The sequence below is a fragment of the Salvelinus fontinalis genome, chromosome 17 (assembly GCF_029448725.1).
Source record: "Salvelinus fontinalis isolate EN_2023a chromosome 17, ASM2944872v1, whole genome shotgun sequence".
In the NCBI taxonomy this organism is placed as follows: Eukaryota; Metazoa; Chordata; class Actinopteri; order Salmoniformes; family Salmonidae; genus Salvelinus; species Salvelinus fontinalis.
The window spans coordinates 46,182,556-46,254,644 of record NC_074681.1 but is presented as its reverse complement, the minus strand read 5'-3'; the positions used below and the strand labels follow the sequence as shown (position 1 = coordinate 46,254,644).

The 72,089-nt window shown below is 44.4% G+C and overlaps 2 protein-coding genes across 2 annotated transcripts in view; one reads left to right on the top strand and one right to left on the bottom strand.

The window, feature by feature from the left end:
* The window catches only part of crfb16 (cytokine receptor family member B16), a 14,519-nt gene extending 6,425 nt beyond the window's left edge, over window positions 1-8,094 (top strand). The window contains exons 4-7 of the mRNA XM_055867610.1: window positions 1-108; window positions 2,686-2,839; window positions 6,433-6,584; window positions 6,749-8,094. The exon at window positions 1-108 is cut by the window's left edge and continues 17 nt beyond it. Of these exons, the coding sequence (XP_055723585.1) occupies window positions 1-108; window positions 2,686-2,839; window positions 6,433-6,584; window positions 6,749-6,931 (597 nt within the window). The 3' untranslated portion in view covers window positions 6,932-8,094. The remainder of the gene's footprint in view (window positions 109-2,685; window positions 2,840-6,432; window positions 6,585-6,748) is intronic.
* Window positions 8,095-33,380: 25,286 nt separating this feature from the next.
* On the bottom strand, window positions 33,381-68,044 carry slc39a6 (solute carrier family 39 member 6). The gene is made up of 12 exons (XM_055867609.1): window positions 67,888-68,044; window positions 56,711-56,918; window positions 52,249-52,876; window positions 51,752-51,908; window positions 49,845-49,949; window positions 49,408-49,577; window positions 48,879-49,070; window positions 42,403-42,487; window positions 41,449-41,847; window positions 40,115-40,195; window positions 39,393-39,583; window positions 33,381-34,027 (listed from the first exon to the last, which is right to left on the bottom strand). Exons 2-12 carry the CDS (start codon window positions 56,911-56,913, stop codon window positions 33,875-33,877), a joined length of 2,364 nt encoding a protein of 787 aa, XP_055723584.1. The 5' UTR covers window positions 56,914-56,918; window positions 67,888-68,044; the 3' UTR covers window positions 33,381-33,874.
* Window positions 68,045-72,089: the final 4,045 nt, after the last annotated feature.

The window sequence follows — 72,089 nt, the reverse complement described above, 5'->3', positions numbered from 1 at the left end:
GCTATAACTGTGACCACCATGGGAGATGCCCTGCAGGTGACTTTCAAAAGCCTTCCCCTGACCGTGGGAGTGACTGTGTCTATCTGGAAGAGAGGCGAGTTGGTCAGGGTGAGGATATTACATGTACAGTATATTATAGTCTTGCAGGGATTTTTCTGCCATTGAAATCCTTGGGCGGGCCTCTAAGCGTTTTTTTTTCGGGTCACCTATGTTCAAACAGTGTAAAAATATACATATAAGATACAAAAAAAATATAAATACTTACCAAAATAGAAGCTAGACAGTCAGGGAGAATTCAAAAAGCAATGAATTTAGCAGTTTTGATTTTATTGTTATGTTTGTGCAAAAGAACACAATGTCAGCCATGGAAAAATGCATAGAATTGCAGGAAATAAGCTTTAAAACAGCAACAACAACAAAACTGCTCTCCATGGCAGAATATGTAGTATTGCAGGAAATGAGATTTAAAACTGCACCATATTCTCTCAACTCCATGGCAAAATGCGTAGAATTGCAGGAAATGTGCATTAAAACAAACAAAAAACTTCTCTCAGCTCCATGGACAAATTTGTAGAGTTGCACGAAATTGGCATAAACATTTTAAAATGTATCTACACCGCCAAGACGGAGACTTCTCTAAAATTCAGCCGCCCCTACGGGATAACAGCGGCCATTGCCACGCCCCCTGCCACACCCAACACCTAAGCCCCTTTTTCATCTAGAGCAGTGGTTCCCAAACTTTTTATAGTCCCATATCCCTTCAAAAATTCAACCTCCGCTGTGTATCCCTTCAAACATTCAACCTCCAGCTGCGTATCCCTTCAAACATTCAACCTCCAGCTGCGTATCCCTTCAAACATTCAACCTCCCGCTGCGTACCTCCTCTAGCACCAATGCACTCTCAAATGTTGTTTTTTGCCATTATTGTAAGCCTGCCACACACACTATACGATACATTTATTAAACATAAGAATGAGTGTAATAATAAATAATTTTGCTCTTTATTTAACCATCTTTCATATAAAAGGTGAGCCTGATTGGGCATATTGGGTTCACCTGGTGTATGACTATTGCAGACAGAAAAGAGCTCCAACTTCTTAATCATAGCCTCAATTTTGTCCCGCACATTGAATATAGTTGCCGGAGAGTCCCTGTAATCCTAGATTCAGATCATTCAGGCAAGAAAAAACATCACCCTGAAAGGCCAGTCATGTGAGAAACTCGTCATCATGCAAGCGGTCAGACAAGTGAAAATGATGGTCAGTAAAGGAAACTTTAAGCTCGTCTCTCAATTAAAAAAAACATGTCAATACTTTGCCCCTTGATAACGAGCGCACTTCTGTATGTTGTAAAAGTGTTACATGGTCACTGCCCATATCATTGCATAGTGCAGAAAATACACAAGAGTTCAGGGGCCTTGCTTTAACAAGGTTAACCATTTTCACTGTAGTATCCAAAATGTATTTCAAGCTGTCAGGCATTCCCTTGGCAGCAACAGCCTCTCGGTGGATGCTGCAGTGTACCCAAGTAGCGTCGGGAGCAACTGCTTGCACGCGCGTTCACGTTACCACTCCACTATGTCTCCCTGTCATGGCTTTTGACCACCAAAGTCCATTTGATGTCACAAAACTGTCCAGTACTTTAACAATATAATCTCCCGTTGTCCTGGTTTCCAGTGGTTTGCAGAGGAGGTCTTCCTTAATTGACCCCCCATAAAAGTAACAGACATATACCAGGAGCTGTGCCAGGCCTGCCAAATCTGTTGACTCATCCAGCTGTAACGCATAGAATTCCCTAGCTTGTATGCTGTAGTATCCTTAAAGGCTTCTTAGAGTTACGACTCATGAGACTTAAGTACGGCTTAGTATTTAATTGTAATTTAGAATTACACTCTCTTATGCACCTGGCTTAAACTACCTGAAGCTTTCTTGAACATAGTTAAATAGGCAGACATAGGAAATAGCTACGGATAGCGGGAAGCAAACCCCCGTCTTGAGTCAATACTGCCATCTATTGGTAACATAAATATACCAGGTTACTACATATGCGAAGCAGTAATTGTTTCAAAACATCTCCTGCCATGTCACAGATGCGTCGTGAAAGTGTTGTTTGATGAAGGCATTGTCTGTATATTTTTTTTTTGCCTTTTCCCCCAGCATTGTCCCATCCATATCCGCGGCAGCAGGAAGAATTAAGTCCTCCATACTAGTATGGGACTTGCCTGTCCTAGCCACTCGGTAGCTCACCATTTATGATGCTTCTAGCCACTTCTTATTAATGGTATCTGTTTTTTTATTCATGTCTTACTACTCGAAAGTCATTTTATTCTCGCTCAAAAAACTCCTGTGGCTTATAAATGGACTGTGTTTTTTTAATTAATTTTTTCACATGTGAATTACATTTTTATTTGGCGTACCCCTGACGGCGTTGCACATACCCCTGGGTTGGGAATACCCCTGGGTTGGGAATACCTGACCTAGACAACCCTGTCATGTATTGTGTGTTGGGAGAGATTGGAGCTTGTTGTGTGGGAGATGCCTAGGGATTGGAGCAAGGGATTGGTTTGGAATTGGTCCTAAAGGTGACCCGCTAGGTAGAACGATAATGACCTCCTCCTATAAAACTCACTTCAAGCAGTGGTTGAGTTCTCTCTTCAGCAGCGTCTCACTGTGCTCTGTCTCCTAGGGCAAGGCCTCCTTGCGTGTGATCACAGTGCAACAGAATCCGCTCTACATCGACGCCCTGCAGGAGGGAGCAGTGTACTGCGTCAAAGCCCAGGCCCATCTGGACACCCACAGCAAAAGCAGCAGCACTGACACACAGTGCGTCTCCATCACAGGTGGGCTGCAAATTATAATAAACACTCATAGACACACACGTACAGTACATCTGCAGGTGCTCACACATTCTGTTCAATGTATTGATCATTTATTGATCCTTCAAACCAGATAGACCTTTGGCAATTGGTCGTTCGAGACAGATGTGGCCTTTTTTAAAACACACACACTGATCAGACGATGGTATACTTTACCATTATGTGTACCATGGAAAGAGATCCGAAACATAACGTCTTGTATCTAGTTCACGTGCGCACACATTTCAAACGCACACCAACCACACACACATCGATCGTCTCTGTGCACTTTGTAACAGTTCTAGCTTTCTGCTGGAAGAGTAATGCATAGAACATCTGCAAATCATGGAAACATAACCTTGCGATGGATACAGACGCCTTGACTTTTACCACATTTTGTTACCTTTTAAAGCCTTATTCTAAAATTGATTAAATCGTTTTTCCCCCTGATTTGATCTACACACAATACCCCATAATGACAAAGAATATATATATATATATATATATATATATATATATATATATATAAAATAAAATAAAGAAAAGAGAGAAAAAAACATATTTACTACTACTTTGCTATGAGACTCGAAATTGAGCTCAGGTGCATCCTGTTTCCATTGATCATCCTTGAGATGTTTCTACAACTTGATTGGAGTCCACCTGTGGTCAATTCAATTGATTGGACATGATTTGGAAAGGCACACACCTGTCTATATAAAGTCCCACAGTTGACAGTGCATGCCAGAGCAAAAAACAAGCCATGAGGTTGAAGGAATTGTCTGAGCTCTGAGGGGAAGGGTACCCAAAACATTTCTGCAGCATTGAAGGTTTCCAAGAACAGTAGGCTCCAAATCAAATCAGTTTAAAGTTTATTTGTCATGTGCGCCTGTGCGAATACAACAGGTGTAGACCTTACAGTGAAATGCTTACTTACAGGCTCTAACCAATAGTGCAAAAAAGGTATTAGGTGAACAATAGGTAAGTAAAGAAATAAAAACAACAGTAAAAAGACAGTGAAAAATAACAGTAGCGAGGCTATATACAGTAGCGAGGCTTTAACAGTAGGGAGGCTACATACAAGCACCGGTTAGTCGAGCTGATTGAGGTAGTATGTACATGTAGATATGGTTAAAGTGACTATGCATATATGATAAACAGAGAGTAGCAGTAGCGTAAAAGAGGTGGTGGTGGGTGGCGGGACACAATGCAGATAGTCCGGTTAGCCAATGTGCGGGGGCACTGGTTGGTCGGGACAATTGAGGTAGTATGTACATGAATGTATAGTTAAAGTGACTATGCATATATGATAAACAGAGTAGCAGCAGCTTAAAATATGGGTTGGGGGGGCACACAATGCAAATAGTCCGGGTAGCCATTTGAATACCTGTTCAGGAGTCTTATGGCTTTGGGGTAAACTGCCTTTTTGTCCTAGACTTGGCACTCCGGTACTGCCTGCCATGCAGTAGTAGAGAGAACAGTCTATGACTGTGGCTGGGGTCTTTGACAATTTTTAGGGCCTTCCTCTGGCACTGCCTGGTGTAGAGGTCCTGGATGGCATGGAGCTTGTCCCCAGTGATGTACTGGGCCGTACGCACTACCCTCTGGTAGTGCCTTGCGGTCGGAGGCCGAGCAATTGCCGTACCAGGCAGTGATGCAACCAGTCAGGATTCTCTCGACGTTGCAACTGTAGAACCTTTTGAGGACCCATGCCAAATCTTTTTAGTTTCCTGAGGGGGAATAGGCTTTGTCATGCCCTCTTCATGACCGTCTTGGTGTGTTTGGACCATTCTAGCTGTTGGTGATGTGGACACCAAGGAACTTGAAGCTCTCAACTGGCTCCACTACAGCCCCGTCGAAGAGAATGGGGGCGTGCTCGGTCCTCCTTTTCCTGTAGTCCACAATCATCTCCTTAGTCTTGGTTACGTTGAGGGATAGGCTGTTATTCTGGCACCACCCGGCCAGGTCTTTGACGTCCTCCCTATAGGCTGTCTTGTCGTTATCGGTGATCAGGCCTACCACTGTTGCGTCATCTGCAAACTTAATGATGGTGTTGGAGTCGTGCCTGGCCATGCAGTCGTGGGTGAACAGGGAGTACAGGAGGGGACTGAGCACGCAACCCTGGGGGGCTCCAGTGTTGAGGATCAGTGTGGCAGATGTGTTGCTACCGACCCTCACCACCTGGGGGCGGCCCGTCAGGAAGTCCAGGATCCAGTTGCAGAGGGAGGTGTTTAGTCCCAGGATCCTTAGCTTAGTGATGAGCTTTGAGGGTACTATGGTGTTGAACGCTGAGCTGTAGTCAATGAATTGCATTCTCACATAGGTGTTCCTTTTGTCCAGGTGGGAAAGGGCAGTGTGGAGTGCAATGGAGATTGCATCATCTGTGGATTTGTTTGGGCTGTATGAAAATTGGTGTCTAGGGTTTCTGGGATAATGGTGTTGATGTGAGCCATTATCAGCCTTTCATCATCATTCTTAAATCCATCAACCGTCATTCTTAAATGGAAGAAGTTTGGAACCACCAAGACTCTTCCTAGAGCTGGCCGCCTGGCCAAACTCAGCTGAAGAGTTTGGCTAAGAACCTGATGGTCACTCTGACAGAGCTCCAGAGTTCCTCTGTGGAGATGGGAGAACCTTCCAGAAGGACAATCATCTCTGCAGCACTCGACCACACAGGCCTTTATGGTATAGTGGCCAGACGGAAGCCACTCCTCAGTAAAAGGCACATGATAGCCCACTTGGAGTTTTCCAAAAAGCACCTAAAGGACTCTCAGACCATGAGAAACAAAATTCTCCAGTCTGATGAAACCAAGATGGAACTCTTGGGCCTGAATGCCAAGCATCACATCTGGAGGAAACCTTGTGGTGGCAGCATCCTGCTGTGGGAGGGACTGGGAGACTAGTCAGGATTGGGGGAAAGATGAACGGAGCAAAGTACAAAGAGATCCTTGATGAAAACCTGCTCCAGAGCGCTCAGGACCTCAGACTGGGGCTAAGGTTCACCTTCCATCAGGACAATGACCCTAAGCACACAGCCAAGTCAACACATGAGTGGCTTCTGGACAAGTCTCTGAATGTCTGAGTGGCCCAGCGAGAGCCCAGACTTGAACCCGATCTAACGTCTCTGGAGAGACCTGAACATAGCTGTGTAGCAACACTCCCCATCCAACCTGACAGAGCTTGAAAGGATCTGCAGAAAATAAATGGGAGACTCCCCAAATACAGGTGTGCCAAGCTTGTAGCATCATACCCAAGAAGACTCGAGGCTGTAATTGCTGCTAAAGGTTCTTCAACAAAGGACTGAGTAAAGGGTACTTATATAAATGTGATTTCCCCCCCCATAACTTTGCAAATATTTCTGTAAAGCTGTTTTTTCTTTGTCATTATGGGGTATTGTGTGTAAATTGATGGAAAAAATGTTTTTAATCCATTTTAGAATAAGGCTGTAACGTAACAAAATGTGGAAAAATTCATGGGGCCTGAATTCTTTCCAAATGCACTGTATTGCACTGTCGTGCTACATTAAGGATGTATACTTCACCTTAATAACAGTAAGACAAATATTGTCACTGTGTTCAAAGGTCCTGGACCTACCTGGCTGAAGCCCACTACGGTGACTGTTATCGTGGTGATATTGGCCGGCCTGGTGTTTTTTCTCTCTTGGTCAGTAACCCACTGTAGCCCAGAGGCCTGCTACGCCTATTTCCGCAAGGAGCCACAGCCCACCGCACTGGTGAGTCCTGCAATGATTGGTCATTAGCTCTCTCTCTCTGCCCATGCAAGGCACTGTTGAGCATGAGTCCAGTGCCTGTAGACATATTGTAAACATTGATGTTTTCAAAGGAGACCAAAATACAATTGCAATCTCTCTCTTTTCTCGGTTCCTGGTATCTGTAGCTCCTTGATTGGCCGCTCACAAGAGTCAAGATCTATCCCCAAGATGAGCTTCGTGAACCAATCCACACCGTCCTTTTAACTGAGCAGCAAAGAGGACTGAGCAGCAGTGAGCCATCCAGTCAATTGGATAAGTGGACACAATCTATATGTTCAGAAGGCACAGACAGACCATATCAAGTTTGATTGATACTGTAGGTTAATAAGAAGGGTCAGAAGTGATGAGTCTGGATTGGAGAAGCCAGGAGGCCGGCAGTTGCTCAGAGGGAGACAGAAGGGTCCTGTGTGGCTCAGTTGGTTAGGGCAATGACGCTTGTAACTCCAGGGTTGTGGGTTCGATTCCCATGGGGGACCAGTATGAAAAGTGTATGCACTCACTTCTGTAAGTCTGCTAAACGACAAACGTCAATGTACAATGTACAATTTAGTATTTGTGTTCTAGATAAGTCCGAGATGTATATGGGTGATTCTACAGAAGTGGTGCAAATTGCAGTCCCACCCCCCAAAAAAACTGTTACGTCTCCAAACTTAGGAACTTTATTTACATCATGATATGTTCTAATTCAATCTAAGGCAATAACAAACATATTGTTAATTAATATAATACAAAGTCATCGTTTATGCACTATTTCTATTGACGGGTGGCTATTCCAAACCATGTCTCCTAAACTCCATGTTTTGAAAATAAAGCAATGAATGATTTTAGTAATTTTTTATTTCAGTTGAACATCTCGACTTGTTTTATTGAAAGATACTGATCTCACTACCGAAATGCACACACTAAAAGCCTGTAGAATGAATGTGCCTTGAGCCCTACAAATATCACCAGGTGATGGGATGGCACCCCTCTACGTGGCCACATGGCGAGTAGTCTGTCTGCAACGATTTTGGAGAAAATCAGTGAGCAAGTTGGTAAATCTTCATGTATTTTGAAGAAGTGTCACTACCTAATCTAATATATCAACAAATATGTAAAGTACGGTTTTGGGACAGAAATATACAGTATGTTTGCTGGGATGTACATCTGTCCAAATGAAAGATCGCCCTCCATATGTTAACTATGGGGATTCTTTATTAAAGGCCAAAATAAGTCAAAATTGTCCAAACTGAAATGGTCACAACCCAAACAATTGACACCATTAGTGATGTGTGGGTCAGCTGTTTGTTCACCTGCCCGCAAACGCTAATAACCCTTCTGCAACCGGCAGACTGTGATAAATGTACCTTTTTAGATAGGCTTATGTTTCTGCTTATAATTATAGGCATTTTGGGAGTCAACTTGTCTATATTTAGATACATGCAGCTTCTCTTCTGTCATTACTTGTTGCCCTAGAATACTAAATAAACCCGTGCTCACCTGAAGTTCTCTTTCGTCTCTTCTCTCACGCAAAACGTCCCCAAAGATGTGTACGGACCAGGGAGAAAATGAAGTAAGATTGTCTGTGCGAAAATGTTCAAATGACATCCGTTTGACCGTTTTCAGGAATTAAAAGCTGTGAAAACTACCCAACATGTTTCTGATCAAATGTCAGTTTGGCTTGGATGCATATTTTGTGGTTGAAATACTATCCGCTTTTACGATGCTGATAAAGATAAAGATAGCACCTTTACAGACGGTACCTAAGCGTGCATTCATTCTCTCAAGACACTGAAATAAATCAATCATATTTCTTCACTCCATAGGCAAAATGTACATTTGGTGTATAATTTTACTGCAAGAAATGCTTCATTGTGCAGGAGTTAATATTATATTAGGCTACAGTCAGTGTCCAGACTTCAGTTACTTCTATTGAACCCATTTGAACAGTAGCCTACAGTTCCCTTGATGTGCCATTTTGAAGTCCCGTCTTGTGACTGTCATTTGTATAGCGCCTCACAATCATCACACATAACATAGCCGGCCGACACTTTCACCCTCTTTGCCACTTCACCAAATATTTCCCAGCCCTCCCTTCTATATATTTGAAATTCTCAATTTTGCAGCTTTTCTCTTATTGAATTAAATGCCAACATTGTCCTTTTTGCCTCAGTGGATCGACCTTAATCTTTTCTGCCCAAGTATTAGGCAATTGGTGTTTATTTGACGAGTGTACAGTTAGGCCCTAAGCTTAGGCTACACACTAGCGCATGGGACTGAGGGTTTTAAGCCAACCTGTGCATCACTAGACACCATAGAGAGCCTCAACGGGCACCGCCGTTGAGGCTATCTCCATTTTAAAGTAGCATGCACCATGCTCTACCAACTGAGCTACAGAGGACCACCATGTGGGTAGTGGACTGACGGCGCAAAAGCCATGACAGGGAGACATAGTGGAGTGGTAACGCGCATGCAAGCATTTGCTCCTGACGCCACTTGGGTACACTGCAGTATCCACCGAGAGGCTCTTGCTGCAAAGGGAACGCCTGACAGCTTGAAAGACATTTTGGACACTACAGTGAAAATGGTTAACTTTGTTAAAGCAAGGCCCCTGAACTCTCGTGTATTTTCTGCACTATGCAATGACATGGGCAGTGACAATGTAACGTTTTTACAACATACAGAAGTGCGCTGGTTATCAAGGGGCAAAGTATGGACACGCTTTTTAAAATTGAGAGACAAGCTAAATACAGGCACATTTTTACTTGTCTGACTGCTTGCATGTTTACGAGTTTCTCACACGACTGGCCTTTCAGGGTGATGTTTTTTCTCGCCTGAATGATCTGAATATAGGATTACAGTGACTCTCTGAAACTATATTCAATGTGCGGGACAAAATTGAGGCTATGATTAAGAAGTTGGAGCTCTTCTCTGTCTGCATTAACAGGGACAACATGCAGGTTTTTCCATCATTGTATGATTTTTTGTGTGCAAATGAAGTCAAGCTTACAGACAATGTCAAATGTGATTTAGAGAAGCACCTGAGTGAGTTGGGTGCGCAATTACGCAGGTACTCTCCCGAAACGGACACAAACAACTGGATTCGTTATCCCTTTCATGCCCTGCCTCCAGTACACTTACCGCTATATGGACAAGAGAGCCTCATCGAAATTGCAACAAGCGGTTCTGTGAAAATTGAATTTAATCAGATGCCACTGCCAGATTTCTGGATTGGGCTGCGCTCAGAGTATCCTGCCTTGGTAAATCGCGCTGTTAAGACACTAATTGCACTTTGCAACCAGGTACCTATGTGAGAGTGGATTCTCGGCCCTCACTAGCAAGAAAACTAAATACAGGCACAGACAGGCACAGACTGTGTGTGGAAAATGATTTAAGACTGAGACTCTCTCCAATACAACCCAACATTACATAGTTATGTGCATCCTTTCAAGCACGCCGTTCTCATTAACCAGTGGTGAGATATTCACAATTAATGAGCAACTAAAGTATTATATGTAAGATGGATACATAAAGAGCAAAAGTATTGATTATTATTATTTGTGACCTGGTCCTATAAGAGCTCTTTGTCACTTCCCACGAGCTGGGTTGTGACGACAACTCACACTCGTTCTTATGTTTAATAAATGTATCGTACAGTGCGTGTATTGATCATTGTGTGGCAGGCTTACAATGATGGCAAAAAACAACATTTGAGAGTGCGCTGACCCTGGTGCTAGAGGGGGTACGCAGCTGGAGGTTGAACGTTTGAAGGGGTACGGGACTAAAATGTTTGGGAACCACTGGCCTACTCAATACCACAGACTATTTCACCAGAATCACAACATTTTCCTTTCTTTCTCTGCCACCCTATGTTTGCATAATACTGGTACAGTGAGCAGGTTTATTTAATACTGTAACATTATGGAACAATGTTGTTTAAATTAAGGAAATGGTTAGCCGGGAGAAGCTATACGTACACGGACATACACTGAGCGTTTCAAACATTAGGAACACCTTCCTAATATTGAATTGCACCCCCTTTTGCCCTCAGAACAGCCTCAATTCAAGGACTCTACAAGGTGTCGAAAGTGTTCCACAGGGATGCTGGCCAATGTTCCCGCTCATTTTTTTCGGCACTGAGCAAATTTCAGGTCTGCCAATGCAAACTTGTTGTGAAAATCCTGTGCAACTTCCAGTTTACTGTGAATACAGGCTGTACCCGATTTAAGTTACAGTTTCAGACAGTGGTTAAGTAGGCTACTGTGGCTATTTGATCATAATGTCGGCCTACCAGGGTGGCCCTATCGTCAAAAACAATGGAGAAAATTCATCCCATAACATTTTAACATTAGCTGTTCGAACATTCAGCCTACAGTAGCAACCAATGTGTGGTGTTCAATGTAGGCTTACATCCCATGAGACTTTTGAAAAGAAAACATGCAGGGCTTAACATTAACCTTTTATTTATTTTTATTTCACCTTTATTTAACCAGGTAGGCAAATTGAGAACACGTTCTCATTTACAATTGCGACCTGGCCAAGATAAAGCAAAGCAGTTCGACACATACAACAACACATAGTTACACATGGAGTAGAACAAACATACAGTCAATAATACAGTGAAAAATAAGTCTATATACAATGTGAGCAAGTGAGGTGAGATAAGGGAGGTGAAGGCAAATAAAATAAACCTGCTTAATAAATAATAATAATAATAAACCTGCTTATCCACTTGTCCTTCAGACAAGGAGGTTATCCACTTGTCCTTCAGACAAGGAGGTGACTGAAAATGTTGTGTTGTTTGATGCAAGAAAGCACTTTACAAAATGAAATACATTATTATCCCATAACATTACTACAGAGAATCAGATAAATAATTCTACCCTCTGCCTATTAGCTACTTAGCTCAGGAAGCAATCACTCCCCATTGCTGACTAAAAAGTATTCATAACTGGGCTAATAACTCACTAAGTAGCAAAGGATATGAACAAACGTTCACACTTGGCTACATATTTGCATATAAGCCTAATGCAGCTCTAATTGGTTATGCCACACCGGTCTGTGTAGAGTATGGGCTGTCAATGGAATGGAATCCTACTCCGATGCATTCTGCCTACAGCAGAATCTCTTGCATACTTAGCATACTAAGTCTTGTACGGTTCGTTTTGTTTTTGTAAAGTGGCTAATATTGCGTTGATTAAATCACAATTACCACAGTAAAAGGGAAACATTGACCTCTTAAGGATCGGACCCTTTTAAAAACCCTAACCCTAAAATGACATACCCAAATCTAACTGCCTGTAGCTCAGGGCCTGAAGCAAGGATATGCATATTCTTGATACCATTTGAAAGGAAACACTTTGAAGTTTGTGGATATGTGAAATTAATGTAGGAGAATATAACACATTAGATCTGGTAAAAGATAATACAAAGAAAAAAACATGCATTTTTTTTTGTTGTACCATCATCTTTGAAATGCGAGAGAAAGGCCATAATGTCTTATTCCAGCCCAGGCGCAATTTAGATTGGCCACTAGGCGGCAGTGTATGTGCAAAGTTTTAGACTGAACAAATGAACCATTGCATATCTGTTCAAAATGTTGTATCAAGATTGCCCAAATGTGCCTAATTGGTTTACTAATACATTTTGATGTTCATAATTGTGCACTCTCCTCAAACACCCTCAACCCAACTTCCTCCAACATATTCAAAATAATTCAAATTTCCCCAAAAACCAAATAAACAAAAAAAAAATACCAATCCCGGCTCCTAGCAGTAGCCCCGTGTCCCCCAGCTGACTGTCCGCCCCTCAAACTCAGCAGCCCTGGTACCTGGGGAGCAATTTAAGAGAAAAGAGGTGCAGACAGCCCGTAGGGGTCTGCAGAGAAAAGATACAAGCTAGGTTAAAGGAGCACGGGACAGAGCATTAGCATCAGCAATGAAAAAACAAGTGGGTTGTGGTCAGTGAACACAGTTAAAGGGGTCAAACCAGAACCAACATAAACCTCGAAGTGCTGTAAAGCCCAAATGAGACCTAAAGCCTCCTTTTCAATTACAGAATCGTTTTTCTGATAATTATTCAATTTCCGGGAGAAGAAACTGACTGCACACTCAACATTCTCATCATTCTCCTGGAGAAGCACAGCCCCAGCACCGATTTGACTGGTGTCTACCTGCAATTTGAAAGGTTTCCCAAAATGTGGTGCTGTCAACACAGGTGCCAAACACAAAAGAGCCTTAACTGCATCAAATGCCTCTTGACACTGGGTGGACCAGATCAATTCAGCCCTGGCCTTCAACAGGTTGGTCAGTGGGGACACTACTACCGAAAAGTTTACACAGAAAGCACGGTAGTACCCCGCCATTCCCAGGAAGCGCATCAGTTCTTTCTTTGTGGAGGGCTGTGGGAACTGCTTCACAGCCTGAACCTTGGCTTCCACAGGACAGACACATCCCTGACCAACAACCTTGCCTAGGTATGTGACTGTAGCTTTGGCAAACTCACATTATGCCAAATCAATACCTGTGTCCAACATATACTGCATCTCTGTTTCCAATTGCAGTCGCTTCTCCTCAGATACACGATGAAATCTCTGTTTGATAGGCTTAGCATCTCCAATGTCTATATCATGCTCAATTAAGTGGGTTTGTGATGGAGTGTCTTGTAAGACCTGGTTTGGCTTACTTGTGCGCTGACACGTATGACAAGTTTTAATAAACTGAGCTACATCCCGCTTTAAACGTGGCCAGAAAAAATAACGAAGTATGCGATCATGAGTTTTACGAACACCCATATGACCTGCCACATCACCATGTGAAGTTTGCAACACTTTATTTCGCAAGGTAGTTGGTACAACTATTTGAAAGACTGGTTCTCCTAGACCCTGATCATAGTGTGGAACCCATTTCCTGACCAACAGCCCATCAAGAAGAAAATAACACTGAGCACTATTCCTCACCACTGAATCAGGAACCACTTTATCAAACAGATCAGCCAAATTAGTATCGGCTTTTTGCTCAGCCATCAATGAATCTCTAGAACTAGTCAACTGTTCGGTCTGGAGTTTGACTGGCAACTCAAGACTTTCTGGCTTACTCTCAATCTCCTTACGAGAGGCTGCGCGGGTAACCGCACAAACTGGAAATACCTCAGGAGACACACAGTTCTGATCCGGAGATTCCCTTGCAGGGGACACTGAAGGTTGCTTCTTACAGATGTTTAGTTTGCCATCTGCCCACACCTTATTACCTGCCAAGTCATTCCCCAAAATCATGTGGACTCATTTTAGGGTAACTTCATGTAAAGGACAAGAGAATGGAACTAAACCATACCACATACCATTACACAACGGCCAGTATCAGACTCTTTAGAGAACGGCAAAACAGATTCCAGAATAAAAGAATCTAAAGCTCCAGTGTCTCTTAGGATCTTGATTTTAACATTCTGGTTGCCATCTACCAGGGACACTACACCATCTGAAATAAAAGCTGAAAAATTACAGTGGGAAGACTGAGAATCAAACTCAACTAGTGGCTGAAACAGCTCACCCTGGTGGTCAGAGGCTGTAACAGGACTTTCCATCACAGCAGGTTTAACTTGACCTGACTGTTTTCAATGAAGCCGAGGACAATCTTTCTTCCAATGTCCTTCAACTAAACAGTAGCGACAGGTATTAGCATTAACCGGTGCTTTAAGTCCTCCAGACCCAAACTTCTGCTGAGGCCTTTGGAAAGAATCTCCAAAAAAAGGTGACCTACTATTCCATTTACATTTACATTTAACATCATTTAGCAGACGCTCTTATCCAGAGCGACTTACAAGTACATATATTCATACTTTTTTTTCCTAGGAGTAAAGTTATTTTTATGGTACATGTCACTGTTTGACTCAAAATGGCTTTTATGTGTTAGCCTGTACTCATCTGCAAGGATTGCTGCATCACTTGGAGACTTAACTTTACGTTCATTCATGTATGTAGCAACCTGGTCAGAAACAGAATTTTTGAACTGTTCTAACACAATCAAATTAGACAGACCCTCAAAAGTACTAACTTCAGAAGCTGTACACCAACGATTAAATGCAGAAGTCAAATCACAAACAAACTCAGAATAGGTTTGTGAATCTAACTTTTTCCTGTAACGAAAACGTTGACGATATGCCTCTGGCACAAGCTCATAGACCTTCAGAACTGCTGATTTAACTTTAGCAAAAACTTTGCTGTCAGCTACACTCAGTGCTGCAAAAGCCTCACGTGCTTTACCTGTAAGTACACATTGCAACAACATAGTCATGTCCAAATCTGACCAAGCTCTAGCTTCCGCAATACGCTCAAATAAAGTAAAGTATGTGTCTGGATCTGACTCATCAAATTTAGGCAACAAACGAAGATTCTATGAAACATCAAACTGTGATAGTCTTTCCGGTCTATTAGCATTTCTCAATCGCTCTATCTCTAATTGCATTTGCAACAGTTCCCTCTGCTGCTCAAAAGTTAATGAAGGGCTAGACTGAAAACTTGCACCCTCACTACTAGCAGACTGACCGCCAAAAACACCCATTTCCCTAAGACCCTGCTTTAAGCTAGTTTTAACAGTCTCTTTAATTTTTTTATCAACAATCTCAATCTGATAATGTTCAGCAATTTCAATTAACTGCTCCTTAGTACACAACTCTAAGGCTACCTCTGAAGGAGCTTGAACAAAACTACTCAAAATGGAAGACATTTTCCTCAACCAATACAACTATTACAAATGCTCAAAAAAACACAACTCACCTGCTGTCAGTCTGGGTTCAAGGACAGGAGCCACACCCCACTATCCTCCAAAACTACTAACTAACTGGCCCTGGTCTTCGTGCAGTCACATGTGGTGGGGTCTTATGCACACAAAACCAGTGGAGTGGAAAAAACAACTAGAAACTGGCGGCCCTCCCATAACCACGGAGGTGCTCCCGAGCCGATGTAGGGGAAAAGGGAAAGGGATGCTCTACCCACGTTCACTGCCACCTAAAACAAAAACACCACAAGCCTCCTATTGACACTCGCTGATAAGCCTGAACAGGAGAGGACTCCCACCTGAACAAAACCCAGAAAAACACAGAGTGAATTGCTTAGCTACCAAGCTAACTGAACCAAAAGAACACATGGCTCTCAACGCTCTCTTCAACAAAATTGGCCCAACCAAAACATCCCCTCAAACAAAAAAATTTGGCAATTTGAACTACTATCCTGGACGAGCCCCCACTTGTCACAAGCCGGCTCATAGCCTGTGACAAAAATGAGGGGACACGAACAACAGGTATAGGCCAATTCAAAAGTGTTCTTTATTATTAAACAAACTATTAACTTAAACTAAGAAAAAGGAATGAGGTGTGGAAGTATCATGATGTAAGGTGTATGTAAAGTGCATGGATGCGTGAATACGTGTGTGTAAACATGACTGAGTGAAAACTATGCAAAACTACAAAGGAACAAACAAATCATGAGCATACCTGGAGGAGCAGAGAGAGAGAGAGAGAGAGAGAAAGATGTGATTAGTAAGCAGTTTTATACCCTGAGCCCAGGTGGCTCCAATCACTAACGACCCTCCTCTGCCTGCAAGAGGAACCACCCCCTGCACTGCAGAGGAGGAGCCGTGACAATAGCATGGTATTATTTTACTGTAATAGCTACTGTAAATTGGACAGTGCAGTTAGATTAACAAGAATGTAAGCTTTCTGTCCATGTCAGATATACAACCTCATGCTACTCACATTAGCCTACGTTAGCTCAACCGTCCCGCGGGGGGCAACCATTCTTGATACACACGGGAAACTGTTGAGCATGAAAAACCCAGCAGTGCTGCAGTTCTTGACACACTCAAACCGGTGCGCCTGGCACCTAGTACCATACCCCATTCAAAGGCACTTAAATATTTTGTTTTCCCCATTCACCCTCTGAATGGCACACATATACAATCCATGTCTCAATTATCTAAAGACTTAAAAATCCTTCTTTAACCCGTCTCCTCCCCTTCATCTACACTGATCAAAGTGGATTTAACAAGTGACATCAATAAGGGATTATAGCTTTCACCTGAATTCACCTGGTAGGGCTGTAATGGCAACATAATGTGTTCCTAATGTTTTGTACACTCAGTGTATATTGGACATGTTATCCTTTATCCCATGCCAGTATTTGTTTTATATCCAATGTATTTAGTTTACGTTAGGATGAAGTAGCCTGGGCCTTCTAATCTGGGTAGATTGCATCCTATCACCTTTCAATATTAGTTATCAACAAATATAAAACCATGTCATCTTGAACATCAGTGTAATTTAATAATATGCATGGGGTGTGATAGTTGTATGAATTAATCAACATGCAAGCCTACTCATTAGTAGAAAGCGGCAGCTCTAATGCAATATTAGGTTAACAGTGAAACACCACTATTCTGGCTATTAATCCTTCATCCGTCTGCTGCTCCATCGTCATGTCCACAACGATGGAGCAGCAGACTAAGCAATATGCGAGAGGAGGACTCCATGTCGTAGGATCATTTTTTGGGGTCGGTTAAAAATGTATTCATTAACCTCTACAGAGTACCTAACCCGGATCCGGGAGCACCGCCCCCCCCCCCCCACACACTGATTAGCATCGCTAGCATAGCGTCACAATTAAATAGTAGCATCTAAATATCATTAAATCACAAGTCCAAGACACCCAATGAAAGACACAGATCTTGTGAATAAAACCACCATTTCAGATTTTTTAAATGTTTTACAGGGAAGACACAATATGTAAATCTATTAGCTAAACGCGTTAGCAAAAGACACCATTTTCTTACTCCAACAGTTTCTTACTCCATCAGGTGCTATCACCAATTCGGCTAAACTAAGATATTGATAGCCACTAACCAACAAACAAATTCATAAGATGACAGTCTGATAACATATTTATGGTATAGCATAGTTTTTTTTTTTTAAATGTGCATTTTTCAGGTATAAATCACAGTTCTACATTGCAGCTGCAATCTGATATAGTGCTGATGCAGCTAGAACAATTACAGAGACCAACGTTATATAACTAATTACTTGTCTTAAAACATTTCAGAAAAAATACACAGCGTACAGATATTGAAAGCCCAACATCTGGTGAATCCAAACAATATTTCAGATTTATTAAATGTTTTATAGCGAAAACAAAATGTAGCGCTAAATTAGCATAACCACGCCAGCCAGAACCAGCTGGGCGCGCCCGACCAGTTCACATGCACGACAGATATATGAAATAACATCGTAAATTGGGTCTTACTATTGCTGATCTTTCATCAGAATGTTGATCAAGGTGTCCTTAGTCCTGATGAGTCGTTCAATCCATTCACAATGGCAACTTTCCCTCTTCAATTAGCCTGGGTACTGGTCGACTGGCACGGTCCCTGTCCAAAGTTAAAAAACTCACAGAACGGAACACGGCAAAACTCCCGAAAAAATTCAAATAATCTGATTAAACTATATTGAAAAAACATACATTACGATGATATGGTCACATGTATCAAACAAACTTCGAGACGGAGATAGTTTTCATCCGTAACGTCAGCATAACAAAAGACAATTGCACCTCTAAAACGCGCGTTTCAGAAAACCGGAAGTTGTCGGTCACGCTAAAGAAATAGGTCTTATTTCACGGATCATTTTTTGGGGTCGGTTAAAAATGTATTCATTAACAGGTATTGAGAAGATCGATTATGTTACTTGTTACTTGTGTCAGATATTTCCATGTTGTGATAGTTGCTCACGGAATTGCTAGCACTAGTTGCTCACATTGCTACAGTGGCAACAATGTGGCTACAAACATCTCACGCTCGGGGTGGAATGTGAATACGTTATTATGGGATGCTGCATTCGAATCCCATCCCAAATGGCAGTAACCTACTGGGAAAGTGCTGCCTACTACAGTAGGTGCCTTTGGAGACAGGTAGGCAGTAGCCTTTGGAATTGTTAAATAATAACAGTATGCTACACCAACATTAGTTTCCATTCATATAAATTGTCAAAACGGTTGCCCAGCACTGGGCGCGAACTCGTGATGCTCGTGATGAGGTCGGTTGGTTTGCAGAGCCTTCCCTAAAACATAGCCCCCTATGCTGCATTGTATAGCCTACAAACATTTCTTCGAGCTGCCCCCTGCGGCGATTATACATTTCTAATATTTATAAAAATGTATACAAATTCAGGATTATTTTACTCCTGCGGCGAAATGCATAAATGACTATTGCCCCGTAGCACTCACATCTATAGCCATGAAATGCTTTGAAAGGCTGATCATGGCTGACATCAACACCATCCTCCCAGACACCTTGAATCCACTCCAATCACTAAAGCTGTAGACTCTTACCTCCCTCACTAGTTGTAAGCACCAGCTGTCAGAGCAGCTCACAGATCACTGCACATAGCTCATCTGTAAATAGCCCATCCAATCTACCTCATCCCCATACTGTACTTATTTATTTATCTTGCTCCTTTGCACCCCAGTATCTCTACTTGCACATTCATCTTCTGCACATTCGACCATTCCAGTGTTTAATTGCTATATTGTTATTTCTCCGCCACCATGGCCTATGTATTGCCTTACCTCTCTTATCCTACCTCATTTTCACATGCTGTATATAGATTTTTATACTGTGTTATTGATTGTATGTTTGTTTATTTCATGTGTAACTCTGTGTTGTTGTATGTGTCGAACTGCTTTGCATTATCTTGGCCAGGTCGCAGTTGCAAATGAGAACTTGTTCTCAACTAGCCTACCTGGTTAAATAAAGGTGAAAAATAAATAAAAAATGTGCTTACCGCCCCAACATATCCACAGATGACACAATCTCTATTGCACTCCACACTGCCCTGACCTACCTGGACAGAAGGAATATATATGTAAGAATGCTGTTAATTGACTGCAGCTTAGCATTCAACACCATATCAATCAATCAATCAATCAAATGTACTTATAAAGCCCTTTTTACATCAGCCGATGTGCTATACAGAAACCCAGCCTAAAACCCTAAACAGCAAGCAATGCAAATGTAGAAGCACGGTGGCTAGGAAAAACTCTGTAGAAAGGCAGGAACATAGGAAGAAACCTAGAGAGGAACCAGGCTCTGAGGGGTGGCCAGTCCTCTTCTGGCTGTGCCGGGTGGAGATTTTAACAGTACATGGCCAAGATATTCAAGCGTTCATAGATGACCAGCAGTGTCAAATAATAATAACCACAGTGGTTGTAGAGAGTGCAACAGGTCAGCACCTCAGGAGTGAGTGTCAATTGGATTTTCATAGCCGATCATTCAGAGATAGAGACAGTAGGTGCGGTAGAGAGAGAGAGTCGAAAACAGCAGGTCCAGGACAAAGTAGCACGTCCGGTGAACAGGGCAGGGTTCCATAGCCGGCAGGCAGAACAGTTGAAACTAGAGTAGCAGCACGACCAGGTGGACTGGGGATAGCAAGGAGTCATCAGGCCAGGTAGTCCTGAGGCATGGTCCTAGGGCTCAGGTCATCCGAGAGAGAGAGAGAGAGAGAGAGGAGAGGGGGAGAGAGAGAATTAGAGGGAGCATACTTAAATTCACACAGGACACCGGATAAGACAGGAGAAATACTCCAGATATAACATACTGACCCTAGCCCCCCGACACATAAACTATTGCAGCATAAATACTGGAGGCTGAGACAGGAGGGGTCGGGAGACACTGTGGCCCCGTCCAACGATACCCCAGGACAAGGACAACCAGGCAGGATATAACCCCACCCACTTTGCCAAAGCACAGCCACCACACCACTAGAGGGATTACTTCAACCTACAACTTACTACCCTGAGTCAAGGCCGAGTATAGCCCATGAAGATCTCCCCAACGGCACAAACCCAAGGGGGGCGTCAACCTGGACAGGAATATCACGTCAGTGACTCAACCCACTCAAGTGATGCTCCCCTCCTAGGGACGGCATGGAAGAGCAGTAATAGGGTAAGCATGGAAGAGCAGTAACCAGTAAGCCAGTGACTCAGACCCCGTAATAGGGTTAGAGGCAGAGGATCCCAGTGGAGAGAGGGGAACCGCCCAGGCAGAGACAGCAAGGGCAGTTCGTTGCTCCAGTGCGTTTCCGTTCACCTTCACACCTCTGGGCCAGACTACACTCTATCATAGGACCTACTGAAGAGATGAGTCTTCAATAAAGACTCAAAGGTCAAGACCGAGTCCGCGTCTCTCACATGGGTAGGCAGACCATTCCATAAAAATGGAGCTCTATAGGAGAAAGCCCTGCCTCCAGCTGTTTGCTTAGAAATTATAGGAACAATAAGGGGGCCTGCGTCTTGTGACGGTAGCGTACGTGTAGGTATGTACGGCAGGACCAAATCGGAAAGATAGGTAGGAGCAAGCCTATGTAATGCCTTGTAGGTCAGCAGTAAAACCTTGAAATCAGCCCTAGCCTTAACAGGAAGCCAGTGTAGAGAGGCTAACACTGGAGTATATTCATACGCATATGATCACATTTTTTGGTTCTAGTCAAGATTCTAGCAGCCGTGTTTAGCACTAACTGAAGTTTATTTAGTGCTTCATCCGGGTAGCTGGAAGGTAGAGCATTGCAGTAGCCTAATCTAGACTACTGAAACACAGGCTTTCAGGGAGGACAATTTTGGGGCTTCACCATGTTTCATTGAAATGAACAGCTGTGTATCAACTGCGTAGCAGTGACAATTAACATTATGTTTCCGAATTACATCACCAAGAGGTAAAATATATAGTGAAAACAATAGTGGTCCTAAAACAGAACCTTGATGAACACCAGAATGTACAGTTGATTTGTCAGAGGACAAACCATCCACAGAGACAAACTGATACTTTTCTGACAGATAAGATCTAAACCAGGCCAGAACTTGGCCATGTAGACCAATTTGGGGTTCCAATCTCCCCAAAAGAATGTTGTGAGCGATGGTGTCAAAAGCAGCACTAAGGTCTAGGGGGACGAGGACAGATGCAGAACCTTGGTCTGACGCCATTAAAAGGCGTCAGACCACCTTCACGAGTGCAGTCTCAGTGCTATGATGGGGTCTGAAACCAGAATGAAACGTTCCGTATACATTGGTTGTCTTCAGGAAGGCAGTGAGTTGCTGCGCAACAGCTTTTTCAAAAATGTTTGAGAGGAATGGGAGAATCGATATAGGCCGATAGTTTTTTATATTTTCTGGGCTTTTTCAAGAGAGGCTTTATTACTGCCACTTTTAGTGAGTTTAGTGAGGTACACATCCGATGGATAGGGAGCTGTTTATTATGTTCAACATAGGAGGGCCAAGCACAGGAAGCAACTATTTCAGTGGTTCAGTTGGAATCGGGTCTAGTATGTCGCTTGAAGGTTTAGTGGCCATGACTATTTTCATGAATGTGTCAAGAGATATAGTATTAAAAACTTGAGTGTCTCACTTGATCATAGGTCCTGGCAGAGTTGTGCAGACTCAGGACAACTGAGCTTTGGAGAATTACGCGGATTTAAAGAGGAGTCCGTAATTAGCTTTTTAATGATCATGATCTTTTCGCCAAAGAAGTTCATGAATTTATCACTGCTGAAGTGAAAGCCATCCTCTCTTGGGGAATGCTGCTTTTTAGTTAGTTTTGAGACAGTATAAAAAATACATTTTTTAATTGTTTTTATCCTCCTCAATTAAGTTGGAAAAATTGGATGATCGCGCAGCAGTGCGCAGCAAAAAACATTTGCAGTCGCACCCCAAAAAAACAAAAAACATTTGCAGTCGCACCCCAAAAAAACAAAAAACATTTGCAGTCGCACCCCAAAAAAACAAAAAACATTTGCAGTCGCACCCCAAAAAAACAAAAAACATTTGCAGTCGCACCCCAAAAAAACAAAAAACATTTGCAGTCGCACCCCAAAAAAACAAAAAACATTTGCAGTCGCACCCCAAAAAAACAAAAAACATTTGCAGTCGCACCCCAAAAAAACAAAAAACATTTGCCATAAGAAACTAGCTCCCTGGTATACAGAAAATACACAAGCTTCCAGAAAATTGGAACTCCAAACTGGAAGTATTCTGACTGGCTTGGAAAGACAGTACCGTGCAGTATCGATAAAATAGATACATAATTGCCAATCTAACTCACCTGGACAGAATCAGCTACAGCACATTGTATCAGTGGAGTGCAACATTGTGAATAGCATACCTGCAGCCTTTCTTTGTACCTCTGTTTCTTGTGGTGTTTTGTTTTTTCACCCATTTTATGCTTTCTTCTCTCAAGTGAAGCTAGGTGGATTGCACCAACCTGCTGTATTTTTTTATTATAAATAAATAAAATACACATTTCAAGAGACTAAAGAACGCAACCCATTATAACTAAGGAAAATAGGCTGATCTACTCAACTGAGGACTGTTGAAGCACTGTAAAGCCAAGATGCCTGGCAAGGAGGAGGCTCAAACACTGAAGCTTTCTGAAGAGACCCAGCTCCTTCTAAATCACATCTAGGATATAAAGCAGCGACTTCAGACTGTGAAGAAGCACCTAGATGAATGGGATGAGCAACAGAACAAACATCTTGGTGAGGTTGATGACGGTAGAGAGATCCGGGAGGGGGGCCGGCCCATACCCGCCTTTCTACATGGGTGGAATGAGACCATCACTGATGCCACAGCCATTCAACATGCCACTGCCGCAGCCAGCCAGGCCCTCATCCCACATATCCAGCAGACACCTTCAGCCAGCCCCAAGCCTTGGAGAGCAACCTGAGAACCAACCGCCCAGGAATATCACCAGGATTTGACAATGTCAACAATGTCATCGATATGTACAACTCGCAGACAGTTGATGTGGTGGCCACCTCCACTCAGGTGCCGGCAGCGGTAACAGTGACCGTCAACATGGCCTCAGCCCCACGAAACCACACTACCTTCTCGCTGGGGCTCGTCCAAGGCACTATGCAGTGGCTCTGGACCCATATACCCAGCCGGTCAACCCTCTGGACCCAGGCTATACATGACACCAGGGTTACCAGGCTGATGTCTACTCTGGCTGGCCTGTTTCCACGTAAGAACATGATCAGCAACAAAGCCACACATCAGCTACATAGCCTCAATGCCCACCATTCATCATAGCTGAGAATGGCTACTCTCTGCCTAATGCAACGGCCAAACACTATGAGCCCCGTTACCTCACAGACCATGTGAACAATGGACATGGTCAGACTGATGGCCTCTCAGCTACTTGCCACCCTAATGCATCAAGGCAGAGGCAGACAAAGTACACAGGCTGCACTTCTGTCTCAGCGGCACTACCAAGTTTGTGTGAGCACTACCAGAACATATCCGGGAGTCCTACCAGAGCCTAACTAGTAACATGGCTGCCAGGTTTGGACAGAAAGACCAAGCAACCTCGATGGAGTTTGTGGAGGAGGTACGGCACCTCGCTGCCATAGCCTACCCGGGGATGGAACAGCGGCTGCTCTAACATCTGATGCCTTCCTAAAGGGCCTACGTGATCAAACAGCTGGCTTACGACATCATGCACCCTGAACCCCCTACTCTGCTGCAGTTCATCTCCACCTACGAGCTGAACTTCAAAGCCACCATTGGCAGGGATTCCGACAAATCAAGAGAAAGACGCGGGGCCTGGACAGGCCAACAGGATGACCCCTCAGACCTGGAGGAGGCCAGCTCCACATGCCTACAGCTGGAATCCAGCCAAACGCTTGTTGAAAAGGTGGATAAGCTACACATAAACATTGAAATTCTTTCTGAGGCGGCCAGGCTGGGTCCGCCAACACATGCCCCACTGAGCCAAGAACACACATCTCACCCTCCCCAGGAAGACAGGGATCAACAATATCAGAAAGTCAGGGTCGCTTCAGGTCCCCAGCCTCAACACCCCTATCAGTGCATACTTTCTCTTCGGAGAGGAGGGGCACTACAAGAGAAATTGCTCGTGCTCACCAAGCCCCTCTCACAGAGCAACAATCTAACAAGCCAACCGTAAGCAAGATTACAACTGGAGTGGACAGGATAAAGACAGGTCAGAGATCATACAGGTCCAAGAGAGCACTAAACCATGATCCTAGCCCACGCGTTGCTCCCTCTGTCGAAGACATGCCCATCCCTGCGGTGGTGGAAACAGGCGCCAAAGCTGCTATAATGTCCGAGATGTTCAAGCTGCTGTCACGAAGAGAACAACCTAACGAGAGAACAGTGCATCTCAAGAATGCAGTCTGGCAAGGAAATAAATGCAAAGGGAAGAATCAAAGCCAACTCCCTGCCATGGAAAATCTGAGTGGCGCCAATCCAGGACCCCCTTCTGCTTGGGCTGGATCTGATGCAAACATAACAATACAGGAAAAGTCTGTCAGGACAGAAGCTGTTCCTACATTCGTCAGCGAACAGAGCAGTTTTGACTACTCAATCTCCAGAGTGACCTTGGAGAAAGACACCACTATACCTCTGGGGAGCGAATAGCTGGTGTGGGGTGAAGTCCACGATCCTAAACCTGACCTGCATGCTGTTCAAGAAACCTACAATCCTTGCTGATGGAGTGTAGAAAGGAAGCTCACTGACTGAAATGCAGCTGAGGGTCCCAGTCAGATTGTGCAATTGGTCTCCTACAAACAAGTCTCTCGCAAAGGGCTTCTGCCTCAGCTTCTTGGTGTGGAGGCTATCCCATCTCTGCGCCAACTGAGAAGGGGACGTCACCAGAGGACCCCTCTAGTTTAGTCACAAGAAGACACAACACTACCAGCTCCAGAGATAAGAGTCAGCGCCGTTAGCCTGCTGGATCTTTCAGAGCATCTACAGTCCTTGTATGCCAAGTCCACTGACGCTTTAACGGTGGACCAACAAAAGAAGCTGATCAGTCTGCTGATAGTGCACAAGTCTGTGTTCTCTGCCCAGCAACCCAGACTTTGGAAAATTCTCAGCTGTCACCCAACAGATCGATACAGGAGCAGCAAGACCCATTTGCCAACCTGTAAGACGCACACCCTCGGGTTTACAAAGTTAAGAAAAATAACACCTGCAGACAATACTGAATACAGGAGTTGTGGGGCCATCCAGCTCTGAGTGGGCCTCACCAGTCATCCTCGTCAGGAAGAAGGATGGAGGTGTACGTTGGTGTGTTGACTATAGAGGGATCAACGATTTCACTCTTCAATTCTTTCCCTAAGATTGAAGTATGCCTGGATGTCCTGGAAGGTACAAAGATCTTCTCGACGCTGGACTTACATTGAGCCCCTGGCCTGAGAGGATGGATGAATTTATGGTTGGATTAGAATCGTGGTATAATCATTGGCCAGAATGGAGAATTGGCTGCAGCGATGGTCAGCAGACTGCACCAAGAGGTGAACGACAGCAGGGGGATCTGATAATTGATCACCTCTCCTGCAATAAAAGTGTTGAATGCAGAATGGTGATTGAATGAAAAATAAATCCTTGCCACTAGTTGAGAAGAGCTGATGTTGCTAAACTAGTCCCAGATCTGTATGTCCACTCACCCACATCTACTAATCTATAAACCAGGAGGTCAGTCTGAAGTTATAGACAGGATGAGGGAGAGCGAATTCTCCATCAGAGTAGGAGTGCTGATCTAGGATCAGGCCACTCTCCATATAAGACTAGTATTCATTCTTATATTTTGCAAATGCTTAGTCTGGATTGTTGTCTTAGGTCAAAGTGGACCCTGTACATGAATGAAATAGCACTCTAAATCCATATGAACATGAACTGGCTACCTAGCGCTGTAGTAGTAGCAAAAACAGGATACTTGTATCAGCTGTTATACATTAACTTCATGACAAAGAGCTTATACACGGGCTCCAGTATTAAATTTGCCCTCCAATGGCCACCACCACTCCTCCAGCCACATCGGAATCTCCAAGACAGACAGGCTGGCTGGCAGGCATACAGACAGACGCATACACACAGTCAGAGAGCTCGGCAAAATAGACTAATGTAAAACAAATGTTATTCATAGGTTGCACATCCGGCACTGGGTGGCGTCATGCGTTCTCAAGCAGCACTCTGCCGGCAGCGCCATGGTGGGGCCAAGAAGTCGTGATAGATGGAGGCTGGCGACTGTTTTGTCTAAATAACACTATAGTGGCCTGGAAATATGATGCCATTGCTAAAGTGGCAAATGTTTAGTAGGAAACAACTTAGCCATTACTATCATGTCGTCAAATGGATGGTAGATCATTTTGCATCCAACATTTCATCAAAATTAGCTAGCTAGCAATACTAACGTTAACTGTTAAAATCCTGTGGTCTCCCCTCAATCCTACCCCGGTCAACAGCACTGCACCCCCCACAGCAACTCGCCCAAGCCTTCCCCATTTCTACTTCTCCCAAATCCAGTCAGCTGATGTTCTGAAAGAGCTGCAAAATCTGGACCCCTACAAATCAGCCGGGCTAGACAATCTGGAACCTTTCTTTCTAAAATGATCTGCCGAAATTGTTGCAACCCCTATTACTAGCCTGATCAACCTCTCTTTCGTGTCGTCTGAGATTTCCAAAGATTGGAAAGCAGCTGCGGTCATCCCCCTCTTCAAAGGGGGGGACACTCTTGACCCAAACTGCAACAGACCTATATCTATCCTACCCTGCCTTTCTAAGGTCTTCGAAAGACAAGTCGACAAATTACCGACCATTTCGAATCCCACCGCACCTTCTTCGCTATGCAATCTGGTTTCAGAGCTGGTCATGGGTGCACCTTAGCCACGCTCAAGGTCCTAAACGATATCTTAACCGCCATCGATAAGAAACAATACTGTGCAGCCGTATTCATTGACCTGGTCAAGGCTTTCGACTCTGTCAATCACCACATCCTCATCGGCAGACTCGATAGCCTTGGTTTCTCAAATGATTGCCTCGCCTGGTTCACCAACTACTTCTCTGATAGAGTTCAGTGTGTCAAATCGGAGGGCCTGTTGTCCGGGCCTCTGGCAGTATCTATGGGGGTGCCACAGGGTTCAATTCTTGGGCCGACTCTCTTCTCTGTATACATCAATGATGTCGCTCTTGCTGCTGGTGAGTCTCTGATCCACCTCTACTCTTCTGGCCCTTCTATGGACACTGTTAACAACCCTCCAGAAGAGCTTCAATGCCATACAACTCTCCTTCCGTGGCCTCCAACTGCTCTTAAATACAAGTAAAACTAAATACATGCTCTTCAACCGATCGCTGCCTGCACCTGCCCGCCTGCCCAGCATCACTACTCTGGACGGTTCTGACTTAGAATATGTGGACAACTACAAATACCTAGGTGTCTGGTTAGACTGTAAACTCTCCTTCCAGACTCACATCAAACATCTCCAATCCAAAGTTAAATCTAGAATTTGCTTCCTATTTCGCAACAAAGCATCCTTCACTCATGCTGCCAAACATACCCTCGTAAAACTGACCATCCTACCGATCCTCGACTTTGGCGATGTCATTTACAAAATAGCCTGCAATACCCTACTCAATAAATTGGATGCATATCTATCACAGTGCCATCCGTTTTGTCACCAAAGCCCCATATACTACCCACCACTGCGACCTGTACGCTCTCGTTGGCTGGCCCTCGCTTCATACTCGTCGCCAAACCCACTGGCTCCAGGTCATCTACAAGACCCTGCAAGGTAAAGTCCCCCCTTATCTCAGCTCGCTGGTCACCATACGCGGCACCCACCTGTAGCACGCGCTCCAGCAGGTATATCTCTCTAGTCACCCACAAAGCCAATTCCTCCTTTGGCCGCCTCTCCTTCCAGTTCTCTGCTGCCAATGACTGGAACGAACTACAAAAATCTCAAACTGGAAACACTTATCTCCCTCACTAGCTTTAAGCACCAGCTGTCAGAGCAGCTCACAGATTACTGCACTTGTACATAGCCCATCTATAATTTATCCCAAACAACTCCCTCTTCCCCTATTGTATTTATTTAGCTCCTTTGCACCCCATTATTTCTATTTTGCACATTCTTCCACTGCAAATCTACCATTCCAGTGTTTTACTTGCTATATTCGGCACCATGGCCTTTTTTTCTTTACCTCCCTTATCTCACCTCATTTGCTCACATTGTATATAGACTTATTTTTCTACTGTATTATTGACTGTATGTTTGTTTTATTCCATGTGTAACTCTGTGTTGTTGTATGTGTCGAACTGCTTTGCACTATCTTGGCCAGGTCGCAATTGTAAATGAGAACTTGTTCTCAACTTGCCTACATGGTTAAATAAAGGTGAAATAAAATAAAATCTTAATTATCCTAGATAACAGTTAATGTTATACTGCTAAAATCAATATGGCATCTTCAAAATGACAAAAGTTTATACTAATTATTTGCCTCCTTTTGCAATTTCATTGTATGTCCAAGCCAATTTTGAGTAAATCAGGGCTCATTGACAATGTATTGAGTAGAATGCTCAAGCAGTTGGGTATATGCTACCCAGACAGGGTCTTAAAGTTAACGTAAACTCACCCCATTCCGTACAAATGTGCGTAACCGCAACATTCAAACGAGGCTACAAAGAAAACTAATGGGACTGTAGCGACTGTGTTGACTTCAAAATCGGGGGTGTGAACTAGGTTTCTATTCAAGCGTTGATCGACATGGTAATGGCTCTATAGTATTGGAGAAAAGTTGAAAAAAAAACGTTACATCTTGACGTGTCATGTCGTAACGTACAGCATGCATAAAGCAACTATTTCTGTCTTACAATCTCTCTCCACCAGGTGTAGCACTTCTCTCATCATTTAAAAACAAGAAATGGACAGTGACGGGGGTAAGGGGGGGGATACCTAGTCATTTTTTTCGTCATCATTGCATGCGATCATCATTCTCAAAGCCGCTATTTTAGAGGCGATAAGGTGATAAGTTGGACAGATTGAGTGAAAAAAGCCATTTTCCCACACAACATCTGTTCTTCTCACGACATCTGTTCTTCTCACTATCACGCATTAGTTTCGCTTCCCCACCCGCCATTTTTTTTTTACCCGACGGGGCTCATTGCCTCCTTGAATTATGCAGAAACGGGCAGTGTTTAGGTCATGTAATTTATTTTGTTGGAAAGGGGAGAAATTGTGCTTTACAAATGGTATTGACATTACAGTTGATCTGGAAGTATTACGTTTTCGGGGCGCTAAAATAAGGGCAATTGTACGGACCAAGGCGATCAATCAATCAATCAATCAAGTTTATTTTATATAGCCCTTCGTACATCAGCTAATGTCTCAAAGTGCTGTACAGAGACCCAGCCTAAAACCCCAAACTGCTAGAATACAGGTGTAGAAGCACATGTACGAGTTTACGTGAGTTTACATTACTTGGCCGTAGCGATCCCCTCGAGAGTAGCTTATTTTATTGTATCATTCATATAGCTTGCAAGCTAGCTTGTTGGCTATGCTAGAAATGATATAATCATGTTAGCTAATTGTTTCAATGCACCTTCAAAAATGTGAAATTACAAGACAAAAACGATTCTTACTCTTAAATGTTCCTCCATGTCCTCTTCTTGGATGTGAAGGTAATGTAACGTTAGCAAGCTAGCTAGCTAATCTCGGTCCCAGAGACTTCCGACCAAACGTGCACTCCATGGGGGTCTAAAATATGATGTAAACACCTGACTGTTTTGAGTCACCACATACAGTATCCCGCTTGGGTGCATTAACTTGTATCCATGAATCGTCACGTCAGCCCAGGTGATCAAGAAAGAGTTATTCTATGTCAAGGAGGTCCAATGTTTTTTTCCGGTCTGTAGAGCCTTTGCTTGAAGGCTGAACATGAATGATGAATAGGAAAAGGGTAACAAACAAAATACGTAACCCGACCTACGAGGAAATTAGATGTGATATGTTAAACTAAAGTTAAACAATTATATAAAATGTTAAAATGCTTGTTCAACGTATCACAGTTGTATGAAGTAGCACCCACAATTCAAGTAGCTCATGTTATATTTCAACATGGTACAATGACCAATGACTTGATAAGGTAGTGATTATATTACCTATACACAAATACAGTGGGGCAAAAAAGTATGTAGTCAGCCACCAATTGTCCAAGTTCTCCCACTTAAAAAGATGAGAGAGGCCTTTTCATCATAGGTACACTTCAACTATGACAGACAAAATGAGAAAAATAAAATCCAGAAAATCACATTGTAGGATTTTTAATGAATTTATTTGCAAATTATGGTGGAAAATAAGTATTTGGTCAATAACAAAAGTTTATCTCAATACTTTGTTATATACCCTTTGTTGGCAATGACAGAGGTCAAACGTTTTCTGTAAGTCTTCACAAGGTTTTCACACACTGTTGCTGGTATTTTGGCCCATTCCTCCATGCAGATCTCTAGAGCAGTGATGTTTTGGGGCTGTTGCTGGGCAACACAGACTTTCAACTCCCTCCAAAGATTTTCTATGGGGTTGAGATCTGGAGACTGGCTAGGCCACTCCAGGACCTTGAAATGCTTCTTACGAAGCTACTCCTTTGTTGCCCGGGCGGGCTGTTTGGGATCATTGTCATGCTGAAAGACCCAGCCACGTTTCATCTTCAATGCCCTTGCTGATGGTAGGCTTTGTTACTTTGGTCCCAGCTCTCTGCAGGTCATTCACTAGGTCCCCCCATGTGGTTCTGGGATTTTTGCTCACCGTTCTTGTGATCATTTTGACCCCACGGGGTGAGATCTTGCATGGAGCCCCAGATCGAGGGAGATTATCAGTGGTCTTGTATGTCTTCCATTTCCTAATAATTGCTCCCACAGTTGACTTCTTCAAACCAAGCTGCTTACCTATTGCAGATTCAGTCTTCCCAGCCTGGTGCAGGTCTACAATTTTGTTTCTGGTGTCCTTTGACAGCTCTTTGGTCTTGGCCATAGTGGAGTTTGGATTGTGACTGTTTGAGGTTGTGGACAGGTGTCTTTTATACTGATAACAAGTTCAAACAGGTGCCATTAATACTGATAACGAGTGGAGGACAGAGGAGCCTCTTAAAAGAAGAAGTTACAGGTCTGTGAGAGCCAGAAATCTTGCTTGTTTGTAGCTGACCAAATACTTATTTTCCACCACAATTTGCAAATAAATTCATTAAAAATCCTACAATGTGATTTTCTGGATTTTTCCCCCTCATTTTGCCTGTCATAGTTGAAGTGTACCTATGATGAAAATTACAGGCCTCTCTCATCTTTTTAAGTGGGAGAACTTGCACAATTGGTGGCTGACAATACTTCCCCCCCACACTGTACATAAACACACAGTCCCTGCTACCGGCAAATGGATTTAGACTGCCATCCAGTGGTCACCAAGAGGTCAAATGACTAAACTCACATTTTCTCTGGAAGCAATTTTCAGTGGAAGGCTAGGGCGATATACCGTATACCAGGGTATTCCAAATACTGACGGTATGATTAAAAGTATAATAAGACATCTAAGATGTGTCAAATAAATGATATCCAGCTAATGCATTTGTCATGCTAACTTTAACACATTTCTTATGGAAGTAATGTTTTTGAGTTTAGCTAAGTGTCAAGATCAAGCTTCTTGGTTACAGCAGACATTCAAATTGTTTTGTGCCCCCCCCCCCTCCAAGTTATAATAGCGCCCCTTGTGTGCACTTCCAGCAATACAGAAGTGAACAGTATAAAAACCTGAATACTGCCCAGCCCTATTCAGTTGCACTCTGTCAATCGAGTTCAATGTCAGAGGACCTGCCCGAGCAGCATAGCTACTTTCAAGTTCCAGATCGAAAGTCTTTTCAATGTTCCCGTTACATTCTTGTGGGTGCAGTCATACTCTACTTATCCAGCGAGGCCAAAGAGGTGGTGGTAGGCAATAACTTTTATTTTCTTCTGGAATGTAAAGTAACACATATTACATCCAAAGCTGCCTGACGTACACAACAGTAAAATAAATGGCACACAAAATAGTTCTCTTCATGATGTACCTCTTCCTTAAACAGTGTGTGAAACAGATGAAAACATACATTTTTTTCCTGACCAAAGGTGTGGTTGTCTTTTCAAAACACGGCGAGATGAGATATTGGCACGATAACTTAAAAACATAATTCCACTTCGAGTGGCTTCATTCTGAACAGACATAGATCACACATTCATCATAGGACCTTTGAAAGAAGTTACCACTATAATCACTTAGTGAAGAGAAAATGTACTCATGTATCAGATCGATCGATATCTATCTAGTCCCATGACTGGATATCCTATTGACACTGGCTAAATTAACAAACTTAGGGATAGAGATGTCTAATAGACTACTTTCATGGGGAGAAAATGCTCAACACAGTGTTACTTGTGAGATACTGTACCTCGTAAATTAGCCTTGATTTGCAGAGCTATTTCAAACACATTTACAACCAACGTTCCTCTGTGAGGACAATGTAACAGACTTAAAAGACTGATCTAAGTCCCCCCCCCCCCCCCCCCACCGAGTATAGCACTATGCACACAATTCCCGAGGCATAGTGATATTAACTGCCCTTAAATTGGCTTGATTCGTTTTGATCGGGCATTTAAAGACTTGGTGCACTGTTACCAAGGAGGTGGGTTAGGTTGGGATTAAAACAGGCTCAAGCCGACTGGCACTTACAATGTTTAAAGTCACAACCTGTGGTACAGTGGCCCCGAAATTGGGCATGAAGCCTCCTTGCCCAATCAATGAGCTTTCACTTGACCCTTGTGGATTTGAAATAAACACAACATTAAAAGGATTGGCCCTTGTTCTGACGCCCACAAACAAAGCTTGTCCTTTCCAAACATCCCGTCAACAAAACACGATCCTCCATTTTGTTTTTTTTTGCTGTAAATCTTGACCAGAAATAAAACATGAAGCACACTGAGGGAAGACAGACAGCTACGCGACACCAAAAGGTTCGACAGACATAAAAAAACACATACAGAACACATGCCAATTGACATTTTTGCAACAGTTGAACCTTGACCAAAAATAAAATGTTCACACTAATCATTTCTTTTTCACTTCTTGGAGGAGAGGAGATGAGAGGGGAAAAACACCGTAATGGCTGACTCGTGATGTGGCCACTTGGCAGGTGAGACACACGGCGCTTGGTCCTGTCAGTTTGAGGAGTGTTTCTCAACACTGCTGGTGTTCCAAGGATGCCTGTGCATGTGGGCTTACAATCAAACTTAAGGCTACATTCTGTTCTAATCAACTAACCATGTTCAATTCATCTATTCCTTCTCCCAGTACCAGGTTCGGTTTGGAATCAAACCTGCAAACACAGGGGTCCTTGGAGACCAGGTTTGAGATCCATCAGTTTAGAGGTCTATTTCCAGCTGGATTTTATGTTCAAAGATTGCGATGAGCAGCATGATGCAGAAGCCCAACAGGATGCCTGCGTTCTGGAGCAGGAAGAAGCCGCAGTGGCTGAAGCCGTGGTCCCCAGCATCGTTGTGGAGCATCTCCGGGACCTGTGAAACGTCAAACATTGGTTTGTGCTGAATGGAACTTATCTGGTAAAGCAGCTTCTAATTCGAGGCATAGAATCAAGTAAACAAGTAAACATCCCCATTCTCCACCCTTCCGCTAAGTACGCAATTTTACACTTTCTTGAAAGAATTTAACAATGGTGGAAACGCTCTCCAACCAATAATTACACCAACCCTTTGCTTTTAAATGCATGATGGTAGGGGCTGACATGTGCAATATCCATATCACAAGAGATCCATATTTCTACTATATTTTGAAATGCCACTGAGCCGCTTGTAATGTACATTTGTGGTAACAGAAGCCTCCAATCACAGACGCACATTAAATTGTATTCCTGGTCGAGAAATTGCTCTTATGCAGCTTTGGAAGACATCGCATGCATTCAACATGGCCACAAGAGGTCAGACTTGAGAGGAATTAGCTGGGCTGTACAACAGTCAGCTGCCTGTGACAGCCCAGTCAGTCCCTACCTGATTCTCTCACGTACGTGTGTGTAACTGCTTCTCTCACGTACGTGTGTGTAACTGCTTCTCTCACGTACGTGCGTGTGTGTGTACGTGTACGTGTGTGTGTGTGTGTGTGTGTGTGTGTGTGTGTGTGTGTGTGTGTGTGTGTGTGTGTGTGTGTGTGTGTGTGTGTGTGTGTGTGTGTGTGTGTGTGAAGAGGCCATATGGTTCAGAGGGCCACTTATCAGCAAGCTAAGCAAAAGGCTAAGCAACAGTACAATGCTGTTTGCCTTGGTGGGATGGGTATTTTTGACAAGTCCTGCTGAACCAGCATAACAGATGGCAATGACTGTTGGTAAAAAAAAAACTCAATGTTGCTCTGTTGGTGGGAGGACAACTGACTACTGCTAAAAACACTGTATGGCCTGAAAATGAGGGGTGTAACAGTTCACCAACCCCACGGTTCGGTACGTATTGCCGTTTTGGGGTCATGGTTTCCGTTTAGCAGGAAAATGAAACGTCAACAGTTAAATGAACAAAAATGTTGTACAGTAAGTAAGTAAATGCAAAGTGTTGGTATTCCTGATTCCATACATTATCACGAGACATAATGACTGATGAGAGAACAAAAATCAGGAACACCAACACTTTGTATTTTCTTAAATTAAAAAACACACTATTACTCATCACTAAAATAAAGTGCAATATGCGTGTGAAATCAATATGTAAACATGGCTTAGACATTGTATAGGTCTAGGCTAAAATGTTTTCTTACAAACAGAAAGAAATATGTGCACTTGTGTGACTTTCATAAAGGGTGTGTAGCACAGTACTTCTCATTTCCCACTCCGGTATAATGTGATATCACAGTGCCTTCAGAAAGTCTTCTTGGGTATCACGCTACAAGCTTGGCACACCTGCATTTGGGGAGTTTCTTCCATTTTTCTCTGCAGATCCTCTCTGCAGATCCTTTACATGTAAAAATGTGTCGTTCTGCCCCTGAACAAGGCAGTTAACCCAGTGTTCACCAGTAGGCCGTCATTGTAAATAAGAATTTGTTCTTAACTGACTTGCCTAGTTAAGTAAATTTAAAAAAAAGTAACGAGTACTTTTGGGTGTCAGAGAAAATGTTTGGAGTAAAAAGTACATTATTTTCTCTAGGATTATAGGGAAGTAAAAGCAAAAGTTGTCAGCTCAGGGATTCTATCCAGCATCCTTTCGGTTACTGGCCCAACACTCTAACCACTAGGCTCCCTGCTGCCCCAATATATCTGTACTTTATTATTTATATTTTGGACAACTTTTGCTTTTACTTCCCTACAATCCTACAGAAAATAATGTACTTTTTACTCCAAACATTTTCTCTGACACCAAAAAGTACTCATTACATTTTTAATGCTTAGCAGGACAGAAAATGGTCCAATTCACACACTTCTCAAGATAACATCCCTGGTCATCCCCCTACTGCCTCTGATCTGGCGGACTCAAACACAAATGCTTAGTTTGTCTGAGTGTACCCCTGGCTATCCGTAAATATCCTCATCTCTCCCAAGTGGTCATTCTCTCTTTCTCCCCTTACCCATCTGTCTATCGCCTCCTTTGAATTCCATGCTGTCACAGTTACCAGCCCTTTCAAGCTTAACATCCTTATCATTTATCGCCCTCCAGGTTCCCTTGGAGAGTTCATCAATGAGCTTGATGCCTTGATAAGCTCCTTTCCTGAGGACGGCTCACCTCTCACAGTTCTGGGTGACTTTAACCTCCCCATGTCTACCTTTGACTCATTCCTCTCCGCCTCCTTCTTTCCACTCCTCTCCTCTTTTGACCTCACCCTCTCACCTTCCCCCCCTACTCACAAGGCAGGCAATACGCTTGACCTCATCTTTACTAGATGCTGTTCTTCCACTAACCTCATTGCAACTCCCCTCCAAGTCTCCGACCACTACCTTGTATCCTTTTCCCTCTCGCTCTCATCCAACACTTCCCACACTGCCCCTACTCGGATGGTATCGCGCCGTCCCAACCTTCGCTCTCTCTCCCCCGCTACTCTCTCCTCTTCCATCCTATCATCTCTTCCCTCTGCCCAAACCTTCTCCAACCTATCTCCTGATTCTGCCTCCTCAACCCTCCTCTCCTCCCTTTCTGCATCCTTTGACTCTCTATGTCCCCTATCCTCCAGGCCGGCTCGGTCCTCCCCTCCCGCTCCGTGGCTCGACGACTCATTGCGAGCTCACAGAACAGGGCTCCGGGCAGCCGAGCGGAAATGGAGGAAAACTCGCCTCCCTGCGGACCTGGCATCCTTTCACTCCCTCCTCTCTACATTTTCCTCTTCTGTCTCTGCTGCTAAAGCCACTTTCTACCACTCTAAATTCCAAGCATCTGCCTCTAACCCTAGGAAGCTCTTTGCCACCTTCTCCTCCCTCCTGAATCCTCCTCCCCCTCCCCCCCCCCTCCTCCCTCTCTGCAGACGACTTCGTCAACCATTTTGAAAAGAAGGTCGACGACATCCGATCCTCGTTTGCTAAGTCAAACGACACCGCTGGTTCTGCTCACACTGCCCTACCCTGTGCTTTGACCTCTTTCTCTCCTCTCTCTCCAGATGAAATCTCGCGTCTTGTGACGGCCGGCCGCCCAACAACCTGCCCGCTTGACCCTATCCCCTCCTCTCTTCTCCAGACCATTTCCGGAGACCTTCTCCCTTACCTCACCTCGCTCATCAACTCATCCCTGACCGCTGGCTACGTCCCTTCCGTCTTCAAGAGAGCGAGAGTTGCACCCCTTCTGAAAAAACCTACACTCGATCCCTCCGATGTCAACAACTACAGACCAGTATCCCTTCTTTCTTTTCTCTCCAAAACTCTTGAACGTGCCGTCCTTGGCCAGCTCTCCTGCTATCTCTCTCAGAATGACCTTCTTGATCCAAATCAGTCAGGTTTCAAGACTAGTCACTCAACTGAGACTGCTCTTCTCTGTATCACGGAGGCGCTCCGCACTGCTAAAGCTAACTCTCTTTCCTCTGCTCTCATCCTTCTAGACCTATCGGCTGCCTTCGATACTGTGAACCATCAGATCCTCCTCTCCACCCTCTCCGAGTTGGGCATCTCCGGCGCGGCCCACGCTTGGATTGCGTCCTACCTGACAGGTCGCTCCTACCAGGTGGCGTGGCGAGAATCTGTCTCCTCACCACGCGCTCTCACCACTGGTGTCCCCCAGGGCTCTGTTCTAGGCCCTCTCCTATTCTCGCTATACACCAAGTCACTTGGCTCTGTCATAACCTCACATGGTCTCTCCTATCATTGCTATGCAGACGACACACAACTAATCTTCTCCTTTCCCCCTTCTGATGACCAGGTGGCGAATCGCATCTCTGCATGTCTGGCAGACATATCAGTGTGGATGACGGATCACCACCTCAAGCTGAACCTCGGCAAGACGGAGCTGCTCTTCCTCCCGGGGAAGGACTGCCCGTTCCATGATCTCGCCATCACGGTTGACAACTCCATTGTGTCCTCCTCCCAGAGCGCTAAGAACCTTGGCGTGATCCTGGACAACACCCTGTCGTTCTCAACTAACATCAAGGCGGTGGCCCGTTCCTGTAGGTTCATGCTCTACAACATCCGCAGAGTACGACCCTGCCTCACACAGGAAGCGGCGCAGGTCCTAATCCAGGCACTTGTCATCTCCCGTCTGGATTACTGCAACTCGCTGTTGGCTGGGCTCCCTGCCTGTGCCATCAAACCCCTACAACTCATCCAGAACGCCGCAGCCCGTCTGGTGTTCAACCTTCCCAAGTTCTCTCACGTCACCCCGCTCCTCCGCTCTCTCCACTGGCTTCCAGTTGAAGCTCGCATCCGCTACAAGACCATGGTGCTTGCCTACGGAGCTGTGAGGGGAACGGCACCTCAGTACCTTCAGGCTCTGATCAGGCCCTACACCCAAACAAGGGCACTGCGTTCATCCACCTCTGGCCTGCTCGCCTCCCTACCACTGAGGAAGTACAGTTCCCGCTCAGCCCAGTCAAAACTGTTCGCTGCTCTGGCACCCCAATGGTGGAACAAACTCCCTCACGACGCCAGGACAGCGGAGTCAATCACCACCTTCCGGAGACACCTGAAACCCCACCTCTTCAAGGAATACCTAGGATAGGATAAAGCAATCCTTCTGCCCCCCCCCCCCCCCTTAAAAGATTTAGATGCACTATTGTAAAGTGGTTGTTCCACTGGATGTCATTAGGTGAATGCACCAATTTGTAAGTCGCTCTGGATAAGAGCGTCTGCTAAATGACTTAAATGTAAATGTAAATGTAAAAAACTAAAGATAATTGTGCCGTCTAGTCTGCTTAATTTAAGGAATTTGAAACGATTCTTACCTTTTATCTTGATATTTAAGTATATTTTTGCAATTACATTTACCTTTCTATTGGTGTTTTTTTATATTTAAAACCAAATACTTTTACTCAAGGAGTATTTCAATGGGTGACTTTCACTTGAGTCATTTTCTATTAAAAGGTATCTTTACTTTTACTCAAGTATTACAGTTAGGTACTTTTTCCACCACTGTAACTAGTTCCCGGCTGCGCCTCACAAAAAAGAAAGTTTGAAACGCAGCAATTAAGATGCAAATTTTGATCACAACGTGAGCATAGGCATAGCCTATAGGCCTAAAGTTTTTATTTAAAAAAAATGTATGTACAGAGGTCCCTGTATGAACAGTTCGGGTACGAATATGTGTACCGTTACACCCCTACTGAATATGACTATGGCTTGCGCAAAACATTTATTAAAGTATGTCCAATAACGCTATCATTTACAAAGCTACACCATCTTCATTACAATGTCCTTTCAAGAACCTGCGAGTACACAGACATGCATGTTAATAATGTTCAAACCGTGGGACTTACCATGTCCACCAGGGCAACATACATGAAGAGCCCGGCGGTGAGGGCGAAGATCCACATGCAGATGTTGTCAGCGTAGTGCCCAATGAGGATGCCCGTGATCATGCCCAGGTACGCCATCATGGCAGACAGCATGTTGTAGAGAATGGCCTGTCGCACTGTCATGCCAGCCTTCAACAGCACAGCGAAGTCACCTAAGGGGGAGGAAGGATGCAAGGCTTTAGGACACATGGGCCGGAGAAAAAGATGCAGCAATTCAATCTGAGCAGTGCACTGGGGCAGGGCCGAGGCAGCGATTTTTTTCTAAATTCCTTTAGCAGCGGCACTGCACCAATGTTAAATTGTTGCCAAACCCCCAAAACATGGAACATGAAAAAATATTTCTGAATAGGCGCACTTTCAAGATGCTAAAGCTGTCCACGAAGACAATCCCATAGTAGTAAGCTTTTCTATTGGTCAGCTTGTCGTTGTGCGTTCTATGAGAGAGAAAAACATTCCTCGAAGTGCTTTCAAATTGCAAGTGCTACTGCCAGAGGGAGAGAAACATGCAAAAGCCCAGTCATTGCACAACATTTTGATGCAATTGGGGAAAACCACACCTTTGAAAGCAGTGTTGACGGCTACTGTTAAAATAAAATAAGAGGGGGTGTTCATTCAACATCAAAAGTGTCCAACCTCAAGTTAAAATGACAGCTGTAAGTATTGGCTAGGCCGTTTCGTCTTACCCAGCTCGTGAGGCAGTTCATGGCAGAACACGGCCACCGACGTACTGAGGCCACTGGACAGCCCTTCCGTGAACGCCGCCCCTGTCATAAGTCATTAAGAAACATTAAATAACCGTAAAACCCTTCATTATGGGTCATAAAGATTGAGTTGAATAATGTAAACAAAATCAATGTTTATTGGTCGCGTACACAGTTTAGCAGTTGTTATATCGGGTGCAGCGAAATGCTTATGTTACTAGCGCCTAACAATTAAAATAAGAATTTAAAAAATACAGCAGGGTGATTACTGTAGCAGTAATCAAATGCAATCTATACGCAGCTACAAAAGATAGAGTAAGCCATGTAAAGAATCCAGTGTATAAATAAATATGCAGTGTGTATAAACAGTAACTAAAATACAATGTACAGTGGTAGAAATACTACGATGAGCTGTCAGACATACAGTATTTCAATAGTGCGAAACGGGAAGTGATCAACGGTTAAATGTCTATAGCGTGGGACAGCAGCCTTGGCTGTGGGAGCATGTACGCGAGCGTGTGTGAGTATGTGGTGTGTGTGTGTGATAGCTTGTGTGTGTCGTGTGGGAGTGCGTCACCTGGTAGACGGCTAGTGATGGCTGTTCAACAGCGATGAACTAGACATAATACTTTTAAATATCAGATCTTGACAAAAACAGCAGATACAAAAAGAGTGAAGTTTCTCCCTCTTAAGCCATGGGTATAAAGTGTTCAAACCTAAGAGTATGTTAAACCGAAGAATATGTAGGTTCAAATTACATTTCTCCTAAATCCTCATGTATAGTCATGACTAGTACTACTGGCGGTTAAGAGCATTTGGCCAGTAACCGAAAAGTCGCTGGTTCGAATCCAAAGGTGGGAGGAAAGAAAATCTGCCGTTGTGCCCTTGAGCAAGACAGTTAACCCAAAAACAACAACTGCTCCCTGGGATCCAATGATGTGGACTTTGATGAAGGCAGCCCCCCCCCCCCCCCCCCCCCTCTGACACAGAGGGATTGGGTTAAATGTGGAAGACATTTAGGTTGAATGCATTCAGTTGTGCAACTGACTAGGTATTACCTTTCCCTTTACAAAAATGTTAAAGAAATAATGTTTCTGCACAGCACTTTGAGAGATCAGCCGATGGAAGAAGGGCTATATAAATACATTTGATTGATTGATTCTATGATAGCGCAAACTCATTTCTCTCTTCGTCAACTTATTTATATCATCCTCAAATAGCTGAAAAGAAAAACAAACATTAAAACAGCATTATCACACTATTATCAAACTGACGCTTTCCCCTTGTATTGAGGTCAAGTTAAAACGTCAACCCACCGATGGCCAGGCCGTCACTGAAGTTGTGCAGCCCGTCGCCCATGATAACCATCCAGGCCAGCGTGGCCACACCAGCCTGCTGGAAGTGTTGTTCCGAATACGAATGCGAGTGGCTGTGTGGATGGTGGTTCTGAGAGTGGTGGTGGTGCAGGATGTGATGGTATTCGTGGTGGTGGTGGTGCAGGTTGTCTGCCTCGCCCACCGTGTCGTGGAAGTGGGAGTGGCACTTGTTCTCACAGTCCCCTGCTGTGTAGGTGGCAGCAGCCGCCGAGCCCGACACGGAGGCGTAGCCCTCGGGTGAGGTGGCGGGCGCCAGCATTACCTCCTCCTCCTCGCTGCCCCGGTGGAGTCCATCGCTGTGGTGGTCGCCGAAGTTGCCACCTCCGTTAATATTCACATCTTTGGGGGATAGGGACACGACAGAAGGCAGGGTTAATTGTTTTGTGTGGGGGGGTTTTTTGAGTGGGAATTCTCACTCATTTCTGTATTTTTCATGTTTATTGGAAAGAGACAGTGAGAGAAGCAAAGTTAGGCGGACAGTGTGTGTTAGAAATGGCATGGGTCGGATTCGAACTCACAAACACTAGCATCAATGTGCGCCGAAGGTAATCGCTAACCAACAACACATGGTCGTTTAAATGTTAATCCTTTGGTCTTTTTGTCTGGGTTCTGACGCAAGGACAATGTCTTACTGGTGAAAATTAGCCTTTGAGCTAAATCTGGCACATGCGTTACATAAATGCTGATTAAAAGTGAATTATCCCTGTCAAATAGACGTCATAAAAATAAAGTAAGTAAAAAGGTTGGTTGCATGCATTGTCAATAAATGTTAGGATTATAAAACTCGGAAGTCAAACTATTGGTCTCTGCATCTGTGTTTTAACGCACTGAGACAGAGTGAATGTTGTCACATCGTTTGTTAAACGTCTCCACAACGATCTCTTTCAGATTGACCTTCAATTGGCTTTAGGTCGTTCTCCTCCAGTCCCGGTAGTTTCTCAGGATCCACCTTGTCATCGTTCTGGTCATATTTCTTCACCTGTTTGGTTAATAGGAGATGAATAGTGGTAAGAACAAAGACAATCATCACATTTATGTAAATGATCATTGCTATCCGTAAACCAATTCTGCAGATCGCAACATACATGAAATCAAAAGGCAGAAATACAAATACAAGATGCTGAATGATGGAACCATGCAGTCGTAACGGGATTTCCCCTAGGATTGTTTTCAGCGGTGGTGAAAAGGGTGAGGGGGCATTGCTACTAGTATAAGTACAACGAGACGCTAGCTGTTCCCATTCATCGAATTGACTATCCATTTAAAAGCGTGTCTCGGCAGAAATACTGTACACACACGTCTTGTGTAACTAACCTTGTGGGGATACACAATTCAGTCCCATTCAAAATCCTATTTTACCTAACCCCAACCCTAAAACTAACCTTAACCCCCTAGAAATAGCATTTCACAGTGTGGAGACTAAGAAAAGTTCCCCAGTTTGTAAAACAAGTATAGTACCACAAGTATAGTTAAACACACACACACACGTACAAACATTAACAACGCCTTCCTAATATTGAGTTGCACCACCTCCCCCCTTTTGCCCTTAGAACAGCCTCTACAATAGCCCGTTTAAAGGGCACTTCAATCTTTTGTCTTGCCCATTTACCCTCTGAAAGGCACAAATAGACAATCCATGTCTCAATTGTCTAAAGGCTTAACAATCCTTCTTTAACCCATCTCCTCCCCTTCATCTACACCAGTGCTTCCCAAACTTTTTATAGTCCCGTGCCCCTTCAAACATTCAACCTCCAACTGCGTACCGCCTCCCCTCTAGCACCAGGGTCAGCGCACTCTCAAATGTTGTTTTATGTCATCATTGTAAGCCTGCCACACACACACACACACACACCCACACTTTACAATACATGAGTTTGTCACTTCCCATGAGCCAGGGTGTGACAAAGAGCTCTTACAGGACCAGGGCACAAATAACAATATAATAATAATGTAGCTCTTTATTTAACCATCTTACATACAAAACCTTAATAATTATTCAAAAATAACTCACCACAGGTCAATGAGAAGGGTGTGCTTGAAAGGATGCACATTACAACCCAACATTGCAGAGTTTGAGAGAGTCTCAGTCTTAAATCATTTTCCACACAGTCTGTGCCTGTATTTAGTTAATGCTAGTGAGGGCCGAGAATCCACTCACACAGGTAAGTGGTTGCAAAGAGCATCAGTGTCTTAACAGCACAATTTGCCAAGGCAGGATACTCTGAGCGCATCCCTATCCAGAAATCTGGCAGTAGCTTCTGATTAAATAACATTTTCACAGAACCACTTGTTACAATTTTGATGAGGCGCTCTTGTTCAGATATCGGTAAGTGGACTGAAGGCAAGGCATAAAAGGGATAACGAATCCAGCTGTTTGTGTCATGTTTCGAAAAAGTACCTGCGTAATTGCGTACTCAACTCACTCAGTGCTTCGCTATATATCACATTTAACATTGTCCGTAAGCGTAAGAGTTAATTTGCACACAAAAGTATCATACAATGATGGAAAGACCTGTGTGTTGTCCTTGTTAATGCAAACACATTTCTGTGAAATCAAACTGTCCACTTAGGAAGCAACACTGATTGACAATAAATTTCACATGCTGTTGTGCAAATGGAATAGACAAAAGGTGGAAATTATAGCCAATTAGCAAGACACCCCCAAAAACAGGAGTGATTCTGCAGGTGGTGACCACAGACCACTTCTCAGTTCCTATGCTTCCTGGCTGATGTTTTGGTCACTTTTGAATGCTGGCGGTGCTCTCACTCTAGTGGTAGCATGCTCTGGACACTACACTGACAGACACAGCAAACCTTTTTGCCACAGTTCTCATTGATGTGCCATCCTGGATGAACTGCATTACCTGAGCCACTTGTGTGGGTTGTAGACTCCGTCTCATGCTACCACTAGAGTGAGAGCACCGCCAGCATTCAAAAGTGACCAAAACATCAGCCAGGAAGCATAGGAACTGAGAAGTGGTCTGTGGTCACCACCTGTAGAATCACTTCTGTTTTGGGGGGGGTCTTGCTAATTGCCTATAATTTCCACCTTTTGTCTATTCCATTTGCACAACAGCATGTGAAATTTATTGTCAATCAGTGTTGCTTCCTAAGTGGACAGTTTGATTTCACAGAAGTGTGATTGACTTGGAGTTACATTGTGTTGTTTAAGTGTTCCCTTTATTTTTTTGAGCAGTGTAGTTCTGGAGTCCCTGTAATCCTAGATTCAGCTCATTCAGGCGAGAAAAAACGTCACCCAGATAGGCCAGTCATGTGAGAAACTGGTCATCATGCAAGCGGTCAGACAAGTGAAAGTTATGGTCAGTAAAGGAAACTTTAAGCTCGTTTCTCAATAATAAAAAAAAATGTGGCAATACTTTGCCCCTTGATAACCAGCGCACTTCTGTATGTTGTAAAAGTGTTACATGGTCCATGCCCATATCCTTTTGCAAAGAGCAGAAAATACAGTTCAGGGACCTTGCTTTATTAAAGTTAACCATTTTTCACAGTGTCCAAAACGTATTTCAAGCTGTCAGGCATTCCTTTGGCAGCAAGAGCCTCTCGTGGATGCTGCAGTGTACCCAAGTTGCGTCGGGAGCAAATGCATCCATGCGCATTATCCCTCCACTGTCTCCATGTCATGGCTGTTGCGCCATCAATACGGATACCAACATGAGCAGCAGCTACAGTTGGCTACATACGGACCATTTGTGGAATTCGCGAGAATCGCATTTTTATTTGGGGTACCCCGAACGGCATTGCGTACCCCAGTTTGGGAATATCTGATCTACACTGATTCAAGTGCATTTAATAAGACACATCAGTAATCAATCATTGCTTTCACCAACAGTTGAAGTCGGAAGATCACATATACTTCGGTTGGAGTCATTAAAACTAATTTTCAACCACTCCACAAATGTATTGTTAAACAAACTATAGTTTTGGCAAGTCGGTTAGGACATATACTTTGTGCATGACACAAGTAATTTTTCCAACAATTGTTTACAGACAGATTATTTCATTTATAGTTCACAGTATCACAATTCCAGTGGGTCAGAAGTTTCCATACACCAAGTTGACTGTGCCTTTAAACCGCTTGGAAAATTCCATAAAATTATGTCATGGCTATAGAAGCTTCTGATAGGATAATTGACCTAATTTGAGTCAATTGGAGGTGTATCTGTGGATGTATTTCAAGGCCTACCTTCAAACTCAGTGCCTCTGCTTGACATCATGGGAAAATCAAAAGAAATCAGCCAAGACCTCAGAAAACCAATTGAAGACCACAAGTCTGGTTCATCCTCGGGAGCAATTTCCAAACGCCTGAAGGTACCACGTTCATCTGTACAAACAATAGTACGCAAGTATAAACACCATGGGACCACGCAGCCGTCACACCGCTCAGGAATGAGACGTGTTCTGTCTCCTAGAGATGAACGTACCTTGGTGTGAAAGTGCAAATCAATCCCAGAGCAACAGCAAAGGACCTTGTGAAGACGCTGGAGGAAACAGGTACAAAAGTATCTATATCCACATAACCTGAAAAGCCACTCAGCAAGAAAGAAGACACTGCTCCAAAACCGCCATAAAAAAGCCAGACTACGGTTTGCAACTGCACATGGGGACAAAGATCGTACTTTTTGGAGAAATGTCCTCTGGTCTGATGAAACAAAAATAGAACTGTTTGCCATAATTACCATCGTTATGTTTGGAGGAAAAAGGGGCAGGCTTGCAATCCGAAGAACACCATCCCAATCGTGAAGCACGGGGGTGGCAGCATCATTTTGTGGGGGTGCTTTGCTGCAGGAGGGACTGGTGCACTTCACAAAATAGATGGTATCATGAGGTAGAAAAATACTTCCAAAGTTGTGGCAAAATGGCTTAAGGACAACAAAGTCAAGGTATTGTCAAATGTTCTATAGCCCTGACCTCAATCCTATAGAACATTTGTGGGCAGAACTGAAGAAGCGTGTGCGAGCAAGGAGGCCTAAAAACCTGACTCAGTTACACCAGCTCTGTCACGAGGAATGGGCCAAAATTCACCCAACTTATTGTGGAAGGCTACCCAAAACATTTGACCCAAATTAAACAATTTAAAGGCAATGCTACCAAATACTAATTGAGTGTATGTATACTTTGACCCACTGGGAATGTGACGAAAGAAATCAAATCTGAAATAAATCAATCAATCTCTACTATTATTCTGACATTTCAACATTCTTAAAATAAAAGTGGTGATCCTAACTGACCTAAGACAGGGATTTTTACTTTGATTAAATGTCAGGAATTGTGAAAAACTGAGTGTAAATGTATTTGGCTAAGGTGTATGTAAACTTCTGACTTCAACTGTATAGTTAAACACACACACACAGACTGAGTGTACCAAATATTAAGAACACCTGCTCTATCCATGACACTGACCAGGTGAAAGCTATGATCCCTTATTGATGTCACTTGTTAAATCCATTTCAATCAGTGTAGATGAAGGGGAGGAGACAGGTTAAAGAATAATTTAAGCCTTGAGACATGGATTGTGTATGTGTGCCATTCAGAGGGTGAATGGGCAAGACAAAAGATTTAAGTGCCCTTGAGCGGGGTATGGTAGTATGTGCCAGGCGCACCGGTTTGTGTCAAGAACTGCAAAGGTGCTGGGTTTGTCAGACTCAACAGTTTCCAGTGAGTATCAAGAATGGTCCACCAACCAAAGGACATCCAGCCAACTTCACACAACTGTGGGAAGCATTGGAGTCAACATGGGCCAGAATTAGAGGTCGACCGATTAAATCGGGGCCGATTTCAAGTTTTCATAACAATCGGAAGCATGGTCAGAATCAGTCAGAATCAGTCAGTCAGAATCAGTCAGTCAGTCTCAGTCAGTCAGTCAGTCTCAGTCAGTCAGTCAGAATCAGTCAGTCAGAATCAGTCAGTCAGAATCAGTCAGTCAGTCAGAATCAGTCAGTCAGTCAGAATCAGTCAGTCAGAATCAGTCAGTCAGAATCAGTCAGTCAGAATCAGTCAGTCAGAATCAGTCAGTCAGTCAGAATCAGTCAGTCAGTCAGAATCAGTCAGTCAGTCAGAATCAGTCAGTCAGTCAGAATCAGTCAGTCAGTCAGAATCAGTCAGTCAGTCAGAATCAGTCAGTCAGTCAGAATCAGTCAGTCAGTCAGTCAGAATCAGTCAGTCAGAATCAGTCAGTCAGAATCAGTCAGCCAGAATCAGTCAGTCAGAATCAGCCAGAATCAGTCAGTCAGTCAGTCAGAATCAGTCAGTCAGAATCAGTCAGTCAGTCAGTCAGAATCAGTCAGTCAGTCAGTCAGAATCTGTCAGTCAGAATCTGTCAGTCAGAATCTGTCAGTCAGAATCTGTCAGTCAGAATCTGTCAGTCAGAATCTGTCAGTCAGAATCAGTCAGTCAGTCAGAATCTGTCAGTCAGTCAGAATCTGTCAGTCAGTCAGAATCTGTCAGTCAGTCAGAATCAGTCAGCCAGAATCAGTCAGTCAGAATCAGCCAGAATCAGTCAGTCAGTCAGTCAGAATCAGTCAGTCAGAATCAGTCAGTCAGTCAGTCAGAATCAGTCAGTCAGTCAGTCAGAATCTGTCAGTCAGAATCTGTCAGTCAGAATCTGTCAGTCAGAATCTGTCAGTCAGAATCTGTCAGTCAGAATCTGTCAGTCAGAATCAGTCAGTCAGAATCTGTCAGTCAGTCAGAATCTGTCAGTCAGTCAGAATCTGTCAGTCAGTCAGAATCTGTCAGTCAGTCAGAATCTGTCAGTCAGTCAGAATCTGTCAGTCAGTCAGAATCTGTCAGTCAGTCAGAATCTGTCAGTCAGTCAGAATCTCAGCCAGTCAGTCTAGTCTCTCTGTCGTCAGCCAGTCAGAATCTCAGCCAGCCAGCCACAGCCTCAGTCAGTCCCTCAGTCAGTCTCAGTGAGTCAGTCAGTCGCTCAGTGTCAGTCAGTCAATCAGTCTCTCTGTGCCAGTCTCTCTCAGTGCCAGTCTCTCTCAGTGCCAGTCTCTCTCAGTGTCAGTCTCTCTCAGTGTCAGTCTCTCTCAGTGTCAGTCTCTCTCAGTGTCAGTCTCTCTCAGTGTCAGTGAGTCAGTCTCTCAGACACACACACTATTTTTGCAGCGGTGACTACAATTTAGCAGCAGTGAGACACCGCTGCTATATGAATATAGGGGAAATACCCTGTAACTATACAATATCATTTTTTTTTAATCTTTCATTTTTTGCATTACAAATGAATTTTCACACCTATGTTTCCATACTGAATTATCAAAAATGAATAAACATTTCAGCAAATATATAAACATGAAGACTAAAACCACATCCGACACAATAGAAGCCACTCCTCGAAGAAACCCCCTGACCTTCTGTTTGTCCTTGTACATTTTGCCCAGTGTGAGGAAGTGCTCGATGAGGAACATGAAGTAGACTCCGCCCAGGGCAGTCAACCCCTTCCACACCCCGTCCAGGTTATGGTCCTCTTCCTCCTCCCCGTGGAGACCGTGCCCTGATGTCCTGTTCACAGAGTGCTGGTAGTGGTGGTGGCCCCCCTGAGACTGGTGGGGTTAGAGGAGGAGATGGGAATGTATGAGTGAGTGCGACTGAAGGATAGGAAGCAATAGGTGCATTTGTTTTAGCTCGCCAGAGCACCGGACAGGCAGTTTTTGTACAGACCATTCAAATTGGTCCTAAAGTGAAGGCAAGCTAAAACTAATGTAACCAATCATTGGGACTTTTTCCCCCCCTGATTCATGGCCATCTTGACTTAAGTCCAGCTCAGCACGATTAACAGGCCAGTCACATTGACCGAGCTTCACGTTTAGCTTTTAGGAACTACCCCCATGTTCTGCCCTAATATGTAGTGCCCCAAAGCAGTCATCTAGTGTGACTCACGTGAGGTATGAGGTGCAGGAAGGCGTCTCCGCTCAGCGTGCCCACAGCCAGCGCCACCAGGAAGCTGAGCAGGAACTTGAAGAAGACGCGGTTCATCAGCGGGATGAGCACCACGCCAGCCAAGGACAGCAGGCTGATGATGGTAATGGAGACAAAGCCGCCGGCCCACGCTAGAACAGATCCGGTTTTCCGGTTTTGATTAAAAGGTTCATCGATGCGAGTGAAACAGTGACATTTTAGCTCACCGCTAATTGCTGACGCAAAATGCCCCCGCCCCCCAAAGTATAATAGACAAACTGGTGTAACGGAATGAAATTAGCACAGTGAGAAACAGTTCACGACAACTAATAGATTCATCCCATCTGCCACAGAATTGGAGCGGCAGAATACAAAAGGAGGACACAAACACTGCCCCGAAATAATGCGGCGGTTCTTACCCGCTTGAATTGAGCCTACTTTCTTGTTTTCATTCACTTGATGGTCCTCGTGAGTGTGATCATGGTTGTGATGACCATGGTGATGGGGATCATTATGCTTGTGAACTGAAAGGGATAAAAAATTAAAAGAAATTAAAAACGTGATTAATACATCATAAGGCATTGCTAAAATGAATACGTGCGTAATAGTTTGAATCATTTTCTTTACATTATGCTGTAGTGGAGTGACATCTTCTTCAAAAATGTCATTATTGTCCAGGCACAACCGGACTTCATTAACAAGTTCAGGAGAAGCAACTTTGACTGGATATAAAAAGGAACAGATTGTGCCTTGAAAGCAAGCCACAAAAGAGTCACGAGGAACCATACTCTTCAGACGAGAAAATGGAGCTTGTGCAGATTTCCAGTATGCACTATTATCAACCTCGCAGTTAATATTTATCTAAAAAGGTACCAAAACGCACGTGAAACTCAAGGTCAAAGTCAAGAGACCTCGGCCACTTGATCGGTACTTGAGTGTTCAACTGACTTGCCATGGAATTCAATCAAAGCAGCTATCGTTACATTACATGTCATTGTTGTCTGCAAGTTGAATAAACCGAGGATACTGTAAAAAATGAAGAGATTCCTGCACACTGCTAGCTCACACAGTTCCCCTTTTGTTCTGACAAAGATTGGTTGACTGAAACATTGGCACTTCAAACAATTATTGCATTATGCGAGCACAGGTATCATATATTCCAAAGCACCTACCCGAGACTCCCGCTAGATTAGCAAGTGTATCCCATTTTTGTTATCACTTTCTGGCTAGACAGTGTAAGATGACTACACTTTCTGTAAGAGGGGATACCGGCTCTGTCGAGATTGTTTCGAAATCCATCCTCTGCTCGTCTCCTCCCCTTCAACAGCACTGATTGGAAAAGACCTGACAGGTGAAATCAATACAGTGCACAGTACGGCTGGCTTTGACCTGGACCCGGGTCCCCAATAGCGATGGTACTTAGGCTTACAAGTGTTTTAACCACGCATCATTCCTACAACAGCGGAAGATGTAACATGCGTTTCCCAAAGCATCACACAGAGAGAACGGCCACTAAGTGCGTCGTGCGTCGATACCGATGGGATCGAAAGGGAGCGCTGCTCCCGTATCAGCTTTCTCCATTCAAATAGTTCCTTAAGAATATAATTATTTCACAATACTGACGACGGATCAGCTTCAACAGAGATATTACCACCTACGGCTGCAAATATTGAGGCGGCTTATTCTAATGCTTACCCAATAAAAATTCCCTAAAAAAAAATCAGATTTGGCACATCATTGCACACGTTAGGCCACACGTCATGAAATATATTGAAAGAAATTACAGACAGTAGCCTACGTGTAGCAAAATAGAACTCGATTTGAAACCACCTATAGCCTACTGTTTATATGTTAATGCAGTCATCTCGGTTTCCATTTGAAGCATCGTTTTATACGTCACTTATCTGTATCAATTGCAAAGACATTGTCAACTTCATATTTGTAGGTTAACTTCAGAACAAAAAATTTTGGTGGTCACAGAGACGGATCAACTATGTGATTTTGTTTAGCGGAGCTCTTGTGTATTAAGTAAGGCGGGGGGGGCAAAAGAAAAAGCATCTTAAGACGCACTTAGCTGATCGATGAGTGGTCTGAGCTGGGCGCTAAAATTACAAGCGTTTTCAAGTGCAACATTAATAACGACGGTTGTGGTAAACAGCCTGGATATGTAACGATGCTCCCTATGAAGAGTCTAACCATGAACTTAGCCTTGAGATGCTTTTGGGAAACCGGGCCCTGGTCAGTTCTTTAAGATCAGTTCAATGAAATGAAGAGAAGAGGTCCGATTTTTTTCCCCCCGACAATTGCGAAAGAGCCATAATCATACCTTTGTTGACATGCTGGGGTGGTTGGTTGCCGTGCAGTATGCAGGACTTGGCATCGATCTGGTTGAGAAGGGCAGGGCACAGGTAGCCGAAGTCACTGAGAGACAGGGCCCCTTCGGCCATCCCGTGGGACGACAGGATACTGGAGGCATTCAAACACTAAAACACACAACGACGATGCAAATTAGGACCCAAAAATTGCATGTGACCAAATACACAAAATAAATACGATGCAAGCAGATACGGTATGACTGCTTGATGATTTGTCTTGACAAAGATATGAGAGAGAGAACCCGAGTAGAAAAATGTGGGACAATGAAATAACTGGAAGACGGAATTGAGTTCAAGCACATCAGATACCTAAATATGGGAAAAACATTTGTCATGTACAATGACAAATGTCGGAGTGCTATGTGCAATCGGAATTATGAGTATGAGAATGTTTGCGTGGTTCGAATATCAAACACCCCCGAACGTCACATTGCTGCCCAAATCATACCTCTGCTTTCTCCTGTATGTGATCTTGGCTCTGGTTGTGGAGGCTGTCCTGACCATGGCTGTGGTCATCATGACTGTGTTCATGATCATGGTTGTGATCATTATGGTCATTATCGTGGTCATGGTCGTATAAGTGCTGGTTATCCGAGCCCTCCGGCCTGACCATGGGTGGCTGCGTTTGGTTCTCAGCCCCCAGAGAGTTGCTGACCAGTATGACAGTGGTCAGACTAGCAGTGGGGGCTTCCCGCCGACTGCGCACTGCCTCAGTGGTGGTGCTAATCTCCTGCGCCGCGGTGGTTTTCTTCACATAGAGGTTATGGTGGGCATCCGAATTCTCCACTTTCTTCCCCAGGACAGGGTCATCTACTTTGGGCACCTTGGGGGTCTCGGGAACCTTTTTGGGCTCAATGGGGGGGCGGTGGGAGTGCTTTTGACGGTGTGTGCCATTGTGCTCGTCCTCGTGTTGGTGGTTACGGTGGTGGTTGTGGTGTCCATGCCGATGCCCCTCCGCTCCGTCGTCCTCGGGTCGCTCATGGTGTTGCACCATGACCTTTCGTATTCGGTCGAGTCCCACGTTTTCCAGCAGCCGCTTCAGGCCTGCCAGCGAAATGGTGCCATTCTCCCCGTACCTGTACAATTTCAAATAATGTAAATTTAGGCGTTATGCAGCTGAGTCTCATCACCTTTGTACACAGGTTCACACATTCAGAATGTGAATTTTAAAAATTGCTATATTATACCCTATTGAACACACTCAAGGTGTGCATATAGACCAGAAAAATGTTTTGAGCAAAAGGTTTTTGTTTTTTTACAACTGCAAACTTCAAGGAGTACGGCATTCAAGGAGTCGATCTGGTGGAAATCCATGATCTCGCCAACCTCCCCCTTGCCTAAAGGAACAGTAGAAGAAAGGCCCGTGTCTAGCTAAAGAATGGCACTGCGATGGATATCTGCTGTTTTACGGGCTTGTGTTGCTGATCGTAACTTTTTTTGGACATAATGAAGTCGCCATTGTTTCCTATGACTTAAAGTGCTTCTGGACATCAGAACAGTGATCACTAACAACGAGTCAGCAACGCGGGACATTCTGCTCAGGCCCTAATCCCAGAGACTCGGAAAAGACGGTGTAAGAGAGGCCAAAACCACGTCAGCTAATAAATAATGCGCCTCTACCCTCAGTTCTATTGGCGAACATACAATCACTTGAGAACAAACTGGATGACCTCTGTTCAAGACTATCCTATCAACAGAACCTGAAGAATTGTAACATCCTATGTTTCTAAGAGTTGTAGCTGAAACATGACAAGTAGCTGGTTTTTCTTTGCATCATCAAGACCATACAGCAGCATCGGGTAAGGTTAGCGTGGAGGGGTGTGTCTGTTAGCAACAGCTGGTGCGCGATCTCTAATATTAAGAAAGACTCAAGGTTCTGCTAGCCTGAGTTAGAATACCTCATGATAAGCCGTAGACCATTACGTTCACCAAGATATTTTTCTATATTTTTTCATAGCTGCCTATTACCGCCACAAACCGAAGCTGGCACTAAGACTGCACTCAACGAGCTGCATAGGGCCATAAGCAAACAAGAAAATGCTCATCCAGAGCCGGCGCTCATAGTGGCCGGTGATTTTAAACTGAAACCTGTTTGACCCAATTCCTACCAGCATGTCACCTGTGCAACTCTAGGAGACAAAACTCTCGATCACCTTTACTCCACACAATGGCATTGAGTAGTTTACCACATCAATCACCGGCTTCATTAAGAGCATTGATGACGTCATCCCCACAGTGACCGTACGTACATATCCCAACCAGAAGCCATGGATTACAGGCAACATGCACACTGACTTAAAGGCTAGAGCTGCCGCTTTCAAGGAGCGGGACACTAATCCGACGAACCATCAAAACAGGCACAGCTTCGATACAGGACTAAGATCGAATCCTACTTCGCCGGCTCTGACGCTCGTCGGATGCGACAGGGCTCGCAAACTATCACGGATTACAAAGGGAGCCCCAGCCGCGAGCTGCCCAGCGACGCAAGCCAACCAGACGAGCTAAACGCCTTCTATGCTAGGGTAGAGGCAAGCAACACTGAAGCATGCATGAGAGCGCCAGCTGTTCCGGACGACTGTGTGATCACGCTCTCCGTAGCCGATGTGAGTAAGACCTTTAAACAGGTCAACATTCACAAGGCCGCAGGGCCAGACAGACTACAAGGACGCATACTCAGAGAATGCACTGACCAGCTTGGCAAGTGTCTTCACTGAATTTTTTCATCCCCTCCCTGACCCAGTCTGTAATACCTACATGTTCCAAGCAGATCACCACAGTTCCTGTGCCCAAGAACTGAACTACAGGTCTTCTCAAATCCACCCGTACCCAAATATCTGAAATGCGAGCCGGATCCAGAATTCTAAACAATGTCACAGTTCTGGGTCGGATCTGACTAAAACAGGTTTTGGGAATGTGTAATTTTAACTGAGTTGTCCGGAAGGGCCCGTACAGATCCGAACGCGACTTCTGCAGCAGAGAGAGAAATTGCACAATGTATGCTGCTGCTCTTGCTTTCCACACGAGTAAAGCGTGGCACATGTACCTTGTTGTTGATGCTGGCAAATCAAGTCATCAAAGCGGCAACAGGCTACAGTCATAGAGCCTCCGTGTGTGCCAAATTTAGGAGATAGATAGGCCTAATCAATGGAAGAAAAATGACATGATTAAAAGGAGAAGGATAGGCTGCAAGAACCAACAGGTAGATTGCTTGCTCCTTAACATTCTGAACAGAGTGGTTGTTATTGGTAACTGTAGGATAAGAAAGTGCATGCACTGAAGCTTGAATTAGCCTAGCTAGCTAATGTTAACTAGCTTCTCCTAGTTTAATGCCATCAAGACAGGTACTGCGTAGTCATATTTTATGATAAATAACATAGGAGACTAATAGCTGCCATGGCTATAGCGCAAGTCGGTTTGGTTGGTTGAGGTCTCTTCTCGCCGTCCCTCCCTCGTCTCTGCGTCACAATACGGCCCCTCTCCCTCCGTATCAGCTCCGGTTAATGAAGTAGCTTACAAATATACTGTATATTTTCTGCTGCTTCCCTCACTTGGATTGGACCGGGTCTGGATCCAACCAGGTCTATACAGAACGGCTATATACCGGGTTCAGGTGGGAAAGCCCCAGGTACATTTTGGAAGACCTCTAGACTGAACACCTCCCTTTGCAAGTGGATCCTGGACTTCCTGACAGGCGACCTCCAGGCAGTGAAGGTAGGCAACAACACATCTGCCACGCTGACCCCTCAACATGGTTGGTGGGTTGGGTGCTTAGTCCCCTCCTGTACTCCCTGTTCACCCACGACTGCGTCGCCAGGCACGACTCCAACACAGTCATTAAGTTTGCTGATGACCCGACGGTGGTAGGCCTGGAAACCAAAGACGATGAGACCGCCTATAGCGAGGTCGTTAGAGACCTGTCAGTGTAGTACCAGGACGACAACCTCTACCTCAACGTCAGCAAGACAAAGGAGCTGATTGTGGACTACAGGAAACGGAGGGCCGAGCACGACGGGTCAAGAGCTTCAAGTTCCTCTGTATCCACATCACTAAGGATCTATCATAGTCCCCACACACACACACAGTCGTGATGAGGGCACGATAATGCCTCTTCCCCTTCAGGACGCTGACAAGTTTTGGCACGGGCCCACAAATCCTCAAAATAATTCTACAGCTGCACCATTGACAGTATCTTGACTGGCTGAATCACCTCTTGGTATGGCAACTGTTTCGCATCCTACCTCAAGGCGCAACAGAAGGTAGTGTGTACAGCCCAGTACATCACTGAGTTTGGGCTCCCTGCCATCCAGGACCTCTATAACAGGCAGTGTCAGAGGAAGGATCTAAAAAAAAATTACTCCAGCCACCCAAGTCATAGATTGTTCTCTCTGCTACCGCACGGCAAGCGGTACCGATGCACCAAGTCTGGAACCAACAGGATCCTTAACAGCTTCTACCCCCAAGCCATTAAGACTGCTAAATAGTCCGGGAAGCTATTTGGATAACTATCTGCATTGACCCGTTTTGCACCAACTTTGACTCATCACATAGATTATAAACGGTAGTGTATCTTGTTGCCTAGTCACTTTATTACTAGTTATATGTACATATCTACCTCAATTACTTCGTACCACTGCACAGCGACTCTGCAGGTACCCTGTGTATATAGTCAAGTAATCGTTACAGATTGTGTATTTATTACTTTCATATTTTCTCTCACTGCATTGTTGGGAAGGGCCAGTAAGTAAGCATTTCACTGTTCGTAAACAACCGCTGTAGACTAAACATGTGACAAATAAAAATTGTATTTGATGTCATGACTTACCTGGACTACCTATTGAGATGTGCCTTAAGTTAAGTCAGGTGTTAAATGAGGTGAAAAAGGAGACTGGAGCTCCACTTGAAGGATTTACCTGTCGAAGAGAGCTTCCAGGTGCTGCCGCTGGGTCTGTTCTGCCATCTGGGTGTCGATAGTGGACAGAAACTCACTGGCACTTTTACCAGTCTCCCCGTTGACACGAGTGCACTCTGGACCAGTGTCCCCAGTAGAGCAGGGCCAACACATAGCAAGACCCAGCACTGCCAAGGCAGCTGCTGCCCACCTCCTCATTGCCATTCCCTCTACAAGGAAAAGTGAACAACACGGTCATAGGTCAGTTGATTGCTCAAATAACAGCTTGCATTTGCTGTTGTTTTGGTAGCTATGACCGATACCATGTTCACACTGTCGTGCTGACCCAAATTATGCAGGCGCAAATAAACTCAGCAAAAAAAGAAACGTGCTCGCAATGTTCAAATGTGTTTATTTTCAGCAAACTTAACATGTTCAGACAAATATTTACACATAAGATTCAACAACAGGTTCCACAGACATGTGACTAACAGAAATGGAATAATGTGTCTAAATCAAAAGTAACAGTCAGTATCTGGTGTGGCCACCAGCTGCAATAAGTACTGCAGTGCATCTCCTCCTCATGGATTGCACCAGATTTGCCAGTTCTTGCTGTGAGAGGTTACCCACACTCTTCCACCAAAGCACCTGCAAGTTCCCGGAAAATTCTGTGGGGGAATGGCCCAAGCCCTCCGATCCAACAGGTCCCAGACGTGCTCAATGAGATTGCGATCCGGGCTCATCGCTGGCCATGGCAGAATACTGACATTCCTGTCCTGCAGGAAATCACGCACAGAACGAGCAGCATGGCTGGTGGCATTGTCATGCTGGAGGGTCATGTCAGGATGAGCCTGCAGGAAGGGTGCCACATGAGGAAGGAGGAGGTCTTCCCTGTAATGCACAGCGTTGAGATTGAGCTTGTTGTATTTGCAGGTAGTCCGATGATGCTGTGACACCGCCCCAGACCATGAAGGACCCTCCACCTCCAAAATCGATCGCGCTCCAGAGTACAGGCCTCGGCGTAACGCTCATTCCTTCGACGATAAATGTGGATCCGACCATCACCCCTGGTGAGACAAAACCGCAACTCGTCAGCGCAGAGCACTTTTTGCCAGTCCTGTCTGGTCCAGCGGCGGTGGTGTTGTGCCCATAGGCGACGTTGTTTCCGGTGATGTCTGGTGAGGACCTGCCTTACAACAGGCCTACAAGCCCTCAGTCCAGCCTCTCTCAGCCTATTGAGGACAGTCTGAGCACTGATGGCGGGATTGTGCGTTCCTGGTGTAACCCGGGCAGTAGTTGTTGCCATCCTGTACCTGTCCAGCAAAGTGTGATGTTCAGATGTACCGATGTGTTGTTACAGTGGTCTGCCACTGCGAGGACGATCAGTTGTCCGTTCTGTCTCCCTGTCTTAGGCGTCTCGCAGTACGGACATTGTAATTTATTGCCCTGGCCTCATGCCTCCTTGCAGCATGCCTAAGGCACATTCACACAGATGAGCAGGGACCCTGGGCAGCTTTCTTTTGGTGTTTTTCCAGAGGTCAGTAGAAAGTCCTTTTTGGTGTCCTAAGTTTTCATAACTGTGACCTTAATTTCCTACCGTCTGTAAACTGTTAGTGTCTTTATGACTGGGAGCATGGGAAACAGTGTTTAAATCCTTTACAGTGAAGATCTGTGAAGTTTTTTTGCATTTATATTAATTATCTTTGAAAGACAGGGCCCTGAAAAAGGGACGTTTCTTTTTTTGCTGAGTTGATTTCCTTTTCAGCAGGGTTAATAGAGAAACTATGGTGGATGCATAACCAGGCTTGCCGGCCATGTCAAAACCGCTTGATTTGGCCGTGTTCAGTTCGGCTTAGTAGTGTGAAAAGGATATGATAAAGAAGACTATCGAGACTTTGTATTCAACAGCCCACACAATAAATCTTAAGTGTGTGTGTGTGTGTGTTAAGTGAATGAGTGAGTATCAATGTGTGTGTCGGCACCTGAGCTGAGCCATAGAACAAACTGAGCATTTACCACCCCATTATCAGATTAGGGGTGGGGACAATTTATGCTTTTTGTCCCGACTTTCTGAAATCCCCATCACCCACTGATTAACTATGCATTTTTGCAGATAAATAAAGTTAAGCTAATACTTTTAATATTTATCTTTAGAAATTAGCATGGCATTTACTGAGCCAATTAATATAATGCAGCTTTGTATTTTACACCCCATCTCCAAAGCAAATGGTTTAGACCGTTTGGAAACGTATGTAGCTCCCCGACCAATGCAACAATACGCAGTTCACAAAGACGATTGCTGTCCCTTAAGAAATGACCCTGAAAATGACAAATACAAAAAGGACTGCTTAAAGCAAAACTATTTGGAAACAATGACCTGGCAAATTACATTGGTTTCTATTAGTTGTCAACCAATAGCTTTAGTAGAAAACCAATAGCTTTTGCTCATGATGAAAATACATTGTATGGTCATCCTCACAAGTCAACCCAGACCTCCTCAAAAGCAATTCAATGTGTCCTTCTATACACTATACCCCTCAGACCATTGGGGCAGCGGGGAGCCTAGTGGTTAGAGCGTTGGGCCAGTAACCAAAAGGTTGCTGAATACAATCCCTGAGCTGACAAGGTAAAAATGTGTTGTTCTGCCCCTGAACAAGGCAGTTAACCCACTGTTCCCCGGTAGTTCCCCGGTAGGCCGTCATTGTAAATAAGAATGTGTTCATAACAAACTGGCCTAGTTAAAGAATACATTAAAAAATATTATAATAATAAAATAAACTCTGGACCTCAAAGCCAATAAATCTTAGTGTGTGTGTGTTAAGTGAATGAGTGAGTATCAATGTGTGTGTCTTTTTCTTCTTCAGTTGTCCCCCTCTAATCAGGGACTGATTAAGACCAATTAATTCAATCAGGTAGCACAGAAAACCAGCAGGCTCTGGATCTCGTAGGTTAAGAGTTGAATACTCCTGACCACATACAAGAATTTCAAAAACTTTCCTGAGCTACAGATCATATGAACAAAAATCAGTCAATTGAAAAATTCATAAGGCCCTAATCTATGGATTTCACATGACTGGGATTACAGATATACATCTGTTGGCAATATACATCTTAAAAGAAATGGGCCTCAAGATCTAATCACGGTATTTCTGTGCATTCAAATTGACAACGATAAAATGTAAGTGTGTTTGTTGTCCGTAGCTTATGCCCGTTTAATCAGCTTCTTGATATGCCACACCTTTCAGGTGGATGGATTATCCCGGGAAAGGAGAAGTGCTCAAACACGAATATAAACAAATTTGTGCACAAAATGAGAGAAATAAGCTTTTTGTGTGAAAGGAAAATTTATGGGATCTTTATTTCAGCTCATGAAACATGGGACCAACACGTTACGTTTATATTTTTGTTCAGAGTAGTTAACGCCGGTAAAGTGGTTTCATTTAGGGACCGGGGAGAAAACGCAACTCCAATACACTGGAAAGATTGGTCCTGTGCAAAATGTTATCAGTTTGACCAGTTTTAAGTCAACGAAAAGCTGAGAAAATGACGAAACACGTTTCTGATAAAACTTCAGTACTTGCATAACAGTGTCAGAGACCATACATTACAAGCGCATTTTCTCAAGAAATGCTGAAATAAAATATATTTCTCCACTCCTGTTTGAGACAAAATTAACATTAGTTGTATAATTTTACTGCAAGAAATGCATCATTCTGCAAGAGTTAATATTATATTGTGGTACATGTGAGATGTTCTAGGCCTACAGTCAGTGTCCATATTTCACTTACTATTCCATTTTACCCATATGAGGAATATTCAGTTTATTCATGGCTATACTCGTGAGTGGGATATCAAAGATGGATGTAAAACAGCTTATCCCGAATAAGACCATAAGCGGGATATGAGCTACTATTCGGAATACAGTGCGCATGTACACGTGGTCATTGTGTTTTTAGAACTTTTACCATTTAAGAACATAACACTGAAACCATTTCAACTGCTGCCGCCTAATGGTTTGCTTGTTCACTGGGATTGGTCTAACTAATCCAGACCTTTATTGAAGGGAATAAACCACAGAGGCCGTTTCCAGGACAACGATTACAGTGCTTTCGGAAAGTATTCAGACCCCTTGACTTTTTCCACATTTTGTTCCATTTTAGAATAAGGCTGTAATGTATTAAATACAACAATAAAAAAAATCTTCCCACACACAATACCCTAAAATGACAAAGTGAAAACAGGTTTCGTAATGCTTGCAAATGTATAAAAAAAAAAAGAGATATATTTTTTTAACATATTATTCAGACCCTTTGCTATGACACTTGAAATTGAGCTCAGGTGCATCCTGTTTCGATTGATCATCCTTGAGACATTTCCACAACTTGATTGGAGTCCACCTGTGGTAAATTCAATTGATTGGTCTATATCAGTGGTTCCCATAGTTTTTTTTTTTTTTAATAGTCCCGTACCCCTTCAAACATTCAACCTCCAGCTGCGTACCCCATCTAGCACCAGGGTCAGCGCATTGTCAAAATGTTGTTTTGCCATCATTGTAAGTCTGCCACACAAACATAAGAACGAGTGTGAGTTTGTCACTTCCCACGAGCCGGGTTGTGACAAAGAGCTCTTATAGGACCAGGACACAAATAATAATTAATGTTGCTGCTCTTTATTTAGCCATCTTACATATGAAACCTTATTTGCTCATCAAAAATTGGGAACAACTCACCACAGGTCAATGAGAAGGGTGTGCTTGAAAGGATGCACATAACTCTCCAATGTTGGGTTGTATTGGAGAGTCTCAGTCTTACTAAATCTTTTCACACAGTTTGTGCCTGTATTTAGTTCATGCTAGTGAGCACAGCCCAATCCAGAAATCTGGCAGTGACTTCTGATTAAATAACATTTTCACAGAAACGCTTGTTGCAATTTCAATGAGGCTCTCTTGTTCAGATATCGGTAAGTGTACTGGAGGCAGAGCATGAAAGGGTTAACAAATCCAGTTGTGTGTCATACGTTTCGGGAAAGTACCTGCGTAATTGCTCAGCCGAATCACTCAGATGCTTCGCTATATCACATTTGACATTGTCCGTAAGCTCGAGTTAATTTGCACAAACCAAAAAAAAATCATAGAATGATGGAAAAACCTGTATGTTGTACCTGTTAATGCAGACAGAGAAGAGCTCCAACTTCTTAATCATAGCATCAATTTTGTCCCGCACGTTGAATATAGTTGCAGAGAGTCACTGTAATCATATATATATATATATATATATATTCAGATAAGAGAAAAAAACATCACCCAGATAGGCCAGTCGTGTGAGAAACTCGTCATCATGCAAGCAGTCAGACAAGTGAAAATTATGGTCAGTAAAGAAAAAAGTTTAAGCTAGTCTCTCAATTCAAAAAAACGTGTCAATACTTTGCCCCTTGATAACCAGCACACTTCTTTCTGTATGCTGTAAAAGCCGTACATAGGCACTGCCCATATCATTGCATAGTAAAGAAAATACACAAGATTAAGGGCCTTGCTTTAACAAAGTTAACCATTTTCATTGTAGTGTTCAAAACCTCTTTCAAGCTGTCAGGCATTCCCTTGGCAGCAAGAGCCTCTCGTGGATGCTGCAGTGTACCCAAGTGTTGACGGGAGCAACTGCTTGCAAGAGCGTTACCCCTCCACTATGTCTCCCTGTCATGGCTTTAGTGTTGGTATCTGTACTGATGGCACATCTTGACCACCAAAGTCCATTTGATGTCACAAAGCTGTCCAGTGCTTTAACAATATCCTCTCATGTTGTCCTGGTTTGAAGAAGAGGATGTCTTCCTTAATTGTCCCCCCATAAACGTAACGGACATATACCAGGAGCTGTGCCAAGCCCGCCACGTCTGTTGGCTCATCCACCTGTAATGCATAGAATTCACTGGCTTGCATGTGAAGCAGTAATTGTGTCAAAACATCTCCTGCCATGTCACTGATGCGTCATGAAACAGTGTTGTTTGATGAAGGTTTGTCTGTATAGTTTTGTGGGCCTTTTGCCCAAGCATTGTCCCAGCCATATCTGCAGCAGCAGGAAGAATTAAGTCCTCCACAATAGTATGTGGCTTGCCTGTCCTAGCCACTCGGTAGCTCACAATAGAAGACTCTTCTAGTCCCTTCTTATTAATGGTATCTGTCGCTTTTATACATGTCTTACTACTCGAAAGTCGTCTTAATTAATCGCTCAAAAAACTCCCGTGGTTTATTTTTCAAATTGGTATGTTTCGCTTATAAATGTCTGCGCAAAAGTGAAGGTGTCATGCAAAAGAGTAACGGTTAATGTGACTGGATGTTAATTATTTGACTAGGCTACCTGTATTTGACATTTTGTTGTCATTTCGCTGAAAACTAGATGGTTAACTTTATTTTTGGCAGTTAAACGAGGCCACTCAAGCGAGAGAGAAAAAAATTCACCCAAATGTATAGCCCGTTGGAAAATATAAATGTACTGTGAAGTAAAATATATATTACTTTAAATGTGAATCATTTTATTTGGCGTACACCCGAGGGCATTGCGCAGACCCCTGGGAGTACGCATACCCCAGTTTGGGAATACCTTGTCTATATAAAATGTCCCACAGTTAACAGTGCATGACAGAGCAAAAACCAAGCAATGAGGTTGAAGGAACTGTCCGTAGAGCTCAGAGACAGGATTGTGTCGAGGCACAGATCTGGGGAAGGGTATCAAAACATTTCTGCAGCATTCAAGGTCCCCAAGAACACAGTGGCCTCAAATCATTAAATGGCCAAAGTTTGGAACCACAGACTCTTCCTAGAGCTGGCCAAACTGAGCAATCGGGGGAGAAGGGTCTTGGTAAGGGAGGTAACCAAGAACCTGATGGTCACTCTGACAGAGCTCTAGAGTTCCAGAAGGACAACCATCGCTGCAGCATTCCACCAATCAGGCTTTATGGTAGTGGCCAGACGGAAGCCACTCCTCAGTAAAATGCACCTGACAACCCGCTTGGAGTTTGCCAAAAGGCAGCTAAAGACTCCAAGATTTAACTCTTTGGCCTGAATGCCAAGCATCACATCTGGAGGAAACCTTGCACCATTCATACTGTGAAGCATGATGGTGGCAGCATCAAGCTGACAGGATGCTTTTCAGCAGCAGGGACTGGGAGACTAGTCAGGGTCAAGGGAAAGATTAACAGAGAAAAGTAGAGAGATCCTTGATGAAAACCTGCTCCAGAATGCTCAGGACCTGAGACTGGGGCCAAGGCTCACCTTCCAAAAGGACAACGACCGTATGCACAAGACAACGCAGGAGTGGCTTCAGGACATGTCTGAATGTCCTTGAGTAGCCGAACCAGAGCCTGGACTTGAACCCGATCGAACATCTCTGGAGAGACCTGAAAATAGCTGTGCTGCAACCCTTCTCATCTAACCTGACAGAGATTGAGATGATCTGCAGAGAAGAGTGGGAGAAACTCCCCAAATACAGGTGTGCCAAGCTTGTAGTGACATACCCAAGAATACGAGAGGCTGTAATCTCTGCCAAAGGTGCTTCAACAAAGTACTGAGTAAAGGGTCTGAATACTTATGTAAAATGTGATATCAGTTTTTTTGTAAACCAGTTTTTACTTTGTCATTATGGGGTTGTGTGTGTAGATTGAGGAGTCAAGTTTTATTTAATCCATGTTAGAATAAGGCTGTAACGTAACAAAATGTGGAAAAAGTCAAGGTGTCTGAGTACTTTCTGAATACACTGTACATATGCAAGTACAGTATTGTAATAATTCATAGTTACACTGTAATAACATTAACTGGTGTTAAATATAGTCTGTAATTACAGGGGTGTAACAACAAATGCTTGGTACCATGCTTGTTACAAATGTTAAAGTTTCCAATAGCATCCTAAAGCACAATTTTTCAGCCTGCACAAACCACGTGATAAGTGTTATCCAATTGAAAACCGACCACCTCATTGACACAACTCTGCAATAAAGATCTGTAGTCTGATGCCTGGGCCCAGTGGCAAAATTGGCTTCGCATCAAAAATTACTTAAATTGTTAAATATTTAATGCTGCATTTGACAATGGGTCAACCACTTTAACCATCAATTAAACAGACACATGAATAAACAGTTAAAATTGTGAGAGTGCTTGCCAAATTATAAGCCTATTAAGCTTGGTTGAATAAGTGTTTATAAATGCACTTAAAATGGTCATAAGACAAACTCCATCACGTAACCTTACAAGGGTTTCACTGTTGATGAACATTCTCACTTTTGGATGGGATGCATTGGTGCAATTACTTACTTATAACAGGAAATAAGGCATTATGTCAAGATCTGCCCATCTGCGCAACACTCAAAATAACAGGTCATGCAGCATTGCGCATATAACGGGGTTGAGAAGGTCAGTGTGTGCAAAATCCAGGCATGAAAGATTGCCTTGACTAGCTAGCTAGATGCCTTGACTAGCTAGCTAGGTACCTTAAAGATGGCAAATATTCTATGCTCCCTACTCGCTAGCTTACTAGCTAGCTAACGTTAGCTGGGCTCGATGGTCTCATCTTCCATTAACCTTTTTCCTCAGGGTATCCGTACCTCAAGGGTATTACATGAGTAAGTCTAACGTAACAAAACGTGGAAAAAGTCAAGGGGTCTAAATACTTTCCAAATGCACTGTAAGTCTAAGAGGAGGACCGACCTGACTTGTGAGGATGACCACACAATTTAGTTTCATCATCATGAGCAAAAGCTATTGGTTTTCTACCCAAAGTTGCAAAGACAATTGTCCATAAATAAACACCAGCAAAATAGATAAAAGGGTGTGACAGAAATAGCGGCATCTAGTGCGCAAAACCTGGTACTGTCACACTTATTTACAGGAAAAGATAAGTGTGAAACGGGGGGAAAAACATCACCAAATTCACTGAGAACACATTACATCGAACGAATAAACAATACACTAAGCTTTATACTACTTGTCAAACAGAAAACTGATACTGTATACTGGCTGTTGGAGTGGGCGAGATTTGGTTGGGGAGGCCCCCACCTCGCAGGCAAAACATTTTAGTTTTCCGTCTTCTTGACCGCAGAGATAACATTGTACATTTTAAAGTTAATTTCCTGCAATTCTACACATTTGGCCAAGATTTATGCCATTTTAATGAGATCTGAGTGAGTGTGATTATTAAAATAAATTGGGGCACCTGAAGGTCACAGCACTGAGCACATGCCCTGCGTGGCCTATTGGTATTCAGCCACGCTTAATACAAGTTTAGATAGATGAGCTAAACTAACTTACCAATCTAAAAATTGGTAGCGGACATGGTTAATTGAGTGACTGTCAGTGACTGACATAACAAGAGGAAAGACTGCTGATGCACAACCAAATTTCACCTTGTGCATTCTACTATTCTAACTCAACAGTAAATTGAGACTGACTGAAGGACTGGAGACACTAAGCGACCGCTTATGTCTGGAGCCGGCCCTGCGGGTGTGGCCAGTCCGTGGGTGGCTTTTGGCAATTTCTCATGTCTTACTCATTGTTAGGAAGACGTTTTGTCCAAATCGGATGCAAGGTACTATATTTATTGAATATTATAAATATTTTTTTTGCCAATTTGATGCAATCAATTAGATACATTTCTCACAGATCAAATTATATTTCATCTAAACAATGTTGCAGGAATGCTAACCCTATCCGTTTCTAACTACAGAAACGATTTCAGAATAATCTGAGACGGTGGGTGTTGAAATCCTCTTCCTTGCGCCAAGGTGAATCAGGTGTGCTAGTTCACACTTAGATAGCTCCATCAAGCCATTAAAAAATATTATTATTTCATCTGTGCTATTAGCCAATTAGCTAGCTGGCTAACTAGCATGAAGTGATGCATTGCCATTTCAAAACAACAGGAAAGCAAGGCAACAGTAAACATGTTTTCCCCCCAGAAATGATGCAACCGCTCTTTATACTTCTACTGGTCAATTTAAGATAGGACTCCGGTACACAGGCAAAAGGCGGGGGCGCTCCAGTGACGGTAATGAACATAATTTTGGACGCCAAACAACAAAAAACCCTATATAAGAAGGGGTGGGGGCAGCAATGGTGTCCTTCGCCCCTGCCTGTCGGTCACCGCTTTATTGCGGGTCTGTTAATGACTGCGAGGACAGGTGGTCAGCAGGCTGGAGCGAAAGAAACTGTGTGCTATCTAGCTAGGATTCCGGTACACAGCAGGCGGGATAGCTAGTTAGGACACCGGTAGACAGTGTCCTTTGCCCCCCGCCTGTCGGGCACCGGTTCTGTTAACGTCGAGGGCAAGAGTTCAGCAGGTGTAAGCAAAGGACACTGTGCTGGGACTCCGTTAAACAGCAGGCAGGAGAGACACCGGTAGACAATGTCCTTCTTCCGCGCCTGGCATGCTGGACAGGGGGCGTTCCTGCAGCTGCAGGAATGAAAACATGCAAGAACGCCACGAATTGCTGGCCACAATCACACACACTATTGTATCTTTATGGCAATATGGTCAATATTGCTATCCGGGATCCTTGGTACGTCCCTACACATTCCAAGTTGACATTTAAAATCGTTTCGGTAGGGGTTTAGGGTAGGGACGTCAAAGAAATCGGATTGCACCAACCATGACAAAACGCATCATTTCCCGTGTTTGATCAGAATCGGGCCGGTGGTGTCTGAGATTAACTAGCTACGTAAATACGAAACGTCGACAGATCCATACTACTAGTTCGAGGGAGACAATGAGTCGTGTTAGCATAACCACGACAAATCACTTACCACAAAAGGCCAACATGCAAGTACCCAGACTTATAGCTAGATGTTTATCTATCAACAGATGCGGCATTTCGAAGGAAGAACATATGGTGGTTGCTTGCGGGCCTTGCCAGGGCCTAGTCAGGGTGTAAATGATAGGCAACCATGCGCAAATTAAAAACAATAGTTGTGTTTTGTAACGACCACAGGAATCTCGGAGACGAAATACACCGAGTTTACTATCAAAAGAGAGCGCCATGAGCTGAATTTATGCACTCTGCACTAGCAACATCTACGGTGCCGTGTGCATAGAAAACGTCAAGCAGCATAGACCGGAAACTAAACAAACCCATTGAACAAAAACGCAAGGCGGGCGACATTTTCCGCCGCTTGATACATGTGTTAAAATCTAGCTAAACATAGCACAAGGAATCTCCTACCTGGAAACCGTAGCGCTTGTAGGATACACGTTTCTTCCAAACCTTCCTTCGAATGAAGTGTGTGTGGTACAGAATAGTGCTGACTAAAGTATTTATCTCGGGAGGAGAGACGTCTGGTGGCCAAAATGTGCAGTAGGGTGCATACCAGTATTAGGTGTCTTACCGCCACCTACCGGGATGGAGTGTGGTGAGACTGGTTGTGTTCTAGATTCTGCACTCTAGTCTACATGACTGGAAGAAGGAAGTTATTGATAAATGGATTACAGTGTGTTCTGGGCTGGTTTTGAGCAAATTGAAAAGGGTGAAGCTTATTCCCAGGGACGTGATCATTCTTCTGAGCGTTTGCCTTTGATGTCAAATCAAATTTTATTGGTCACATACACATGGTTAGCAGATGGTAATGCGAGTCTAGCGAAATGCCTGTTCATAAGTTTGACAGTGAAGGAGAATGTGATCTGTAGTTTCTGCTCCTGAACAGTTAGGATATGAACCTGTGTGCAACTGCAGCCCGCAATTTGGGGCGTTCCTGCATGTGGGCATCTGCCTCCCACCCAAGGTTCCTTCATGAACACCCCCACTCGAGCATCCCATTGGTTCCTGCCCCCCACCCTACCCCTCCCCACCTATCTGGAGTCCGCTTTGCTAGCTAGCGGTAGACGGTATCCTTCGATCCCGCCTGTCCTCACCGTCATTAACAAAACACACAGGAAAGCAGTGCCCGACAGGCGGGGGTGAAGGAATGTGTCTATCGGTCGCCCCCGCGTGCTAGCTAGCTTGCTAGTTAGTGTCGCCCCCCCACATCCCGCCTGCTGTGTACTGGAGAAAACCATGCCCGACGGCCAGGGCCGAAGGACACTGTCTACTGTCTACTGGTCCCGCTAGCAAAACAGGAGGGAGAAAATGGCACTATCTAGTACCTGTCATCCCTGCCTCCTGCTAACACAGCAGGTGGGAGAGTGTTCAGAATCATTCCGATTTTATCGGAGTAATTGATGTTAAAAAATATATATTTTACTTTAATCACGTAGTTGTAGAAGAAATGTACTTTAGCTGTCACCCTGGCTTGATATTCCAACTTCCCTCCTTACTGCAGGACAGCAATGCTCACACTTTAGTCGGGAATCAGGAATGAAGGACACACTGCCCTGTGTTCTTGTGTCTCCCCATTGAGCAGTAGACTGTATCACGGTGACATCCAGATGGTTACTACCAATATTACAAGCTATTTCTCATTTATGCTGGTATCCTACTCAAAATATAATCAAGTGGGACAGAACCAATGATTTATCAATACACTAGATGAATCGTTGGGGGTGCTGTGTTAAAGCCACTGTTCCTCCATCTTGGCACTCCTCCACCATTGCAAAAAAATATTTTGGAAGCTATAGAAATTAATTTATTAATGTCTACATTCGTTTTTGCCACATGTATTCTATTACAGACACCTTAATGCATAGTTTTAAATTATATTGCGAACTGAACATAACATTTTTTATATATTAAAACATTTTACTTAAAGTATAATTTTATAGATTACTATTGTTACTATCCCCACTACAACAACAAAAATAGTTAAAAACACACATTGTTTTTCTTGAAACACTATTCATTTATATGGCGGACTGCTCCTACCGGGGAGTGCCCCTACTGGGGAGGGCTCCTACTGGGGACCGCTCCTACTGGGGACCGCTCCTACTGGGGACCGCTCCTACTGGGGACTGCCCCTACTGGGGACTGCTCCTACTGGGGACTGCTCCTACTGGGGAGTGCTCCTACCGGGGAGTGCCCCTACTGGGGAGGGCTCCTACTGGGGAGTGCTCCTACTGGGGAGTGCTCCTACTGGGGACTGCCCCTACTGGGGACTGCTCCTACTGGGGACTGCTCCTACTGGGGACTGCTCCTACTGGGATAGTGCTACCACATGGGGAGTGCTTCTACTGGGGAGTGCTCCTACTGGGGACTGCTCCTACTGGGGACTGCTTCTACTGGGGAGTGCCCCTACTGGGGACTGCTCCTACTGGGATAGTGCCCCTACTGGGATAGTGCTCCTACTGGGGACTGCTCCTACTGGGGACTGCTCCTACTGGGGAGTGCTTCTACTGGGGACTGCTCCTACTGGAGAGTGCTCCTACTGGGGAGTGCTCCTACTGGGGAGTGCTCCTACTGGGATAGTGCTCCTACTGGGGACTGCTCCTACTGGGGACTGCTCCTACTGGGGATTGCCCCTACTGGGGACTGCTCCTACTGGGATAGTGCTCCTACTGGGGAGGGCTTCTACTGGGGACTGCTCCTACTGGGGACTCCTCCTACTGGGGACTGCTCCTACTGGGGACTGCTCCTACTGGGATAATGCTACTACTGGGGACTGCTCCTACTGGGGACTGCTCCTACTGGGGACTGCTCCTACTGGGGACTGCTCCTACTGGGGACTGCTCCTACTGGGATAGTGCTCCTACTGGGGACTGCTCCTACTGGGGAGTGCTCCTACTGGGGACTGCTCCTACTGGGGACTGCTCCTACTGGGATAGTGCTCCTACTGGGGACTGCTCCTACTGGGGACTGCCCCTACTGGGATAGTGCTCCTACTGGGGACTGCTCCTACTGGGGACTGCTCCTACTGGGATAGTGCTCCTACTGGGGACTGCTTCTACTGGGGACTGCTCCTACTGGGGACTGCTCCTACTGGGGAGTGCCCCTACTGGGGACTGCCCCTACTGGGGACTGCTCCTACTGGGGAGTGCTCCTACTGGGGACTGCTACTACTGGGGACTGCTACTACTGGGGACTGCTCCTACTGGGATAGTGCTCCTACTGGGGACTGCTCCTACTGGGGACTGCTCCTACTGGGGACTGCTCCTACTTGGGAGTGCCCCTACTGGGGACTGCCCCTACTGGGGACTGCTCCTACTGGGGAGTGCTCCTACTGGGGACTGCTACTACTGGGGACTGCTCCTACTGGGATAGTGCTCCTACTGGGGACTGCTCCTACTGGGGACTGCTCCTACTGGGGACTGCTCCTACTGGGGACTGCTCCTACTGGGGAGTGCCCCTACTGGGATAGTGCTCCTACTGGGGAGTGCCCCTACTGGGATAGTGCTCCTACTGGGGACTGCTCCTACTGGGGACTGCTCCTACTGGGGACTGCTCCTACTGGGGAGTGCCCCTACTGGGATAGTGCTCCTACTGGGGACTGCTCCTACTGGGGACTGCTCCTACTGGGGACTGCTCCTACTGGGGACTGCTACTACTGGGGACTGCTCCTACTGGGGACTGCTCCTACTGGGGAGTGCTCCTACTGGGGAGTGCTCCTACTGGGGACTGCTCCTACTGGGGACTGCTACTACTGGGGACTGCTCCTACTGGGGACTGCTACTACTGGGGACTGCTCCTACTGGGGACTGCTACTACTGGGGACTGCTCCTACTGGGGACTGATCCTACTGGGGAGTGTCCCTACTGGGATAGTGCTCCTACTGGGGACTCCTCCTACTGGGGACTGCTCCTACTCGGGACTGTTCCTACTGGGGAGTGCTTCTACTGGGGACTGCTACTACTGGGGACTGCTACTACTGGGGACTGCTCCTACTGGGATAGTGCTCCTACTGGGGACTGCTCCTACTGGGATAGTGCTCCTACTGGGGACTGCTCCTACTGGGGACTGCTCCTGCTACTGGGGACTGCTCCTACTGGGGAGTGCCCCTACTGGGATAGTGCTCCTACTGGGGACTGATCCTACTGGGATAGTGCTCCTACTGGGGACTGCTCCTACTACTGGGGACTGCTACTACTGGGGACTGCTCCTACTGGGATAGTGCTCCTACTGGGGACTGCTCCTACTGGGATAGTGCTCCTACTGGGGACTGCTACTACTGGGGACTGCTACTACTGGGGACTGCTCCTACTGGGGAGTGCCAATAGGACAGACTTGTGGCTTCAACGCCTAGTAATGGCCAATACATGCAATCCAGGGTTTATATACACTGTACATCATTGGCTGGAACACATTGGCCAGGTTAGCTACCACCAGCAACGTGATACAGCTGCCCGGTGAAGGAAAACAGTGGGAAGCACGTTACGTTAGCTAATTGGCATGTCACAGTGACATCCAGATGGTGACTAATACTACAAGTTATTTCTCCTTCGCCCATCTGAACAAAAATATAAACGCAACATGCAACAATTTCAAAGTTTGTTGCATGAGAC

Bases quoted from the DNA above. Each gene is read 5' to 3' on its own strand.
- slc39a6 (XM_055867609.1), bottom strand. From the start codon at position 56,913: ATGGCAATGAGGAGGTGGGCAGCAGCTGCCTTGGCAGTGCTGGGTCTT. The intron at 49,950-51,751 runs GTATGATTATGG...TATCCCTTTCAG, and splicing joins ACCCCAGCATGTCAACAAAG to TTCACAAGCATAATGATCCC. The intron at 34,028-39,392 runs GTAAGTCCCACG...GACGTTTCACAG, and splicing joins ATGTTGCCCTGGTGGACATG to GTCCCGGAGATGCTCCACAA.